This window comes from Vipera ursinii (assembly GCF_947247035.1).
Source record: "Vipera ursinii genome assembly, chromosome: Z".
Taxonomy (NCBI): Eukaryota; Metazoa; Chordata; class Lepidosauria; order Squamata; family Viperidae; genus Vipera; species Vipera ursinii.
Genome location: NC_139517.1, coordinates 4640252 through 4712340, shown reverse-complemented (window position 1 = coordinate 4712340; position 72089 = coordinate 4640252). Strand labels below are relative to the sequence as shown.

At 38.7% G+C, this 72089-nt stretch overlaps 3 protein-coding genes across 3 annotated transcripts; 2 read left to right on the top strand and 1 right to left on the bottom strand.

The window, feature by feature from the left end:
• Nucleotides 1-25500: 25500 nt before the first annotated feature.
• LOC310649024 (vomeronasal type-2 receptor 26-like) lies at nt 25501-34745 on the bottom strand (the record flags this gene model as incomplete). The annotated part of the gene is made up of 3 exons (XM_083377270.1): nt 25501-26402; nt 29628-29754; nt 33954-34745. 3 exons carry the CDS (start codon nt 34743-34745, stop codon nt 25501-25503), a joined length of 1821 nt encoding a protein of 606 aa, XP_083233396.1.
• A 10046-nt stretch (nt 34746-44791) lies between these two features.
• On the top strand, nt 44792-52129 carry LOC310649926 (vomeronasal type-2 receptor 26-like; the record flags this gene model as incomplete). The annotated part of the gene is made up of 5 exons (XM_083378756.1): nt 44792-44962; nt 48538-49188; nt 49640-49867; nt 50120-50246; nt 51228-52129. 5 exons carry the CDS (start codon nt 44792-44794, stop codon nt 52127-52129), a joined length of 2079 nt encoding a protein of 692 aa, XP_083234882.1.
• Nucleotides 52130-56891: 4762 nt separating this feature from the next.
• LOC310649924 (vomeronasal type-2 receptor 26-like) lies at nt 56892-64965 on the top strand (the record flags this gene model as incomplete). Its single annotated transcript, XM_083378754.1, has 5 exons — nt 56892-57088; nt 57978-58269; nt 58605-59465; nt 61926-62052; nt 64067-64965. 5 exons carry the CDS (start codon nt 56892-56894, stop codon nt 64963-64965), a joined length of 2376 nt encoding a protein of 791 aa, XP_083234880.1.
• Nucleotides 64966-72089: the final 7124 nt, after the last annotated feature.

Genomic DNA, 72089 nt, shown 5'->3' with positions numbered 1-72089 from the left:
TCAACTAGTCTGTTCATTTTATGTGGAAAAAGGGACTCCTGCTCCATTGTAGGAAATGAACATAAATTTGAACAATTAGGCCTATTTTTATTGTCATTGCCTCTTATTATATATTATTTTAATTGGCATTTTCTCATTATTAATCCGTCAGACACTTATAATCTCACCAATAGCAAAATAATTATTTCTTACAGGAATCATTCTATTATCTTAGTTAGGCCCAAGCTTGCTGAGCAAAAGCATTTTAAAAATTTCAATTTCTGTTGCTAATAAGGATATGATTAAACATGGGTTTTTTAAAAAAGCAGATTAATATTTAGCAACCAGAATTGACAAACAAGATCCTGAAGTTTAAATTTTGCTTCTTAGGATCAGCAACCAACAAATGAAGTAGCACCCACAGAATATGCAGCAAACATATGGCGAGGTAGCCATGATAGTTTCTGATAAGATATCCAGGGGTCCTCATTGGACACAATGCATGAAGACAAGGATTCATTGATGGAACACACAACCTATTGAAACGGAGTAATGGAAATTCTGACAGTCACACTGAGTAATGACAATTTTTCTTTTCTTGTGTATCAGTTCAATATTTCCTGTTGTGGTTTGTAGTGCTCTAACTTAGACTACTTATATTGACATGGGTCCAGTTAAAAATAATTAAATTATTAGCCATTTACTCTCTCATGAAATTTTTTTTTCTTTTAATGACCCTGTAATCCCTTGCTTCTAGTTGGAATCAGGGGACTGAATGGAGCTGAGCATTTACTGGCCTGATGCCCTTCCTGACACCTACATGGAGTTCACAGCGGATATTTTCTCTCTGTGCCCAAAGAGAAAAACATCTTCCACTATCTAGGATCAATTTCACAGACTTCTGACTGTGAGGCAAAAACTCCACCTGTAGGCTACCATGCTGCCCCATGAAAAATAAAACAATAATCTAGAGGAATGACTATTTTTTTAACTAGGCACAAATATTAAAGGTTTTGCATGAAGGCACTTCAATTCAACAACAATCGAGGTATCTGTTGGGTGTTAATTAACTTTTGAACCACAGGGAGATTGGCAGAAGGAATAATCATAATCCTGTCTGATTCATTACCTCACATTCCCTCCTCCCTCGCCAGAATGTATATTCTGATCCTGGTGATATTCAAACTAGAAATTGGCACACGCATGGCTGTTCAAACAGAAATTGATGGATTGTCCCATGAAGGACATTTTTAGATAAAATCCTTGGATTAAACATTGGATGAACCATTCGGGTGCATACATACTCTGGAAGACACAAATATTTTCACCATCCCGAAAGCATGAAGATGTTATTCCTTTTGATGTTCCTGATGCACAATGTAGTTACTCTGAGATGTCCTTCGAGTGACGCTTTCCCTGTTCCACATGAGTGGTTCCAGCCTGGTGATCTTGTCATTGGTGGGATGGTGTCTCACATTTTTTACCACTTTTATGAAATTGAATTTAAGGAAGACCCTTCTCTAAAACCTTATGACTTACCTCTGTAAGAACTTTTATTCTTTCCATCTATTTTCTTAGCTTAGCCAGGTCCCCCAAAATTTCTGATATCAGTAAAAAGTTTTGAAAAGAAATGCAGGGTTTATCTACTGTATATACATATATACATATACATACATGCACACACACAAACACATATGCATGCCTTTATCTTTCAAATGTATTGTCTTATGGGAGAAGAAAGCATTTGCTTTAGATTATATTAAAGTCCTTGTTATGTAATGCATGAAAGTTAGGTGCAAAAAGTCTATTGAAGGACATCTTACACCAAAATTTCATGCATTTCATGAGAAGGAATTTAATATAATGATTTTTATTGAATATTTTCATGAGCTTGAGGTAATTTAAAAAATGTTCTGCATGATCACTCTCACAAAACATACTAGAGTAAATGAATTATAATTGCTGAAGCTGTTCCTATTATACTTTGTGCTCAAATTGTTAGAATTATATTTCTTAATTGAAAAAAGTCACTACTTTTATTTGCTGTTGTCTATAATGGTTGCAAATCATGAAAACACCACATAAAATGTAAAATTGAACTCTGTGGAAATCTATTGAATACTTTTGAAAGGATATTCTATTCCTACTTCCAAGAGTGATGGTTTGTTATTCATATAGAAATGCTGCTGCCTTACAAGAATTGTGAAATTATTTTTTCAGTGGGTTATTTAATTGATTTGCAGTGTAGTAACCAAATTCTACCAGCACATCCTTGCTGTGGCCTTTGCTGTGAAGGAAATCAATGAGGACTCTGAGATCTTACCTAACATCACCCTGGGGTTCCACATCTATGATAGTTACTACAACCCAAGCATGACCTATCGCACCACTCTGGACCTGCTTTTCAAATCCCAGGAATTTGTCCCTAACTACAAATGTGATAGCCGGAAGAATCTCATGGCCATCATTGGAGGATTAGGTGCTCCTACTTCATCCTATATGGCAGAAAGCATAAACCTCTTCAAAATTCCACAGGTAATTTTTGCAGAAGGGATTCTTTGACTTCATGTGTAATGAATATCAGAGATTATTTTTTGGTGTGCCTTTCTGCAGGACTTCAATTCAATCCCCTTTTTTCTCACTTCTGCAACCCAATCGGTTGGCTCAAATTAGTCATTGAAGAATATCAAAACCTTTTATTTGACAGATTGGAAAAGGAAAATTTAAACCACAAATTACAGTACAAAATTAATCTTATTTGAGAGGGTCATTTGATCTTCTGATTTGACCATTACCTGTGGTGAATTCTGGAACTGTGTTGAGATAAGGAATGAAAAGGCTGGCTAGCACATGTTACACAATTAGTACATAAACTCTTTGAGCAGGAGAACATATACAATTTCAGATAAATGATTTTCCAAGCTCTTTTTCAAAGCCTTGAGTGATGGAGCAGTGACAACCTCTGAATGCAAGTTGTTGCATTGGTTGATTATTCTCACCATTAGGAAATTTCTCCTTATTTTTAGGTTGTTTGTCTCCTTTATTGGTTTCCATCCATTGTTTCTCCTCTTGACTTTGGTAGTTTTGGAAAATAGTTTATCCCCTCATCTTTGCAGGAACCCAGAAATATTGGAAGACTGCTATAATGTGTCACGGTTTTAGGGAGGATCTCCTTTCAACCACTTCCTGCCCATCTGCAACTGCTGCTCTCAACTCACTGCTAGATTCCACCAAGTCACCCAATAATAGTGACAACTCTCTTTGCTATGTGTGGGTGGGTGTCTGTTAATAATAGCTGAATGTAAAATTCAACTGATTTGCCTGGAAATTGTTGAAGGATTGGAGCTTTATGTTACTTTTGGAGATTTCTATAATAATTGCAGTAAATGAAGACAAGCTTGACTCTTTCTGTTCCTCCAGAGTCTCATGGGGAGTCTTTCATGCATTCTCTACCTGGGGCAGAGAAGGTCAGAAAGTAACGCAAAAACTCTAGCTATGAAAAAACTTTTTCCTAAACTAGGAAGAGTTAACATTCTCATAAATAATAATTTCCTTTCCTTTCCTTTCCTTTCCTTTCCTTTCCTTTCCTTTCCTTTCCTTTCCTTTCCTTTCCTTTCCTTCTTTCCTTCTTATCCTGTAGTTGACCTATGGCTCTTTTGCCCAAGAAGAATTTCAGAGTAACAAATTATCTTCCCTTTACTGCATGGTGCCATATGAGGGCTCTCAGTACATGGGACTTAAACAACTTTTTCTCCATTTTGGATGGAGGTGGATTGGAGTCTTTGCATTTGAAACTAAGGGAGAACATTTTTTGCAGAAACTGCAGCCATTAATTTCACAGAATGGAATCTGTTTATCCTTCACTCAAAAAATTCCACAACATGATAGTCTTTCATGCGTTCTCTACCTGGGGCAGAGAAGGTCAGAGGGTAACGCAATAACCCTCGCTCTTAAAAAGCTTTTTTGTAAGCTAGAAAGATGTTACATGCTGAGATAGTTAGGAGGTTTCAGGCTGTTCATAGACATGAACTATCTGGAACTCTACAGTATAGTGGAAAACTAAATTTAGCTTGTAGTCTAGTTAAATTCATTCAGTGAGAAAATTTTTCATCTTCGGGGTTTTATTGCTGTAATGTTCATCAAAACCATAATGTACCTAGAATTTGAGAATTTTTAAATTATTCAATTTCCATCCAGGAGTCATTTTTCCATCTTTTTACACTGGTTCTCATAAATAATAGTTTTCCTTTCCTTTCCTTTCCTTTCCTTTCCTTTCCTTTCCTTTCCTTTCCTTTCCTTTCCTTTCCTTTCCTTTCCTTTCCTTTCCTTTCCTCTTTGTGTCTTCCTTCCTTCCTTCCTTCCTTCCTTCCTTCCTTCCTTCCTTCCTTCCTTCCTTCCTTCCTTCCTTCCTTCTTTTATTCTTTTCCTGTAGTTGACCTATGGCTCTTTTGCCCAGGAAGAGTTTCAGAGTAACAAATTATCTTCACTTTACTGCATGGTGCCATATGAGGACTATCAGTACATGGGAGTTATACAACTTTTCCTCTATTTTGGATGGAGGTGGATTGGAGTCTTTACTTTTGAATCTAAGGGAGAACATTTTTTGCAGAAACTGGAGGCATTTACCTCACAGAATGGGATCTGTTTAGCTTTCACACAAAAAATTGCACAACATGTTGCCTTAGAAGATTTTTCAGAAATGTTAGATTTAATCTCAATTATTTCTAATAAATTAATGGATCGGAAAGCAAATGTTTTTCTTGTCTACGGAGAATCATTCACAATAGTGTGGCTCAGAACTGTCATGTTTCTACGTGATCCTGAAAATAAAGACAGATCATTATACAGAAAGGTTTGGATCCTGATGAACCCAATTGATTTCACACTGACGGGAACTCAAAGGAGTTGGGATCTCCAGATGTACCATGGGGCTCTTTCCTTTACAGTTCATTCAAGAGACATTCAAGGCTTCAAACAATTTCTTCAAGTCATCAAACCTTCCACCCACAAAGATGGATTTCTTCAAGAGGTTTGGCAACAATTGTTTGACTGTATATTTTCAAAGGCAAACATACCTTCTTCTATCAGTCGAACTTGTAGTGGGGAAGAGAATTTGGAGACTCTACCTGCAACTTTGTTTGAGTTGCAGATGACTAGCCAAAGCTACAGTATCTACAATGCTGTTTATGCAGTGGCACATTCTTTGCATGAGGCAAAGACATCAAAACCCAAATGGACAAAAACTCAAACGGTTGAATTTCCAAATCTGCAGCCATGGCAGGTAATCTCCCCATGCCATACTTATCTTTTGTTTAAGCAAATAGCAATTCTCAATGTGATAAGACATTTTTCCCTGGTCTATGGCTACATATCGTTAGAGATCCTAAAGCAACTAGAGTTTTAGTGTAAGAGATTGTTTTCTATTATAGAATAAAAAGGATTTAAAAGTCATACTGCCTTTGGAAATTTTGGTCCAGTCAATGGGATTTATGTATCTATCATCATTCCATTAATCACCATTTCTTCTTGGCTAATATATGAATTAATCAGTCCTGGTTCCAAGAATATAATGGAGAGGCATCTGAAGGCAGTCTTTGTTTTTTGTCTTACAAATGTTTCTGAAATGGGAACGTTTCATTTTTTATTAGTTTTTTGAAATTTAATCAAGGCAGATTTGTTCGTCTGAGAACATGGAGTTTATGACAGTTATTGATTGTCCTTGGTGTGTTGACAGGGAATCTTGTTTGGTTTCCTTGGAAGGAAGAGTAAAAGAAAGAAATTCCTGAGGCATTGTTTCATTTTTGACTTTTTTTTCTCCTTCAAGTAGCTCCACCAGTTTCTTCAAGAGATTTCTTTTAACAACTCAGCTGGAGAAAGAGTCTTCTTTAAAAACAGAAGAGAAGGTCCAGGTGGCTTTGACATCATCAACATGATCACTTTCCCAAACAGATCTTTTCAGAGAGTTAAAGTTGGAAAGTTACACCCCAATGCTCCAAAAGGAAAAGAAGTTATCATTGAGAACACAATCCTTTGGCACCCTGGTTTTAACCAGGTATGAATAGCAACAGCAATAGTGCTTAGACTTAAATCAGTCCATCAGAATAGAGTTGGAAGGGACCTTGGATGTCTTCTAGTCCAACCCCATGCTCAAGACCCTATACCATTTCAGACAGGGGGTTATCCAGTCTGTTCAGTCACTTGTCTGAGATGTTATATATTCTCCTGCTTGAGCAGGTGGCTGGACTAGAAGAACTTCAGGGTCGCTTCTAGTTCTATTCTATTCCTTAAAAAAACTCCAGTGATCAAGAACCCACAACTTCTGACGGCAAGCTGTTCCACTGGTTAATTGTTCTCGCTGTTAGTTCCAGGTTTCTTCCGTCCTTGGTTGGTTTCCATCCATTGTTTCTTGTCCTTCCTACATGTGTTTTGGAAAATAAGTTGACCCCCTCCTCTTTTTGGCAACCTCTAAAATACTGAAATATTGCTATCATGTCATCCCTAGAATAGCCTAACCAAAATATTGCAGCCGTTCTTCATATGTTTTAGTCTCCAGGCCTTTCATCATCTTAGATGCTCTTCTTGGCTGTTTTTTCAAACTCTCAACATTTTGTTTACAATGTACTGCTTCAAAGCGCTTTACAGCACTCTCTAAGTACCTTATAGAGACAGCCTATTGCCCCCAACAATCTGGGTCTTCATTTTACTGACCTCAGAAGATGAGTCAATTTTGAGCTAGTGAGGACTGAATGCCTGTCAATGAGCTGAATTAGCCTGCAACACAGCATTCTAACTATGGCTCAATCATGTTCATATACAAAGGAACACATTCCCTCTATAAAATGTTAAAAACGTTATTGACCATTCACGTAATGTAGACCATGTTCATTGTTTAATCAGAATCCTTTCATATCAATGGCCATGTTTATGTCTGTAGGTTCTTCCTATTTCTTTGTGTAACGACCACTGTTCCCCAGGATCCTGGAAGAGACAGGCTGAAGGCAGGCAGTTCTGTTGCTATGACTGTGTTCCATGCCTAGAAGGAAAGATTTCTAATGAAACTGGTAGGTTTATCAGTTTCACTATATATTTTATTCCAAGAGATTGTTATTTCATAAATTAAATATTCATTATATAGGCTTCAAAAGAGCAGCATGGTGGTCTAGAGGTGGAGCTCTCACCTCACAATTAGGAACCTGTGATCACAGATAGCAGCAGGTATTTCTCTCTGGGCACAATGAGTAATTCTCTGTTCCAAACTCCATGTATGCATCATGAATAGCTTTCCACTGGTAAACACCAATCTGTTGCCTAAAGCCTAACCATATATATATATATATATATGTATGTATGTATGTATGTATGTATGTATGTCTGTGTGTGTGTGTGTGTGTGTGTGTTTTCTGAGGTTTTCGCGGGTGTTTGTATGTGGATCTTTGGTCATTCGGGTTTTTCCCCGCGTAGAATTGAAGGTGTAGGAGCTCCCTGATGACCAAAGATCCATATATTAAAGCTCCTCCTTTAAAAACAGTACAGAAATAAGCACAATCAATTTAAATGTAAATTTAAAACTTTCAGCAAATGATAGTGTAAAGCTGAAGAAACAGCACTCTGAGTGCTGCAAACTGATAAAGTTCAATTTAGCTGTAATGAATGCAACATTTCTTCTCCACATGATCTGCCATTTTCCAAGTTTTAACTTCCATAAAAACCTGAAAATACCTGAAAGCACCAATGTCAGAGGTAGGCAACCTTGGCTCTTTTATGACTCATGGACTTCAACTCCCAGAATTCCTGAGCCAGCCATGTTGAGGAGAAAGGGAGAGGTTTTCAAGTTGAGCCATGCTGGCTCAGGAATTCTGGGAGCTGAAGACCATGATTCATAAAAGAGCCAAGGTTGCCTACCCCTGCACTAGATAAAAGAAGTCTTGTGAATGGATCAGTTATTGTATCATCTAAGGCACATGGAGTGGGAGTTTGTAGAACCAACTAGTGTTTTCCACATACAAAACAAAGCATCTAAAAGTCAAGATAAAATACAGGGTTTCCTATAATATAATTTTAGCAGAATGGTACATTATAGGAAAGCATAAGAACAGGCATTCACTCAGGCTATGATATAATAATAATAATAATAATAATAATAATAATAATAATAATAATAATAATAATAATAATAATAATAATAATAATAATAAATAATTTATAATTATAATAAGTTGGAAGGGACCTTGGAGGTCATCTAGTCCAACCCCCTGCTAAGGCAGGAAACTCTATACCATTTCAGACAAGTGGCTTTTCCAGTCGCTTCTTAAAAACTTCCAGTGAAGGAGCACCCACAACTTCTGAAGGCAAGCTGTTCCACTGGTTGATTTTTCTCACTGTTAAGAAATTTCTCCTTAATTTTAGGTTGCTTCTCTCCTTGATTAGTTTCCATACATTGTTTCTTGTCCTGTCTTCAGGTGCTTTGAAGAATAGCTTGGCTCCCTCTTCTTTGTGGCAGCCCCTGAGATATTGAAACACTGCTATCATGTCACCCCTCACCCTTCTCTTCATTAAACTTCACATACCCAATTCCAGCAACCGTTCCCTATATGTTTTAGCCTCCAGCCCTGAATCATCTTTCTTGCTCTTCTCTGTACTCTTTCTAGAGTCTCGACATCTTTTTTACATCGTGGTGACCAAAACTGGATGCAGTATTCCAGGTGTGGCCTTACCAAGGCATTGTAAAGTGGTATTAGTAATTCACGTGATCTTGATTCTATCCCTCTGTTAATGCAGCCTAGCAAGGTGTTTGCTTTTTTGGCAGCTGCAGCACACTGCTGGCTCATATTTAAGTGATTGTCCACTAGGACTCCGAGATCTCTCTCACAGTTACTACTATCGAGCAAGGTACCACCTATACTATACCTGTGCATTTTATTTTTCCTGCCTAAATGTAGAACCTTACTTTTTTCACCATTGAATTTCATTTTGTTAGATAGTGCCCAGTGTCCGAGTCTGTCCAGATCCTCCTGTATCTTAAGCCTGTCTTTTGGAGTATTGGCTATTCCTGCCAGCTTGCTGTCATCTGCAAATTTGATGAGTTCCCCATCTATCCACTCATCCAAAGCGTTGATGAAGATGTTGAAGAGCACTGGGCCCAGAACAGAGACCTGGGGCATCCCACTACACACTTCCTTCCATGTAGATGCAGTTCCATTGAGGACCACACGCTGAGTACAGCCTGTCAGCCAGCTACAAATCCATCTGGTGGTGATGCTATCTAACCCACATTTTTCTATCTTAACAAGTAGTAGGTTGCGATCTACTTTATCAAATGCCTTACTGAAGTCCAAGTAAATTATATCTACAGCATTCCTCTGATCCACTAGTTTTGTCACTTGGTCAAAGAATACTGAAGGTTTGTCTGGCATGATCTGTTTTTGACAAACCCACGTTGGCTTTTATTGATAACTTTGTTTGCATCAAGGTGTTCGCTGATTTGTTGTTTGATTATCTTTTCCAGAATCTTCCCAGGTATTGAAGTCAGGCTGATAGGTCTGTGGTTTCCTGGATCTATTTTTTTCCCTTTTTTGAAGATGGGAACTACATCAGCTCTCTTCCAGTCCTCTGGTAGTTCCCCAGTGCTCCAGGATCTTTGAAAAATATAGTTCAGTGGTTCTGAGATCACGTCTGCCAGTTCCTTGAGAACCTTGGGGTGTAATCCATCAAAAATATGAAATAAATAAGTGACAAATTCATTGACTTTTCTTTCCAGATATGGATGACTGTTTTGAATGTTCAGAAGATCATTATCCGAATAAAGAAAAGAAGGGCTGTATCCTGAAACTGCTGACCTTTCTAACTTTTGAAGAAACTTTAGGAATCGGTTTAGCCTCAGCTGCTCTTGGTTTCTTCTTCTTGACATCTTGGGTACTTGGAACTTTTATTAAACACAGGGATACTCCCATTGTCAGAGCCAACAACAGGTCTCTCACCTATATCCTTCTTGTCTCTCTTTTGTTCTGTTTTCTCTCCTCTTTTTTCTTTCTCAGCCCACCTGGCAAGGTGACCTGTCTTCTCAGACAATCAACTTTTGGAATCACCTTCTCAGTGGCCATTTCTAGTGTACTGGCCAAAACCATCACAGTGGTTGTGGCTTTCATGGCCACTAAACCTGGATCTCAGATGAGGAAGTGGGTGGGGAAAAGATTGGCCTTTTCTGCTGTTATTTCCTGTTCTCTTGTTCAAGTATGTATTTGTACTCTTTGGTTGTCAACATCACCTCCATTCCCCGAGTTGGACATACACTCAGAGCACCAAGAAATGATTCTACAGTGCAATGAGGGGTCAGCTGTGTTCTTCTATTGTGTCCTGGGCTACATGGGTTTCTTGGCCATTGCCAGTTTTATTGTGGCTTTTTTTGCCCGTAAATTACCAGACAGCTTCAATGAAGCCAAGTTCATCACCTTCAGCATGTTGGCCTTTTGCAGTGTGTGGATCTCCTTCTTTCCAGCCTATCTGAGCACAAAAGGCAAAGCCATGGTAGCTGTGGAGGTCTTCTCCATCTTGTCCTCCAGTGCTGCATTAGTGGGATGCATATTCTTGCCAAAGTGCTACATCATTGTTTTGCGACCTGAGCTAAACCACAGGGAACAATTAATAAAGAGAATGTAGTACATCATGTGTTCTTTCTAGGTATGGGAAATGATTAACAATATATTTTTATTGGTCACTATTATCCAGTTTTAATAATGTTGCAATTTAAGAACATTATATGAAATGTAATCTTCCTTCTGCCTCATCCGTTACCAGCAGTTTATGCTGGCTGATATCAGTAATAGTTTCTGATTTGATTTGGTTTGATTTAATTATGTCTTCCACTAGTTCTTTGATGGAGACCCCTTCTATCATATAATATATGTTTAATAAAATACCACACCAGGCTAAAAAGCTGATGACCATGAGTTCAAGTACTGCTTTAACTATGAAAGCCACTTGGCTGACTTTAGGATGATCCCTCTCTCTCAGTCCAACCCACTTCACAGGGTCATTTTTGTTTGTGGAAAGAGAAAGGTATGTTAGATATGTTCGATGCTTTGAGTTATTTGTCAAAATAATAAATAAATAAATAAATAAATAAATAAATACATACATACATACATACATACATACATACATACATACATGCATGCATACATACATACATTTGCTTTAAATCCAGTAATTTAATTCTATGATATCAGTATTGGTGTTCATTCACATTAGCATTCTCTGCCTAGAAATATGGTTGATCTCATACAAATGGCTATCTGGTGTAAAATTGGCATTCCTTAATAGGTAAGAAATTTTCCTCTTCTCTGTTAAAATACTCTGTTCATTTTACATGGAAAATGGGAGTCCTGCTCCACTGTAAGAAACAAACATGAATTTGAACAATTACGCCTATTCTTATTGTCATTCTCCCTTACAGTATATTATTTTGATTGGCATTTTCTCAATATCTTAATAATAATAATAATAATAATAATAATAATAATAATAATAATAATAATAATAATAATAATAATAATAATAATAAGGACCTTGGAAGGGACCTTGGAGGTCATCTAGTCCAACCCCCTGCTCAGGCAGGAAACTCTATACCATTTCAGACAAATGGTTGCCAGTCTCTTCTTAAAAACTTCCAGTGTTGGAGCATTCACCACTTCTGGAGGAAGGTTGTTCCACTGGTTAATTGTTCTAACTCTCAGGAAGTTTCTCCTTAGTTCTAGGTTGCTTCTCTCTTTGATTACCTTCCATCCATTCCTTCTTGTCCTGCTTTCAGGTGCTTTGGAGAATAGCTTGACTCCCTCTTCTTTGTGGCAGCCCCTGAGATATTGGAACACTGCTATCATGTCACCCCTCACCCTTCTCTTCGTTAAAACTACACATACCCAATTCCAGCAACCGTTCCCTCTATGATTTAGCCTCCAGCCCCCCAATCATCTTTGTTGCTCAGACACTTATTATCTCACCAATAACAAAATAATTATTTCCTACAGGATTCATGGTATTTTCCTAGTTAGGCCCAAACGTGCTGAGCAATAGCATGTTTAAATTCAACAACAATCACGATGCAAGCATCTGTTTGCATATAAAATATCTCTGAAACCACAGGGAGATGGGCACAAGGGGGGAAATGGGTCAGTTGGATTCATTAGTATAGGGTCCTTTCTACCTATAAGAGTCTTTTCATATCCTGGTGATAGCTGAGATATGAATTTGCACGCACATGGAGCTTCAAACAGATAGGTGATCTTTCATTAGGTGAACTTTCGGATACAAAGTTTAGATCAATCATTGGATGAACCACTGGATTATTTTCCTATGGATTTGATTGAAAGAGACGGACATTTTCACCATAACTAAAGAGTCACAATGTTGTTCATTCTGATATTTTTGGGGCAGAAACAAATTACCCTGAGCTGTCCTGCAAGGGATGCTTTCCTAGTTCCACATGAGTGGTACCAGCCTGGTGACCTTATAATTGGTGGGATGGTGTCTCAATTCTTTTATCATTTTTATGAAATTGCATTTAAGGAAGATCCATCTCTATTACAGTATGATTTACCAATGTAAGGATTTTTTTTCTTCCCATAAATTGTATAATCTTAACCACAACCCCCTCCCCAAATACTTATAAGAGTAAAGTTTTTTCAGCATAAATGAAAGGTTTTGCGTAATATCTATGGCTTCTTTGTATTTCAAATGTATCTTTTCTGCACTCTTTCCAGAGCATAGAAAAGAGCAATAAAGATTATTAGGGGTCTGGAGACTAAAACATATGAATAACAGTGGCAGGAATTGGGTTGTCTAGTCTAGTGAAAAGAAAAACTAAGAGTGACATGATAGCAATGTTCCAACATTTGAGGAGCTCTCACAGAGAAAAATCACTTCAATATGAGCCAGCCATGTGCTGCAGCTGCCAAAAAAGCCAACACAATGCTAGGCTGCATTAACAGAAGGATGGAATCAAGATCACGTGAAGTACTAATACCACTTTACAATGCCTTGGTAAGGCCACACCTGGAATACTACATCCAGTTTTGGTCACCACAATGTAAAGAAGATGTCGAGACTCTAGAAAGAGTACAGAGAAGAGCAACAAAGATGACTGGGGGACTGGAGGCTAAAACATATAGGGAACGGTTGCTGGAATTGGGTATGTGTAGTTTAACGAAGAGAAGGGTGAGGGGTGACATGATAGCAGTGTTCCAATATCTCAGGGGCTGTCCCAAAGAAGAGGGAGTCAAGCTATTCTCCAAAGCACCTGAAAGCAGGACAAGAAGCAACAGATGGAAACTAGTCAAGGAGAGAAGCAACCTAAAATTAAGGAGAAATTTCTTAACAATGAGAAAAATCAACCAGTGGAACAGCTTGCCTTCAGAAGTTGTGGGTGCTCCTTCACTGGAAGTTTTTAAGAAGCGACTGGAAAAGCCACTTGTCTGAAATGGTATAAGCTTTCCTGTTTAAGTAGAGGGTTGGACTAGATAGAAGAACTCCAATATTCCTTCCAACTCTGTTATTCTGTTATTCTGGTCTTTAGGGAAGAAATAATTTTCTTTAGATTATGTTACTAGTATTCATCCTGAAATGTATGAAACTTTGGTGCAAGATGTTTTTGAAGAACCTTTAGTTAGCTTAAATTAATTAATAGGTTTTTATGTTTGTTCACTACTTTCAAATGTGCAACTATAAATAAATTAACAAAGAAATGTACATGGTCATTCCTCACATAACATATATGCATTAAATGAGTGATCTTTGCTGGTCATCTTCTATTTTATGTTAAAGTAATAGAAATAAATATGATACCTTACAAAAAAGACAACTACTTTATTTAATATAATAGAACATTGTTGAAGATTATGCAAACACTGTCCGAAAAGTATATTTGAACTCTCTACAAATTATTGAATATTTTAGAAAGGCTATTCTATTCCTATTTCCATCAAAGATAGAAATGTTTGTTAATCATATACAAATGATATTACCTTACAAAAAAATGTCAACTTCCTTTTTCAATGTGATTATTTAACCTATTTGCAGTGTAATAACTAAATTCTATCAGCATGTCCTTGCCTTGGCCTTTGCTGTGAAGGAGGTCAATGAGGACTCCCAGATCTTACCAAACGTCACTCTCGGGTTCCACATCTGTGACAGTTACTACAACCCAAGGATGACCTATCGCACCACTCTGGACCTGCTTTTCAAATCTCAGGAATTTTATCCTAACTATAAATGTGATAACCAGAAGAATCTCATGATCATCATTGGAGGATTAGGCGCTCCTACTTCATCCTATATGGCAGAAAGCATAAACCTCTTCAAGATTCCACAGGTAATTGTTGCAGGAGGCTGAAAGAGAAACTTTGCCTTCTTTTTTTATGAATATCAGAGATTTATTATTATTATTATTATTTTGCTATGCCTTTTTCCAAGTACGTTTTGCTCTCCTTTCTGAATTTTTTGTCCACAATTCACTCAAGGTAATCCAATCAATAAAACTGAAACCTTTTATTATGATGACAGATTAGAAAATGTAAAACAAATATTACACAATAAAATTAAACTTATTTGATACACTCAAGTCACAGTGTGGTGTGATTACCACCCAACTATAACTGATTGCTCCTTATTATCGTGGTTTGCACCTGATAATAACTGAATTTAAAACTAGATTTCCCTAGAAGCTGTTAAAGAATTGGGGCTATGAAGGGACGCGGTGGCTCAGTGGGTTAGGATGCTGAGCTTGTCAATCAGAAGGTCGGCAGTTTGGTGGGTCGAATCCCGAGTGCCGCGTAGCAGAGTGAGCGCCTGTTACTCATCCCAGCTTCTGCCAACCTAGCAGTTCGAAAGCACGTAAAAATGCAAGTAGAAAAATAGGGACCACTACGGTGGGAAGGTAACAGCGTTCCGTGCGCCTTTGGCATCTAGTCATGCCAGCCACATGACCACAGAGACGTCCTCGGACAAGCGCTGGCTCTTTGGCTTTGAAACGGAGATGAGCACCGGCCCCTAGAGTCAAAAACGACTAGCACGCATGTACGGGGGAACCTTTACCTTTACCTTTACAGTACCTCCTACTCTAGAGAAAAGAAGGACTGGAGAGGGGCATGATAGCAGTATTCCAGTATTTGAGAGGCTGCCACAAAGTTGGAGATCACTATAATAATTGCAGTAAAGGAGGTCATGCTTAACACTTTCTATTCTTCAATAATATCAGGTTTAGTCTTTCATGCAGAAGTATTTTACTCTATCTGCTGCAGAGTTGGGCACAATGTAGGTCTAGCCCTTTTTCCTTAGGCTGGATAGAGTTCACATATTGGGATAGTGAGAAGATTTCCAGCTGTTCATGGGGATGAGCTTTCTGAAACTCTTCCCTTGATTCTAATAAATAACAACTTTCCTTTCCTTTCTTCTCCTTCCCTTTCCTTTTCTTTACCTTCCTTTGTTTTTTCCTTCCTTCCTGTCTTTATGTCTTTCTTTTTCTTCCTTTTTTCCTTTCTTTTTGTTTAGTTGACCTATGGCTCTTTTGCCCAAGAAGAGTTTCAGAGTAACAAATTATCTTCACTTTATTGCATGGTCCCAAACGAGGACTGTCAGTACATGGGAGTTATACAACTTTTCCTCCATTTTGGATGGAGGTGGATTGGAGTCTTTGCTGTTGAAAATAAGGGAGAGCATTTTTTGCAGAAATTGCAGCCATTGTTTTCACAGAATGGAATCTGTTTAGCTTTCATACAAAAAATTCCAAAACATATCAACTTGGAAGACTTCCCAGAATTATTTGTTTCAATCTCAATTACTTCTAATAAATTGATAGATCAGAAAGCAAGTGTTTTTCTTGTCTATGGAGAATCATTCACAATAGTGTGGCTCAGAACTGTTGTGGTTCTTCATGATCCTGAAAATAAAGAAAGTGCATTATTTAGGAAAGTTTGGATCCTGATAAATCCGATTGATTTCATACTGACAGGATTTCAAAGAGGTTGGGATCTCCAGTTGTTCCATGGGGCTCTTTCCTTTACAGTGCATGCAAGAGAAGTTGAAGGCTTCAAAGAATTTCTTCAAGTCATCAAACCTTCAACCCACAAAGATGGATTTCTTCAAGAGGTTTGGCAACAATTGTTTGACTGTATATTTTCAAAGGCAGATTTATCTTCAATGTTCAGTGGAACCTGTAGTGGGGAAGAGAATCTGGAGAATCTGCCTGCACCTCTGTTTGAGTTCCAGATGACTGGCCAAAGCTACAGTATCTACAATGCTGTTTATGCAGTGGCATATTCTTTGCATGAGGCAGTGAGACCAAACTCCGAACCAAGAGAAAGTCAAAGGATTGAATTTTCAAATCTGCAGCCTTGGCAGGTAATCTTTCCATGCCTCACCTATCTTGTGTTATCATAGCTTATTTACCCTGCCCTATGGCACTGATCAATAGAGAGACTGAGGCACAAGGCTATTAGAGTCAGAGGTCATTCTATATTAGAAGATGGACATAAATCATTTCTTTGTCAATTTCAGCCTGGTCAACATTGCAAAAAGCTAATTACAAGTAAAATGCCCACATTTCAGAAAAGTTTGTTGGGCACAAAAAAAAGATAACCTGCATTCAGACACAATGCAATTGAATCCTTCATGGAACCAGGCTGGTTAAATTTACAAGACAGACCAATTCAATATAGAGATGAAACAGTTATTTATGGAATCAACATAATGTCTGTCTTGTAAATTTAACCAGCCTGGTTCCATGAAGGAAATGTGGACATTTTACTTCTAATTAGCTTTTTGCAATGTATTCAAGACAGGATTGTTAGACTCGAGACCTAAGGGTTATCATAGTTCTTCTTTGATTACTATTATTACAGGTGCATTATTTCTATGAAGTGAAGTTGGTTTTCAGATTTATGATAAAGTATCAGGAGAAATGCTGAGTTTGGTGCTTTAAAGTATTATAATTAATTCATAAAATAAAAGTGAGTTCCATATCTATTATTAATCATTCTTTGTGTGTGGACATTTTCTTCTTCTGTATTTCAAACCAATAAATATTATTATGTTTCCTGGGTATAGAAACTTTGATTCTTTTATCCATGATGCATTGTTTCCTTTTTTTTAACTCCCTCTTTTTTCTTCTTTTTCTTCGAGTAGCTTCACAAATTTCTTCAAGAGGTTTCTTTTAACAACTCAGCTGGAGAAAGAGTCTTCTTTAAAGACGGAAGAGAAGGTCCAGGTGGCTTTGACATCATCAATATGATCACTTTCCCAAACAGATCCTTTCAGAGAGTTAAAGTTGGAAAGTTACAACCCAATGCTCCGAAAGGAAAAGAGGTTATCATTGAGAACACAATTCTTTGGCACCCTGGTTTTAACCAGGTATGAAATTATGTTTATCTAGAAAGGAACACATTCCCTCATAAAATGTCCTCATGAAGTTTTACTGTTTTTAGAATAGGTCTCCCATCATTTTTTTCAAATATAGTACAGCCCTGAATTTCTGCAATTGTCTAGGTAGGTAGGTAGGTAGGTAGGTAGGTAGGTAGAGATGAGAGAGGGAGGGAGAAAGAAAGAAAAAGAGAGAGAGAGATGCTTTAAATAACAACTTTCACAATTTTTAATGTTAGAGATGAGAGAGGGAGGGAGAAAGAAAGAAAGAGAGAGAGAGAGATGCTTTAAATAACAACTTTCACAATTTTTAATGTTTTCATGTGATATATGTATGAACCTCTGTTTTCAGATTTATGGCAAACTTTTACCAGCACATCTTAGCTTTGGCTTTTGCCATAAATGACATTAATAAGAATCGAAAGATTTCAAGATCACCATATTTTATTTCACCCGATGACCCTTATTTATATTAGGAATAGTTATTATTCAGAGTTGCAATTTCTTTTGCTTGTTTTTTTCTTGTCTCTATTATTTCAGGGATTTCTACACCCGCCTCCCAAATATTAATAAAGTCAAAGGTCATTCATACAATCCTGTTTGGATAATTTCCATTTTCTAATCCAGATTCTTTCGTATCTATGTCTATGTCTCTAGGTTTTGCCTGTTTCTCTGTGTAATGACCCTTGTTCCCCTGGCTACTGGAAGAAAAGGGCTGAAGGGAGAGTGTTCTGTTGTTATGATTGTGTTCCATGTTCAGAGGGGAAGATTTCAAATCATACTGGTATTTTCACCGTATTTTTGTATTAGACCATTCATTTTTCATTAAAAACATTCCTTATATAGGCTTCAAATAAAGGTAACATTCTAGATGAGTACTGGTATAATTACAAGTTTTACCAATTTTTAATGGGGAATATTTATAGTTAATTCTTAAATTTGTTTATGGGAACCCTGCAACTATTATTCCACTGGGAATATCTGTCTGTCTGTCTATTCCTAGTGGAATAATGGATAGATGATAGATAATAGATAGGAAAGGGAGAGAGAGAGAGAGAGAGAGAGAGAGAGAGAGAGAGAGAGAGAGAGAGAGAGAGAGAGAGAGAGAGAGAGAGAGAGAGAGAGAGAGAGAGAAATTTTATTTCACTACTGAAACAAAAACTAGAAAGTGGTGGAGGAGGAGGAGGAGGAGGAGGAGGAGGAGGAGGAGGAGGAGGAGGAGAAGAAGAAGAAGAAGAAGAAGAAGAAGAAGAAGAAGAAGAAGAAGAAGAAGAAGAAGAAGAAGAAGAAGAAGAGGAGGAGGAGGAGGAAGAGGAAGAAGAAGAAGAAGAAGAAGAAGAAGAAGAAGAAGAAGAAGAAGAAGAAGAAGAAGAAGAAGAAGAAGAAGAAGAAGAAGAAGACACTTCTAATTTCTTTTACATTGGTGTTATTGCCTCTGTGATTTTCAGTATCCATGTAACAGTGTCAAATATTGAGAATAATGATGATCGCACATTATTTTGATTAACTTTGGGTGCTATTTGAATGTAATAATTTTCAGATGATTAATGCCAAGCACCTATTACTAATATTTTCTGGAGTATATGCTGAGCCAAATTGCTTGGAATGACATCCTACTCATCATAAATCTAGCTTTGCAATGTCTAACCTAGCAAATACATAAACGAGAGGTAATCAGCCCGTAACAAAGAGCAGACTCAGAATTAAACAAAAAGGATGCTGAAAAAACAAGTACAACATATTTTCTTCTTACTAAACAAAGAAAAAAAGCACCTGAGCATATATTTGGAGTATATGAGCATTGATTTAATTCAATTTCTTTATTTTCTTCTTCTTTTTCTTTTTATTGAGATGAAAGTATGATTTGATGACCATTAATCTCTTTTAAAGATGGCATAGGGGAAAAAAGGGAGAAGCAAATTAAATTTAAACTTCTGATTAAAGTTTAAATAATGAATGTCTATTTATGCTTCTTGGACCCCACCTTTTTTTTCCAAACAAAAATGCCAATCTTTTCTTAGTTTACTCACTCTTTAAAAAGGAGGAAAGCTAAACAGGTTTACATGCATTATATTGTTTGCACCTCAGAGTCCATACTTCTCATTTTCTTATTTGTTATATCTCCATCATCACAGGTTTTTTTTCCCATGTTTTGCAAAAACGGGAAAATTCACTTTGCCTATGTTGTAATACATTTGAAAATGTGAGGAAAAATTGCATTTCAAAGAATAATTACACTTCCCTTCATTTATGCCAATTCTAAATGATCACATTGAGGAAAAATTTATTTTCATAGAAACATGATCCAACTGGTAACATGTAGAAAGAACTCAAAATGGAATAACAGTTGGTAATCAGTCAGACTATGACGAGGAGCTGTGGTGAAGCAGTGGCTAGAATGCATTATTGCAGGCTAACTCTGCTCACTGCCAGGAGTTCTATCCTCAGCCTTTCATCACTTCAAAGTCAGTAAAATGAGAACTCAGATTGTTAGGGGCAATATACTGACTTTGTAAAACACTTAGAGAGTGTTGTAAAGTTCTATGAAGAGGTATAAAGGTAAAGGTAAAGGTTCCCCCGCACATGCGTGCTAGTCATTTCTGACTCTAGGGGCCGGTGCTCATCTCTGTTTCAAAGCCGAAGAGCCAGCGCTTGTCCGAGGATGTCTCCGTGGTCATGTGGCTGGCATGACTAGACACCAAAGGCGCATGGAATGCTGTTACCTTCCCACCTGAGTGGTCCCTATTTTTCTACTTGCATTTTTACGTGCTTTTGAACTGCTAGGTTGGCAGAAGCTGGGACGGGTAACAGGCGCTCACTCTGCTACGCGGCACTCGGGATTCGACCCGCCAAACTGCCGACCTTCTGATCGACAAGCTCAGCGTCCTAACCCACTGAGCCACTGCGTCCCTTATGAAGAGGTATACTGTAAGTCTAAGTGCTATTACTATTGCTATGGAATAGATAAATGAAAAATGTCTTGACTTTTCTTTCAGATATGGATGACTGTTTTGAATGTTCACAAGATCATTATCCAAATAAAGAAAAGAAAGGATGTATCCTGAAACCGGTAGTCTTTCTAACTTTTGAAGAAACCTTGGGACGTTGTTTAGCCTCAATGGCTTTTTGTTTCTTTTTCTTGACCTCTTGGGTACTTGGAACTTTTATTAAGCACAGAGAGACTCCCATTGTCAAAGCCAACAATAGATCCCTCACCTACACCCTGCTTTTCTCTCTTCAGCTCTGTTTTCTCTCCTCATTGTTCTTCCTCAGCCAACCTAGCAAGGTGACCTGCCTTCTCCGACAATCAATGTTTGGCATCACTTTCTCAGTGGCCATTTCTAGTGTTCTGGCCAAAACCATCACTGTAGTTGTTGCTTTCATGGCCACTAAACCGGGATCTCAGATGAGGAGGTGGGTGGGGAAAAGGTTAGCTTTTTGCACTGTCCTTTCCTGTTCTCTTTTCCAAGTGTGTATTTGTATCCTTTGGTTGTTGATATCTCCCCCATTCCCTGAGTTGGACATGCATTCAGAGCTTCAAGAAATGATTTTACAGTGCAATGAGGGGTCAGCTTTCTTCTTCTACTGTGTCTTGGGCTACATGGGTATCTTGGCTATTGCCAGCTTTATTGTGGCTTTTCTTGCCCGTAAATTACCTGACAGCTTTAATGAAGCCACGTTCATCACCTTCAGCATGTTGGCCTTTTGCAGTGTGTGGATCTCCTTCTTTCCGGCCTATCTGAGCACAAAAGGCAAAGCCATGGTAGCTGTGGAGGTCTTCTCCATCTTGTCCTCCAGTGCTGCATTACTGGGATGCATATTCTTGCCAAAGTGTTACATCATTGTTTTGCGGCCCGAGCTAAACCACAGGGCACAACTCATAAAGAGGAATTAGTATATCATGTAATATTTCTCACTATATTAAATTGCTGCCAAAAAAGAATAGAATGTCTGGTTGCTGTCTAGAAGTACATATAAAAGTAGATATTTCTGTCAAAAGAGGATTTATGGAGAATTATTATGATTTCTGACATTTCTTATGGGTCCCCATTCCAAAATAAGTGTTCAGGCTGCTACATTTTCAGCCATTCTCTTAAACTAATTCTTTCTTATTTTGAATGTATAAGATTTTGAGTGTATATCCCTTTTGAGAGAAACATGTATTTAACACGGTTATCATAAGGTTTGAGTTTTGGATTGGTAAGGGTTGTTTGAAATTTATTATTTCTGGATGTTTTGAAACCTGTACATATAATGTTATTTTTAAAAAGTTTTCTGCTGACTCTATCCATCCAACTATTTATACTGTAACTTATTATCCGGTTAATTAATAATAAGGAAAATGCAGTGAAACAAAATGTTCTTCCTGATACCTCATCCTTTCTTCAAAGTATATGGTGACAAATTACTATAATCAAAAGTGATTGGATTTGATTTGATATTAGAATTGTGGCATTTTACAAGGAAACCAAAGGTGAAATTTAGCACAAATAATAGAAAAGGATGTACAGCCCTTTCTTATACAAGGAAGGATCACCAAGATGAAAATATCTGGGGACAAACTGTGAGTGTTCCATTGGATGTGGATACAGAGAAACATGCATAGAGACACACAGACATGGATACACTTGTACACATACAAGTATAACTACAGGTACATGTATAGTGTATGTATGTATACATAACATACATGCACACAGATTGACATACTTCAGTTTATGGTTCTTTTGATGATCATGGGAACAGAACTTTTCCCTGCAGGCATCAACATAGAAGAGGCCCTTCATTTACAATTCATGACAATAAATGTTAAGAGGGGACATATAATGACATAGTGATGTGAATCTTGCAACTTCTGTATCTACATCAGATAGAAAAATATATGGGTGGACCTTGTGTCTTGACATTCCCAAATATCTGTTGTCATATTGATGCCAACTAGACCTCTTTTGGACAAGGCTGTTTACCAAATGTTTCAATTCTCCTTGAATTGCAGAGAAATAAAGCCTCTGCCTGGGGCAAGTGGCACAATTTGCAATGAAAATGCAATTGATAGTGTAGACATGGCCAGCGTTGTAATCATGAACCAAACGTACAGTACAGCAGGTTGATTAGACCTCAAGGGACCTTTCAAGTCATTCCAGGATGTTTCTTTAACTTGTTATTAATATTATTAGCCCAATTCAATCAATTGAAGGATGAAGTTCATTGAAATTATGCATCATAATGTACCACAATTTTCCAGTGCAAGAAAGGAGGGCAAACAATTTTCTAAACCACCAGAAGACAAGAAGCAATGAATGGAAACTAATCAAGGAGAGAAGCAACCTAGAACTAAGTTGAAACTTCCTAAATAAGAGAACAATCAACCAGTGGAATGTCTTCCCTTGAGAAGTTGGGGTGACCCATCACTGGAGGCTTTCAAGAAAAGACTGGACAACCATTTCTCTGAAATGGTATGGTATCCTGCTTGTGCAGGGAGTTGGTCTAGATGACCTCCAATGTACCTTCCAACTTTATTATTCTGTTGATTTTTTTTAAGTTCCCCATCTATGGATGAAAGAGAGTGACTGGCTCAGAATTGTCTATCTGGTTTCTATGCCTAAGAAGAGGCTAGAACTGTGGTGGCAAACCTATGGCATGCATGCCAGAGGCAGCACTTAGAGCCTGAAGCAGCAGCCTGCCCAGCACAAAAGAGGCTAAGTGTCCAGCTAGCAAGCCGGAGTAGAGGTGGTAGAGCATTCCCACACCCAGCAAACCAAAGGCCACCCCGAGCAGGAAAAGCCAGATCCCCACTGGCACCATGGCCCCCCAGTCTCAGCTAGGATTGCATGCCCCTCCATCGCTGCTGGGCCTGGGCATGCTGTACCACCTTTATGCAGGATTTCCTAGCTGACCGCTTTACCTCCTTTGTGTTGGGCAGGCCTGGAGCTCTGGGTGGCAGCCTAATGGATCTGCATGAGTGACTGGCAGCTGTGGTAGGTAAACAAGGTGCATGAGTGGAATGTGCTCCCCCCTGGTGAGCACATAGGGGCCAATAGCATCCAGCAGCAGGGGCTGCATAGCTCACTGTGAATACCAGACCGGCCCTCCAACAAGACTGCTGTGACAGCAGCAGCAACACATGGAGTTGGGGGAGTACATGATGTGGATCTCTGGACATATCTCCTCCATCCCATCTCCTCAGCCCCCTCAAGGGTCTTGCCATTGGCCCATGGGGGAGCGCATTCCCCTTTCACACCTCAGGACCTAACAAGGGGCTGACAGACTGTGGTTGCTGATGGACACTGTCAGCCCCCATGCACTCAGTGGCCTATCTGTGTGGGGGCCAATGGTGTCAGGCAGCAGCCACCCTGGCCCCTGCCTCTCCATGCCTTGTCCCTATCCCCTGACTCACCCATTGAACCATACTGTGGCTAACTAAGCAGCCTCTAATTTGGTTCATATTTCAATGTGTGAGACTCAAGAAACCCCACAAATATTGGTTCAATTGGGAAGCTTAAAACCACTATTCCTTTTTCCCAGTTTGTGTTTTGCAAATCTTTGCTGGTGTTTTCTAAGTATGCATGTCTCATATTGATGAGAGAGAGAGAGAGAGAGAGAAGAGAGAAGAGAGAGAGAAAGGCAGAGTGAGAGAGAGAGGGAAAGAGAGAGAAGATGACACCTACTTAGAATCATAGAATCCCAGACAAGAAGAGATCTTTGAGGTCTGACTAGTGGGGAATGGAAGAATTTATATTCTTTGCAATCATCTGTTCTGAAGACTGCAGATGATTGCAGAAAATATAAATTCTTTCATTCCTCACCAGTCAGTTAGAACTGAAGAAGCTTCTTGGATGAGAAGTGAAATGTTTTCAGAGGAAAAAGGCCAAGAAAGTCCAGTTGCCTTTAGGGGGGAAAAAAGCACCTTTGGAACAACCATGACCTGGATGATTGAGGCTCTGTATAGACGTTCTCAATCCATAGTACATACACACACATATTTTTGACCCTTATTAAAACTTTATTGGCCACATCAATGCAATTGTTGTTGAAACAATCTATAATGATGGTTTTGAACCAATATTTGTGGGGTTTCTTGAGTCTCACACATTGAAATATGAACCAAATTAGAGGCTGCTTAGCTAGCCACAGTATGGCTCAATGGGTGAGTCAGTGGTCTTCTCTTTTCAGCCTTCAGCCACGCAGAGGGTTTCTTGTCACTAGGATAACCTGTTTAGATATTGTTTCTTTAGTGAACTTTAAAATTCACCAAACAGGGTCAAGAAAAATAAATAACAATGGTTTCAATAATTATAGGAATGATAATTGCATCTGTCACCATCAAGTCACAGTAACAGTTTTACTGGCAAACAGGGTCTCCACCCTACCTCCTCTCCAAAGTGAATTGATTGTATTGTCTTTTCCCAACAGAACACAGACTCACAAGCACACACAGAGAGGGACAAAGACACACATAGAGAAATACACAGAAAGAGATTTGCTCATATCTCACTCTCCTCCTATGTTTCAAAGAATGGTCCTCCAGTTGCATTAATTATTAATAAATCTAAGCTGGACTTCAGGTTCAATTCAAAATGGCAGCTATCAGCAACTCTTTAAAGCAGCTGCCTGATCCTGAAAAAAGGATGCAGCTGCTTTCATGAGTCAACAGCAAGTATTTGAGAAGCAGTTGTGGACATATTTTGTCCAGAATGTATTGCTACAGGTCAATGCAATGTAGATTTGTTTAGTTTAAAGACTGAATGGGCTATTCAATCTTCATAGCTGCCTTAAAACAAGAAAAAAGAGTGTCCTTTAAGTTTAGTTTCTGGAAAATATGAGTGATATGGCAACAGTAGAGAGGAATTGTTCCCAATGAATGCTCAAATGACATTTAGATACTACATGAATGATAAATAAATCAACAGGTTATTCCAAGTTCTATCTTTCATTTCAAATTCAAATAAATCTGCCACAATATTTGTATGAATAACTAAATACCTTTAAGTGGATTGGTGCAAATAATAATTAGTTGATCAGGCATTCTGCCCTATATAATTTCAGATAAATTCAGAAATAATCCCATTTTAGCATACAAATGTAGGCCATTGTTATATGATAATAAGAGACTCCTCATCTTTTTCTTCTTATCAATTGTTCCTTGGTGTTTAGTTCAGACTTTAGAAGAATGATGTAGCATTTGGGGAAAAAGATACAACCCAATAACCCAGCACTGGAAGTTAAGATGGAGAAGATCTCCACAGCTACCATATACTTTCCTTTGGTGCTCAAATAGGTTGGAACAAAAGACAACCAAACACTACAAAACACCAACATGCTAAAAGTGATAAACTTAGCTTCATTGAAAGTATCTGGCAACTTCCTGGCTAGGAAAGCCACTGTAAAGCTGACAAAGGATAGGAATCCCATGTAACCCAAGACAACATAAAACAGAATGGTGGTTCCTTCTTTACATTCTACTACAATTTCTCCAGGGACTGAGTACATATCTAAATTTGGGAATGGAGGTGAGGTTGTCATCCACACAATACAAGTAACTACTTGAACCAGAGAGCAGGAAATGACAAGAGAGCTTGACAATCTTTTTCCCATATATGTCCTCATCTTGGATCCTGGTTTGGTGGCCATAAATGCTACCACCACCGTGATGGTTTTGGCCAATACAGAAGAAATAGCAACAGAGAAGATGATGCCAAAAACAGATTGTCGGAGAAAGCAAGTTGCTTCCCTGGGCTGTCCAATAAAGAGCAAAGAAGACAAGAAGCAAAGAAGAAGGGAGATGAGGAGAATGTAAGTGAGATCCCGGTTGTTGGCTTTGACAATAGGGGTATCTCTGTGCTTAATGAAGGTTCCCAACATCAACACTGTTATCAAAGAAAAGGAAACAGCCATTGACATTAAACTGATTCCTAAAGGTTCCTCATAAGAAAGAAAGCTTATTGTTTTGGGGATGCATCCGTCCCTATTCTTGGTAGCATACTGATCTTCTGCGCATTCAGTACAATCAATCGTATCTGAAAAAGAAAAGAAAAGAAAATACGGGATGTATTTATTACATATAATTGGAAATCACTTTTATTTGGACCTTGATGGGAAGATAGACTTACTGTGGAGACCAAATCTATTATAGTTAATTAGACAACAATTGATAAGATATGGCATTAAGAAAGAAACATGGGTATTTGATACAGGACAAACTATTTGTAATTTTTCAGGATGATTGGGGATAGATAAACTTTCTACGAGTGGTAAACTTTCTGTGAGTGGATTGCAATAACAATTTGTTGATAGAGAGTTTTGAAACTTTAATCTTGTTTTGTTTTATTGTTATTATTTTTTTCTGTTAAATATGTTATAATAATAATAATAATAATAATAATAATAATAATAATAATAATAATAATAATAATAATAATAATAATAATAATTGTATACCGCCCTTCTCCCGAAGGACTCAGGGCGGTGAACAGGGCAATACATGTTAAAAGACAAGAATACAAAAATTAAAAAAGATTAAACAAGATGCCCCAAAACTATAACAATAAGTTAAAATACATTGAACAGTAATAAAACCCATTATCCTTAATGTATTATATAGAAGACAGGTCAATAACTTGCAAATAGATTTACTAATTTAAAAATGGAGGGGGCTGTTTCACAAGGGGTGAGAACCAATATTGAAGTAATATATTAATCAGTATTCAATTAGGGGGGATAATATATGTATGTGTGTTGGGGATTTCTTATGGTTCTTTTTTCTTTTTTAATGTCTTGATGTTTTGTGGGGGGTGGGTTCCCCTGTTTGTCCCTTTTTGGATTCTTTGGAGTTTAATTTTGTCTTGAATGAAATATAAAGAGGTTAAAAAAAGAAATGAAAACATCCAGTTTAAGCATCAATATACAATATTCTGAAGAATACACCATATTCTTGAAAAGCCAGCACCAAATAAGATTTCCTACTGCTAATATTGCCTGTTCTCTTGTTCTTGTTATGAAATATAATATAGTAATTGATCATTTGTCTTTGTTGTATTTGAAACCTTTCAAACTTTTTCCTTCATAGCAAATTCTTAATTTTGTTATTGCTGTACAGCTGAACTGGGCCTTGAAGAAATGAAGGTTCTTTAATAGAAATCTCCATCAGGGCATAAGCCTCAATATTTTTCAATACTGACATTTGTTATCACTGAATTCCATCTCAACATTTCATGCCCTTTCTTCCAGCTTGAAGAACACTTTGACAATTTTTTTTTCTTGTAAGCACTCTAAATACTATTCTTTATTCTTTATCAGTTTATTCCCCTTTTCTTGGCACTGGTGAGACCACACCCAATGTATTATGTATTATTCTGGACACCAAATTTCCAGAAAGATGTTGAAAGCCCTCAGGTTGATACAGGGACTTGAGGACATGACGTATGAGATATTTAGCCTGGAGGGAGGAAAGCGACATCATCATCATCATCATCATCATCATCATCATCATCATCATCATCATAAAAGTTGGAAGGGACCTTGGAGGTCATCTAGTCCAACCCCCTGCTCAGGCAGGAAACGCTATACCATTTCAGACAAATAGCTGGCCAGTCTCTTCTTAAAAACTTCCAGTGTTGGAGCATTCACCACCTCTGGAGGCAGGTTGTTCCACTGGTTAATTGTTCCAACTGTCAGGAAGTTTCTCCTTAGTTCTAGGTTGCTTCTCTCCTTGATTAGTTTTCATCCGTTGCTTCTTGTCCTGCTTTCAGGTGCTTTGGAGAATAGCTTGGCTCCCTCTTCTTTGTGGCGGCCCCTGAGATATTGGAACACTGCTATCATGTCACCCCTCACCCTTCTCTTCGTTAAACTACACATACCCAATTCCAGCAACCGTTCCCTCTATGTTTTAGCCTCCAGTCCCCCAATCATCTTTGTTGCTCTTCTCTGTAATCTTTCTAGAGTCTCGGCATCTATTTTTACATCGTGGTGACCAAAACTGGATGCAGTATTCCAGGTGTGGCCTTACCAAGGCATTGTAAAGTGGTATTAGTACTTCACTAAGGGAGAACATGTTTTCTATGCTCAAATACATAGAAGGGAGGCATAAGAAAAATAGTCAAAAGTTGAAACTAGGACCAAAAATCTTGGTTATAGGTTACAGCTTTCTAGATTTTGTATAAATATAAGGAGAAAGATATCTGCTCAAAAATGGAAGGATCTATCTACTGATGTTATGGGTTCTCCATTGATGGAGGTTTTAAAAAAATGATTAGATAACCTCCTTTCTAAGTTTGTTTCCTTGGTTGTATTGCGTACTCCAGAGGGTAGCATTATATCAACATCATGGCCCCATCCAGTTCCACAGTTTTACAAATTTAAGATTCTATCACTGTGTGAATTGATGAAGGTATCAGTTTATCACAGAGACAGGCATGAAGCATGGGAGGATGAGCATTTTTTTCCATTGAGTTTTCTTTTTCTTTCATAATAATAATAATAATAATAATAATAATAATAATAATAATAATAATAATAATAATAAGAAGAAGAAGAAGAAGAAGAAGAAGAAGAAGAAGAAGTTGGAAGGGACCTTGGAGGTCATCTAGTCCATCCTTTGATTGATGTTGGATGGAAAAGTCCAGGGGATCTCATGAATGCAAGAACAAGGGGGATAGTTGCTACTTCTTTATCTGTTGCTGCCGGCATCAACTTCCCTTCGTCCAGTGCGCTCCCACAGAGAGGGCCTCCTCAGGGTGCCGTCGGTCAAAGAGTGTCGACTGGTGGCCCCCAGGGGGAGGGCGTTCTCTGTGGGCGTGCCAGACCTTTGGAACCGTTTACCGGTTGAGCTCTGGATGGCTCCTGACCTTCGCTCCTTCCGCCGTGAACTAAAAACTTACTTATTTGAACAAGCTGGCCTGGTCTGATGGGAGTGGGGTATTTTAATATTAATTTTACTAATTTTTATTGTAATTTTGGGCTACACTGTTTAATTCCTTCTTAAATTTTGTACATTGTATTTTTTATTGTATTGCCCTGTACACTGTCCTGAGTCCTTCGGGAGAAGGGCGGTATAGAAATTAAATTATTATTATTATTATTATTATTATTATTATTATTATTATTGTTGTTGTTGTTGTTGTTGTTGTTGTTGTTGTTGTTGTTGTTGTTGTTATTATTATTATTATTATTATTATTATTATTATTATTATTATTATTATCTCAAGCAAAGAAGTTAGCGCTGTTGAATATAATGCATTGCCTACCCTTCAACTTTGAGATCTTCCTTTCTGGGCATGGTGCACAATCATAACAGCAAAATTTATCCTTTTCTCTTTTTTTCTTCTGATAACCTGGAGGGCAAGATTCAGAACATATGGAAACTGGTTGTACCTACCACAAAGAAAGAAGTAGCAATGGGTTTAGGAGAAACAAGCCAAGGAATTTAGGTTTTCACACCTACTATTTGCAAATGAAATGACATCTGGGTAGTCATGGGGATAGTAAAATATGAGGCCATACTTACAGTCTAAACACAGCATTTCCCTCTTCAGCAATTGATATAAAGGAACATTGTGGATTGCTATTATTTTTATAATCTAGATAATAAAGTTCTAGAGCTCAAGCAAATAAATAATCAATCAATCAATCAATTGACTCAATCCAAAACTTTTAGAATGAAGAAATGAGTAGTGATATTCCTTGATGATGTTGACAACAATTATTTCTTCTAACTCAATCAAAGTTTAATTAAGTTATGGAAAATGCAATGAAACTACCTTTCTATCTATCTCTCTATTATCTGTCTAACTACCATCTATCTATCTTTCTATCTATCTATCTGTCTGTCTGTCTGTCTGTCTGTCTGTCTGTCTGTCTATCTAAATTTAAGAAAGGCTTCCTTTTATATTATATATTACACAACAAGATAAATATAAGCTATGAAACTAGACCATGAAAATCTGTTTTTCACACTTAACGGCCTCATTACTATATCCCCATGATCAAAGGATCAAAATTCACACGCGTGGCAACCGGTATATATTTATAATGATTGCAGGTCCTGGGATCATGTGACCACTTTTTGTGACTTTCTGAAAGCAAAATCAATGGGGAACCTAGATCCACTTAACCATGTTACTAAGTTAACAACTGCAGTGATTCACTTAACAACTGAGACAAGAAATGAAGCAAAACTCACTTAACTACTGCCTTACTTAGCAATAGAAAGTTTGGGTTCACTTGTGGTTCTAGGTTGGGTTCAATCATGGTTCTAGCCAAGGACTTCCTATAGTACACTTACAAGGCTGAGTGAAGTAGAAGAATGGAAAAACCATGGAAAAGATGGTATTAGTTGAATGTCCTCTAAAGAACTGAAGACAACCATCAGGAACAGTCCAAGGTGAAGGGCTTCTGTCCACAGATAGTCACAAGGTTTCAGACTCAACTTAATGATACCTACCTAATTTTTATGGACATAAATTGTCACCCATTCAGAAGAATGGAAAGACAGTGGAAAAGATGGGTAGATGGTATTAGTTGAATGTCCTCTAAAGAACTGAAGACAACCATCAGGAACAGTCCAAGGTGAAGAGCTTCTGTCCACAGATAGTCACAAGGTTTCAGACTCAACTTAATGATACCTACCTAATTTTTATGGACATAAATTGTCACCCATTCAGAAGAATGGAAAGACAGTGGAAAAGATGGGTAGATGGTATTAGTTGAATGTTCTATGAAGAACTGAAGATAACCATCAGGAACAGTCTAAGGTGAAGGGCTTCTGTCCACAGACAGTCACAAGGTTTCAGAATCACCTAATTTTTGTGAAAATAAATTGTCACCCACGATGGACTCAGCCCATTCAGAAAAAGCAAATGTTTAGTTACAGATCTGAAGATGAAAAAACTTTCTGGAAAAGAATCATAGATCATACCTGATTATAACGCTGGGGCCACCTAATTAACGAGTCATCAATATTGAGGTTTTTCCCTTCAGGATCCACTGTTCCGATTTGCACTCTAAGAAAGGAGTTATTTGGGAATGTGATTATGTTTGTGATATCAAATCCACCACCCGTTTCCTTCCTTCCATTGAAGAACACTGTTTCCCCAGCAGAATTGTTGAACACAATAGATTGAAGAACTAGATGGAGCTACATCCAACATACAGAGGGAGACAGAGAGAAAGGAAAACAACACACTGAAAATTGATTGGAATTGTTTCTGACGCATCTCCTTCCTTTTATGCAACACATGACTATTCAGTCTACCATGTGCAACTTCACCAGAGACACAACAGACCAATAACCATGTTAGACAGACAGAGAGACAGACAGATAATTTTTAAAAAGATAAAGGTATATAGACAAAAAAAACAGATCAGTTTATAATGATACTTGTTATGTGGGCTAACCTTATTGGTTGAGGATGAAGAGAATGATTAAAGATGCAGAAAATGATGAGAGGGCATAAATCATGAGAACAAAGGGGCTGTATTTTGTAGAATAGAATAGAGTAGAGTAGAGTAGAGTAGAGTAGAGTAGAGTAGAGTAGAGTAGAGTAGAGTAGAGTAGAGTGGAGTGGAGTGGAGTGGAGTGGAGTGGAGTGGAGTGGAGTGGAGTGGAGTGGACTGGAGTGGAGTGGAGTGGAGTGGACTGGAGTGGAGTGGAGTGGAGTGGAGTGGAGTGGAGGAGTAGAGTGGAGTGGAGTGGAGTAGAATAGAATAGAATAGAATAGAATAGAATAGAATAGAATAGAATAGAATAGAATAGAATAGAATAGAATAGAATAGAATAGAATAGAATAGAATAGAATAGAATAGAATAGAATAGAATAGAATAGAATAGAATAGAATAGAATAGAGCTGGAATGGACCTTGGAGGTCTTCTAGTCCAGCCCCCTGCTCTAGCAGGAGAACCTATACCATCTCAGACAAGTGACTGTCCAATCTCTTCTTTCTCATTAATTCCAGGTTGCTTCTCTCTTTGATCAATTCCCAACCATTTTTTCTTGTCCTGCTTTCTGGTCCTTTAGAGAACAATTTGACCCTCTCTTCTTTGTGGCAGCCTCTCAAATACTATAATACTGCTATCATATCACCCCTATTTTTTTCTTTTCTTTAGACTAGCCAAACCCAAATCCTGCTGCCATTCTTCATATGTTTTAGTCTCCAGGCCTTTCATCATCTTAGTTGCTGTTCTCTGAATTTTATCCAACTTACAACTTCAGAGAGCTTATCTTAGGCTTTATACTCTTTCAGGCTTGAATGCACTAGATCATAGCATGTTTTCCACACGCAAATAAACAAGAACCAAAGATGTTTCATTTCTCATCCAAGAAGCTTCTTCAGCTCTCACTGGATGGTGGGGAAGGGAAGAATTTATACTCCTGCAGAAAGCTGTTCATTTGCATTCTTTTAAATAAATAAATAAAGCTTTATTGTCAAAGTACAACATGTGTACATTGAGATTAGTGAGTCTTAGTGCTACCTAGAGCCTTATCTGAGTAGAACAAATGTGTGTGGAGCTTTTTCGGAATTGTTGAAAGGACTGTGTTGTAGACTGGATACAGATGATGTCAGATCCCTCCCCCTCTGTTGAGAGAGGGCTGCTCAGTTTTGACATAGATGGCCGCTAAAAGAATGCAAAGGACCAGCTGTTTGCAAGGAGTGTAAATCCTTCCATTCCCCACTATCCAATCAGAGCTGAAGAAGCTTCTTGGACGAGAAGCGTAATGTCTTCAAAGAAAAACAAGGAAGTCCACTTGCCTTGTGAAAAAGCATCTTTGGGATAACTATGACCCTGGATGAATGAGAATCTTCATAGAGAATAAGATGGTTAATACTGGTTGACATTACATCACTATAAAGCTATTTGCACACACAGGCACTTCGGAATACAGAATGACAGAGTGTGAAGGGACCGTGGAGGCTCATTTTGAATTTTTCAGTGTGGAACAACAGTAACAGAGGAAGAGTAGCAGTATCAATGTAGTAGAACTCTAAACTATAGTTCTTTTACAATATCCAAATGTTTTTTTTAAAAAAATAAAGCATTTCCTGCCACCTGCCATGTCATGTTTCCCATATGAAGGGAAAAAAAACCTTATGATTGTTCTTCAGTGAATCATACAGAATAACAGAATTACAGAGTTGGAATGGACCTTGGTGGTCTTCTAGTCCAAACCCTGCTTAAGGAGAAGACCCTATATCATTCTAGACAAGTGTCTGTCCAGTCTCTTCTTAAAAGCTTCCAGTGATGGAGCACCCACAACTTCCAGAGGCAGGTTGTTCCACTGATTAATTGTTCTCAATGTCAGGAAGTTTCTCCTTAGTTCCAGATTGCTTCTCTCCTTGATTAGTTTCCATCCGTTGCTTCTTGTCCTGCCTTCAGGTGCTTCGGAGAATAGGTTGACCTCCTCTTCTTTGTGGCGGCCCCTCAAATATTGGAACATTACTATCATGTTTCCCCTAGTCCTTCTTTTCACTAGACTAGACTTACAACTTTAATCGCTCCTTAAAGAGATAATATGGATGATATATGAGTCTGTACTAATCTTTTTATGAGGGAAAGAGATACCCACAGTCATTACCTGCCAAGGCTGAAGACTTTGAAGTTTGGTCCTTTTCATACCACTCTTTGATGTGAGTTTGGATCTAAATAACTCCATGGAATGTAAAGCATGTGCTACAGCATAGACCGCATTGTAGATGCTATAGCTATGACCGGTCATGTCCATTTCAAACAGAGATCTAGGAAGTTTCTTCAAGCTCTCTTCCCAAGAACATACTTCTGTGACTTCCATCTTCTTTGGACATTGAAATAAACAGTTCAAAGCTTGCTCCAGGAAGTCATTCAGAAAATTATTTCCTTCAGCCTGACATGGGTCTAGGGCCAGAAGAAATTTCTGGAACTTGGGCAGTTGATGGGAGTGAACAGTAAAAGAAATGGCTCCTTGAAACACTTGCAAATCTGAGCCCATCTGAATTATTGTCATCGCAAAATCAATCTGGGCAGTCATAACCCATACCCTTTGAAAGAATATATCTGAATTATTATGAGTTGCTTGAAGCAAAAAATTGCTCAGCAACATCATGGACAAGGTTTCTCCATAAACAACAATTGTATTAACATTGGCATTAGTCATCGGCAGATAAATATTCATGACTTTACTGTTAAGATTTAAGATATCATTCAACTGTGCTTTTGGGATTTTTGTTGTGAAAGCTGAACAGATTCCATTCTGGGAAAGCAAGGGTTCTAACACCTGCATGAAATGTTCTCCACTGTCATCATCAGTGATGAAGAACCCAATCCATGTCCACCCAAAATGGTGAAGTAACTGGATAATTCCCCTGTACTGACTGGCTTCATTTGGAACCATACGGTATAGAGCTTGGGATGGTGTAATATAGCTCTCATCTTGAGCAAAGGAGCCATAAGTAAGCTAAAAAAAAAGAGTAGGTTTTAGAAACTGGCTGGAAGGAATGTATAAACAAATCTGCATGCAAGAAAAATTTTGTACATGTCAGAATTAAAAAAAAGTATCTTTGTCTGCATAAACCCACAAGGTAAACGTCTATTCTGTTTGAATGTTTCTGCATGTTAAAAAAAATGATTTCCTGGAACAAGTATCTTGCAAAGAGGTATACTAGGTAAAGGTAAAGGTTCCCCCGCACATGCATGCTAGTCGTTTCCGACTCTAGGGGCCAGTGCTCATCTCCATTTCAAAGCTGAAGAGCCAGCACTTGTCCGAGGACGTCTCCGTGGTCATGTGGCCGGCATGACTAGATGCCAAAGGCGCACGGAACGCTGTTACCTTCCCACCGTAGTGGTCCCTATTTTTGTACTTGCATTTTTATGTGCTTTCGAACTGCTAGGTTGGCAGAAGCTGGGACGAGTAACAGGCGCTCACTCTGTTACGGGGCACTCAGGATTCGACCTGCCAAACTGCCAACCTTCTGATCGACAAGCTCAGCGTCCTAACCCACTCAGCCACCGCGTCCCTTAAGAGGTATACTAGAAGTAGTTAATTGGAAAAAGTGCAGAGAAGAACAATTAAGATGAGTAAAGACCAGGATGAATGAACGAACCTTTATTGTCAAAGTACAACCATGTATATATTGAGAATGGCTGAGCCTAAAACATATGAAGAAAGGCTGCAGGGTTTGGGTATGGCTAATCTAGAGAAAAGAAGGACTAGGGATGACTTGATAGCAGTATTCCAGTATTTGAGGGGCTACCACAAAGAAGAGGGGGTTAACGTATTCTCCAAAGCACCAGAAGGCAAGACAAGAAACAACAGATGGAAACTAATCAAGGAGAGAAGCAACCTGGAATTAAGGAGAACCTTCCCAATAGTGAGAACAATTAACCAGTCGAACAGCTTGCCACCAGAAGTTGTGGGTGCTCCATCACTGGAGGTTTTTAAGAAGAGACTGGACAGCCACCTGTCTCAAGTGGAATAGGGTCTCTTGCTTGAGCAGGGGGTTGGACTAGAAGACCTTCAAAGTGCCTTGCAGCTCTATCCTGACACAATTTTACTCTTAATCTCCTATCCCTTTTCCACCCTGGGGAAACATTGCTGTCCCTCTATATTGCATTTCTGAACTGCAAAATCAAAGTAAGAAGAAAAACAATCATAATTTATAAACTTCTCCATTATTCTGTGAGCAGATCTTACCTGTGGAATCTTATAAAGACTTAAAAGGTTTGCCATATGGAATGAGACAATGGAACCAAGTCCGCCAATAACAGCAATAAGCTTTTTCCCAGAATCACATTCGTAATTAGGTAAAAGTCTGTGCATTTTGAAAAGAAGGTCCAGAGTGGTCCGATAGGTCAGCATTGCATCGTTGTAGCTATCACAGATATGGAATCCAAGCGTGATATTGGGTAAGATCTTGGAATCCTCATTTATTTCATTTATGGCAAATGCCAAGGCCAGGATGTGTTGGTAGAACCTGGTCACCATGCTGCCAATAAAGTGACAAGCTCATTCACTGGCAGATGCCACAGAGCAAAGTGTCCCAACATAGACTAACATTAAAAGAAAAATGCTGCAGTCCTGAATCAGATTCATTGCAAACAACAGTCATAGTTTTTCATCACTGTTTGAAAGAGGGAATAACAGAATAACAGAGTTGAAAAGCACCTTGGAGGTCTTCTAATACACACACACACACACACACACACACACACACACACAGACACCACCTCAGGCAGAAAACCCTATACCATTTCAGACAAATGTCTGTCCAATTTTTTTCCTGAAAACCTCTAGTGTTGGAGCACCCACAACTTCTGGATTTTATACATGCAGCCAGATACAAGGTGTTCTTCCCCATCATGAGAAAGATTCATATATTGTATATGAAAACAATATATATAATGAATATAAAACTGGGATTGGGATGTCTTTCGAATTTTTCTGTAAGGAATGGATGATTTACATTTAAATCTCAAATTCATACCACCAAATTTAGGGGGGGGAAATGCTCAAATTTTAGCAAAGAGAGATAGATGGATGGATGGATGGATAGATAGATAGATATAGATAGATAGATAGATAGATAGATAGATAGATAGATAGATAGATAGATAGATAGATAGATAGATAGACAGACAGATAGTTGATAGATAGATAGATAGATAGATAGATAGATAGATAGATAGATAGATAGATAGATAAAAACTCTATGTCATAATGCATATCTTAAAACTGTATGAAAATATTCTTCAACAGAAGGCATGATTTTGAAAACATTTCAAATGGTTTAGTAAAGGTTTTAGTAAAATCAGTGGCCATGGTTATATTTTTCTTTTAAAAGAATAATGAATCATACACAACTGTGAACAAATACTACCTTTCCACCTTTATTTATTTATTTTTCCTTAGTGATCCTCATGTCATTTTATACTCCTGGTGGCCAGATGGACACCTTGTGTAGTTTTCCAGGTAACATTATTTAAAAATTATTTTCCTTTGCTTTCTTCCTAGGGCCGATAGAGAGGATTTGATTGCAAATCACCCAGCTAGCTTCACGCCTAAGGCAATATTATAACTCACAGTTTCTCAGTTTCTAACCCAGTGGCATAACCGCTACATCATTCTGATTCTTATATCTCCATCTAATCTAGGGTAAAAGGTTGAAACAGTGAACTTGGAGGCTCAGGATCAGCTTCAGCAAAACAACTGATAACATAACAAGTCAAGCACAACTTTTAGTCATTAAAACCGATAATGGGCTCATGTGAAGACATTCTCACTGAGAATAACAGAGTTGGACCTTGGAGATCTTCAAGTCCAACACCCTTCTCAAGCAGGAGATCCTATTCCTTTTCAGACAAATGGTTGTCCAATCACTTCTTAAAAACCTTGAGGGTTGGAGCATCCACAACTTTTGGAGGCAAGTCGTTCCACTGGTTAACTGTTCCTTCTGTCAGGAAAACTTTTCCTTAGTTCTAGATTTGTTCTCTCCTTGATTAGTTTCCATCCATTGCTTTGAATAATAGGTTGACCTTTCTTTTTCCTTTTGGCAGTCCCTTAGCTATTGGAAGACTATTATCACATCACCCCTAGTCCTTCTTTTCATTAAACTAGATATACCCAATACCTGCAACTCACAGTAGATCATTCTGATTTAGTAAAACTGAGTATGTCAAACCATTTGGGCACCTTCTTTTCAAAGTCCTAACAGCAAAAAAAAAGGGTGTGTGTGTGTGTGTGTGTGTGAAATCCTTACAGGGGAACATCAGATTCCAGCTCTTCTGATGGATGTTTCTTGAAGGCAAGTGGAAACAAAATATAAATCATCTGTGAGGACATTCCACCAAGGAGGAGATCTCCTGGTTGCTGCCACTCATGCCGAACAGGAAGAGGATCATTTTTAGAGCACGTCTCTGCAGAAAATTTGCACACTATGGGTGGTAAAAGAAATAAAACCAGGACCAGCATCACCATCAAGTGTCAGAGGTCCCACTGTGACCACCTACAGATGCATGATTGCTATTAATGCCATTAGCCTAGATGGGAAAGATTGGGAATAAAAATGCCCTGGATCAAATGATTATTTAACAGTCCTGTTTTCCTTCTGCACCTGCCCTGAATGGAAACCTGGAATTATTTCAGACTTATGGCTTTTTTTAATGCTTTTTCTGGCAGCTATTGGGAAGCAATTGGAGGTTGGGTGAGTCATGAGAATCTGATAATTGCATAGAAATAATTACTACTGGCTTCAGAGGGGGTGGGGGTCACGGTAAGTCATATGACTTTTTCACATTGGCTCACAACTCCATAGGGAAATTTGTCTCTGGATCAGTAATCTGACAAAAGCAAAGGGAATATGGCCTGGGTTGAAACCATATAGATGAAAAGCATCTCTAGACTAAATACTCCATTATTATTATTATTATTTTCCATCAGGGGAAATTAATATGAAGAAATTGGCCAATGGAGGAAAATTGTCATTTTAACTCTTGTTTGGATTTCTGTGAAATTGACACAGGCAGTGTTGACTGAGACTGAATGTTTTCACATATGTGTCCCAACTGGTATTGTCATTTAGGGCTCCATATCTCTTCAAATCCGGAGAAAATGATAGAAGCTTCGTGAAGTGCATTGGTGACTTCACTATACCTGTGGCAACCCTATAAGCTAAGTCAAACTTTTCTCAGAATTGCACTGTAGCGGCAGAGTGCAAACATTTTGTTGTGACCAAAATCTAGCTCACCTAAAGCAACCAAATCCCTTTGAAGCTACAAACATAAATGTATTAAACTTGCACACAACTGCAGTGTACACTGTGCTCCCAGCCAAAGTAGTTGGCAGCTTCCTGAGAATAAGCAGAACCATAGCTCATATACCTTTGATCGACCATATTTTCAGACAAGCTAAAGGAAAAGGCAGACACAGTGTGAATTCTATTTATTAATTCGATTTATACGCCATCAGCGTGATCCGGAATTACAGCATGATGTTGGAATGTTTTTGATTAACCCACCAGGAGAGTCTATACCATTACTGTATAGATTCCGTAATGGGGTATATTAACTACTATTGGTGGTGCATGTAGCTAACATCTGTATGGGGGAAGATATCTTTACCACCACATGTGATCCAAGAAAAGAGAGTCAAAGCTATTCTCTAAAGTACCTGAAGGGAAGACAAGAAGCAACAGATGGAAACTAATCAAGGAGAGAAGCAACCTAGAACTAAGGGGAAGTTTCCTGACAGTTAGAACAATTAATCAGTGGAACAACCTGCTCCAGAAGCTGTGAATGTTCCAACACTGGAAGTTTTTAAGAAGAGACTGGACAGCCATTTGCCTGAAATGCTATAGGGTTTCCTGCCTGAGCAGGAGGTTGGACTAGATGACCTCCAAGGTCCCTTCCAACTTTATATTATTATTATTATTATTATTATTATTATTATTATTATTATTGTTGTTGTTGTTGTTGTTGTTGTTGTTGTTGTTGTTGTTATTATTATTATTATTATTAATATTATTATTATTATTATTATTATTATTATTATTATTATTATTATTATTATTATTATTATTCGCACAGTCAGATTTTCATACTGGATTTGGCATTTTTGTCTACCTATCGAGGACCTGGGATAGGCAAATGTGGATGTTTGATGGTATTACAGATATCGTCACAGGATGGAAGCAGTTCCTAATGCCATCTTTTGCAATTGTGGATGTTTGATGGTATTACAGATATCGTCACAGGATGGAAGCAGTTCCTAATGCCATCTTTTGCAATTGACTAATGGCAAATTTGTCAATGCCAATGGTGTTCAAGTGGCGCTCCGGTTGTTTTGGGATTGCACCCAAGGCACCTATTACTATTGGTACTACCCTTGCTTGCCTTTGCCACTGTCTTTCTATTTCTGTTTGTAGGTCTTTGTATTTTGTTATCTTCTCTAGTTCTTTCTCGTCTATTTGCTTACAGGCAAATGATATTTCTTGCAGGTCTTCCAATGCACCATTGTTGCTACTTTGTCATGTCACTGCTTGTAGTCAGTCTGTATGCCATTCAGTTGTCACACTCCCAGGAAATCAGGAGATTCAGGCAGTTCAAATGAACTTGAACTCAGTACCATAGATCTGTCAGCCAAGAAATTTATATTGTGGAATCCTTAAGAGAACTTTCTTTGTTGTTGCCCCCACCCTGTGGAATATTGTCCCACCCCATAAGTGAGGAGGACCCTCTCTCTCCTGACCTCTGGAAAGGCATGAAAAGAAGGCTCAGCAGCCTTGCTTGTGGGCATAAAGGAGCACACAACTATGGGACTGGCTAGCACCTTTAAAACCCTTTCCTCGCCTTTTAAATATTAATTAAGAGCAACCTCTCTGTCTGATCACCTTGAATCCATTTCACTTCTCCACAGCAGACTTCAGTTAGCCTTCTCTAAGAGTGGGATAAGGGATGCGGTGGCTCAGTGGGTTAGGATGCTGAGCTTGTCGATCGGAAGGTCGGCAGTTTGGCGGGTCGAATCCTAAGTGCCGCATAACAGAGTGAGCACCTGTTACTCGTCCCAGCTTCTGCCAACCTAGCAGTTCGAAAACATGAAAAAATGCAAGTAGAAAAATAGGGACCACTACGGTGGGAAGGTAACAGCGTTCCGTGCGCCCTTGGCATCTAGTCATGCCAGCCACATGACCACGGAGACGTCCTCGGACAAGCGCTGGCTCTTCGGCTTTGAAACGGAGATGAGCACCGGCCCCTAGAGTCGGAAACGACTAGCACGCATGTGCGGGGGAACCTTTACCTTTACCTTTAAGAGTGGGATACAATGTGGGTCAAAAGTCAAAGAACACCATGACAATCATAGATCTACCCCAGGTCATCCAGAGCCTGAACAGAAATTGTATTCTATGAAATTCTCTACCCTCAATATCCACTTCAGGGAGAATGTGCCCACTGTCTTCTGGGTGAGGTTCAAGGTGTTGGTAATGACCTACAAAGCCCTTCATGGCATGGGTCCGGAATACCTTTGGGAGCACCTGCAGCCGGCATCAACTTCCCTCCGCCCAGTACGCTCCCACAGAGAGGGCCTCCTCAGGGTGCCACCAGTCAAAGAATGCCGACTGGTGGCCCCCAGGGGGAGGGCGTTCTCTGTGGGTGCACCGGATTTATGGAACCATCTTCCGGTTGAGCTCCGGATGGCGCCCAATCTCTGCTCCTTCCGGCGCAATCTTAAAACCCATCTCTTTAAACAAGCTGGCCTGGCCTGATGGGACGGGGTGGGATTTTTATAAATGAATTTTAATTTTAATTTGTATTAATTTTATGGGCATTGTTTAATCATGTTTTAATAATTTTAATTTTTGTATCTAGTTTTAATTTTTGTATCTAGTTTTTATGTATTGCCCTGAGTCCCCTGGGAGAAGGGCGGTATATAAATTAAATTAATAAAAAAAAAATATTGTTCCACCCCATGTATTTTTATAGATCTGGATGGGTGTCAGAGAAATCTCTGCCCGAGGCTCCTACTATGTGGTGTTCTGCAGTTTTCATACTTCTTGGTTCCTCTTCAGTACCTAGATGAGTGTGCTAGGTGGGCTCTTTGGTTGCTATGTGATGAGCTGTAATCAATATAAAGAACTGGCATCCTATGAGGGCTGCTGTCTTTGGATGTGCATTTATGGATGTGCCCTACGCACAGTCACCCATGCGCTCGTGACCTCCTGGCTAGACTAGTGCAACGCTCTCTACATGGGGCTGCCCTTGAGGACCACTCAGAGGCTTCAACTGGTGCAGAATGCAGCCACGCGAGTTGTGATGGGAGTTTCCCGATACTTCCATGTAACACCTCTTCTCCACGAGCTGCATTGGCTTCCGGTTGCCCTCCGGGTGAGATTCAAGGTGCTGGTAATGACCTATAAAACCCTAAATGGCTTGGGTCCAGATTATCTAAGGGAACACCTGCTGCTGGCATCAACTTCCCATCATCCTATGCGCTCCCACAGGGAGGGCCTTCTCAGGGTACCACCAGTTAAGGAATGCTGGCGGGTTATTCCCAGGGGAAGAGCGCTCTCTGTGGGTGCACCGGCCCTATGGAACCAACTTCCCACGGAACTTAGGACTGCCCCCGACCTTCGTTCATTTCGCCGGGACCTGAAAACTTGGCTCTTTGAACTGTCTGGCCCAGACTGAGGGGTTTTAATTTTAATTAGGTTTTAGTTTTAAATTTCGGGGACTTGAATTAATTAATTGTTTTAACTGATTTTAATTTTTGTATGTTATGCTTTTAATTTTACCTGTAAACCGCCCTGAGTCCTACGGGAATAGGGCGGTATATAAATTTAATAAAATAAATAAATAAATCAAATTTAGTGGGTCCTAGGAGGTTAGAGGAAGGAAGAAAAGGGAGCAAGGAAGGAAGGAAGGAAGGAAGGAAGGAAGGAAGGAAGGAAGGAAGGAAGGAAGGAAGGAAGGAAGGAAGGAAGGAAGGAGTTAACATTTATAAATAAATAAACTCCTTAAAGCTATTTCACAATTAAAGAGGAAGGAGTGTTCTAATTGATTTCCCATTTTTGTGATCAAAAAGATTTGTTGCAGGGCTATGAAATATCAATGGTGGATAATTGATTGATTAAATCAGGTGGGGGATCATGTCAGTAATCACATGCAAAAAAAATGGCCCACATCAGGAGACTTTGAGGGAATAGATTAAAAACCCTTTGAAATGAGTGAAAAGAGCCATGTTATATTTTTACTATTTATTATTTATTTTTCAATAAAAACAGTGTTGAAAACTAGGGTTCTCTTAATATTAAGAACGTTCTCTTCCAAAATTGATTCACTCTCTAAAAGTGAATCAATTAAAAACTTTTCTCCAATGTTATTCCTTTTTATCTGGTTGCTTACAAGGCATTACACACTGTTCCCATCCCAAAGGAATCTGAGCAGCTTACAAATTAAAAAGAAATCTCATGATAATTAAATTACAAATACAATAACCAAAGTGCTTAAAGACCTCTCAAAACAATAAAAAAATGTGAGTGTGATCCTATAATATGGTGGGTCCGTTTCTCTTTGGCTTTTTGGAAAAGTCATGCTTTAATGTTCTTCCTAACGGGAAAGTTAGGTAGTTCTATTGTTCCACAGAATGAAACATTTACAGCTAAAGAACTAGCATTTGTACATTTGCATTTGCATTTTCTTTTTTTCTCCTCTAGCTCCTATTCAGTTCACAGTTATGAGTACCTTTTCCTAGTCCATCAATATCATCATTCTGATTTCTACTCAAAATCTCAGAGGAGCTTCACTAACTGTCCATTGATTTCCCCTATAATTACCTAAAGAATATCTGTGAAGTAGATTCTTCTCAAATCCTTGAGGAATTTCAAGGGACAATTACCCAAGAACAGCTCAGGGTTGAAAAGTGTTGTTAGTTGGGTGACCAAAATGCTAGAGCTGCAACAATTTCCTATTTAGGAAAGAATATTTATAGAGGCTATTCTAATCAGTGAGAAGATTTTTTCCCTTATGTTTCATTGTTGAAGGTGGCTATGGTTCATATGTGGTGACAAACATTTTCCATGGCAGTGATAGCAACATTGGCAATGTTACTGTCAGGAGTTACATGCCTTATTCTTTGTACTAAAGCATGTGCTATGGAGAAACCTCCCCTTATTAAGCACAAGTATTTTCTGCCAGGGGATTTCATAGTGGCTGGGATACTGTCTCAATTCTACATGATATCTGATCCAGTTGGTTTCACAAGGCACCCATCTGAAGATCTGGTTGATGAGATTGCGTAAAGAATTTCACTTCTTAACTGTAGCATATCTTAAACCATATATCTTTCTCCAATAGGTTGACGGAGCATAGTCGATTACTCATAATTTTATATTGTATTGTTTTTAAATTTTTGCCTTGTAAACCACCCTGAGTCCTTTGGGAGTAGGGTGGTATATAAACCAAATAAATAAATAAATAATATTACTTGCAGCACAAATTATTTGTTCTGTTTCTTGCTTCATTCTAAAATCAATATAGATTGATTACACTCATATTTCTTATTGGACAAATTAAAATTTTATACATACACACTTATAACAGCTCTCAACTCAGTGATTTCATCATTTTCTTACTCTTTAAATGCTCCACTCTCAAATCACCTTTTGAAACTATATAACTTACAGTATGCCTAAGAGTTACTGATATGTTTTAATAGAATTATTAATGTCCTTTGAAGCAGTTCATCTGTTGCTTAGTGAAAATTATTGGCGGTTCTGCGATGTCATACTTCAGGAGGAGAAATATGATTTGTAATGTATCTCTCATTACAGATATTTCCTACAGAACTATCAACATATCCTAGCCTTGGTTTTTGCTATAAAGGAGATAAACGAAAACAATAATATATTATCCAACATCAGTCTGGGTCTTCAAATCTCAAATAGTTATTTCATGGCGAAATGGACTAACCTGGCTTCAATGGAGCTTGTTTCAACACAGGGCAGATTCATGCCCAACTATAAGTGTGATGTCAAGGATTGGGTGGTTTCTGTCATTGCAGGACCTAACTCTTCCATCTTTCCTTTCATGGCAAACATTTTGAATGTCTACAAGATGCCTCAGGTAAGATTTGTTCTTCAACAAAGTTTTAGTAGACTGTAAGAACAATCTTGAGAGGCAGGAGGAAGAGCTGCAGGCAATTTCAACACTCTGATAAATATAATCTGGGCCTAAACCAGAAGGGTAACTTGAGAAAACATCTCTGGATTGATCCCCAAACACACTTCATTCTTTGGAACATAAAGGCAGGAGAGCAAATGCTATCCAGTTTTCAAGATTGATGTCAGCCTTTCAAGATTATGCAGATTAGGAGACAAAATCCTGAAATCTTCTGTTGTAAAGTTACCATAAAGAATCTTGCAAGTCTAAAAATGCTCCCTCCTTTTACTTTTACAAACTTATTTTTTAAAAAATACAATAACAACAAATAAACTTGGTTTTTTATTTTACATTAGATTTTGTGAATTGGAAATAAAATGGCAAACCAGAGAGGGATGAACAAGTTATTAATTTTTTTTTAAAAAATCCCATTTATATCCCGCCCTTCTCCGAAGACTCAGGGCGGCTTACAATTTAAAGCACAAATCAATCTGCTTAACAATAGCCTTCATTCTATGTATATGCCTGCTTATTAGGGCTTTCGCCCCCCCCCCAAGCGGCATTATTACAAAGTCAGCTTATTGCCCCCAACAATCTGGGTCCCCATTTTACCTATCTCGGAAGGATGGAAGGCTGAGTCAACATTGCAGATGAGATGGATATGTTTTGGTACTCTGCTAGATTTATTCATCAATATGAATCTGAATCAATTAATTATTTGATTTCTTGGATTATTTATTAATGCACTCTAACGAAATATCAGTTCATTTCATGCATCCATTTTCTCACCATGATTTAATAATGAAGTAAAGGATTCATGGACTTGATGAAGTAAAGGGAATAGTTATCTTGATCTTTATATTGCAGAATATACTTCCTTCCTTCCTTCCTTCCTTCCTTCCTTCCTTCCTTCCTTCCTTCCTTCCTCTCCATGAATTTTTCATGATGACTCAAGTAACAAAAAACCCTATGTATTACAAATGAATCAATATGAAATTCAAATAAAATATTTATTTGACCATTAATTCCCTTATAGCTCATTATACTGTAAAATGCATCAAGTACTTAGCAAAAAATACTAGAAACTAAAAGATAAATAGCTGAAATGATGTTCTTCAATTACTCATCCTATCTCACCATCCCGTCATTACTTCATCCCATCATTACTTCATACTATCATTACTTCATTTCTTGAAATGTCTTCCATTTCCTATGAGAAGAAAATTGATGATATGTGTGTATTGAGGGTTTCCTTCCTCAATCAGGACCTAGAAGATATAGATGTCAACGCTGTAAATGTTGGATGTTGGATGTTCGTGCTCTGACAACTGATGAAAAATGCAGCCATTTTCTCTTTGCTTTTAATATGCTTTTTCTGGTATTTAGAAATCAGGCACAGAAGGGGGTGGGGTGGGATGAATGCTCAAGCTCAGCTAGCCATAATAATAATGCTGCTTTGTGGGAACCCAAAGACAAACTGATAACATTTTGCCGGGCTGAAGAGCTACAGAGAAAGCCCGCTTTTTAAGCTAATTGGAGAATGTGAATCACGACAACTTATTGGGAGCAGGAATTGCACTTTGTTACTTTGTTTCCAGGGGAAGGGAATTTAGTTTTTGGGTTCAACTATGTAGTGCCAATACTTTGTTTCCTGAATAAAATGTTCTTTAAGGAAGAATTTTTTTCCTTGAAGTTCTTTTCATGGGTTTCACCTATCGGAACCATGACATTAACCCCAAAACTCACAAACAGCTTCAAAGCTTTCTGGGGTTCACCAACCTTTACCAACAATTCATCCCCTCATTTGCCAACATTGCTTTACCCCTCACAGACTTGTTAAAAACTGACAAAGATGGGGGAAAGCCAAGACCAGGTCAGCGGCTGACATGGACTATGAACTGTCAAACTGCTGTCAAGAATCTGAAAAGACTATTTGTGGTCGAGCCAGTCCTAAAGCACCCCTGCCCAGGGAAACCCTTTGTGATTCAAGCCGATGCCAGCCACGTAGCCGTCGGAGCTGTACTATTGCAAAAGAACCATGAGAGGGTCGTACAGCCCTGTGCCTACACCTCAAAAAAGTTCACTGACTGTGAGAGAGGGTGGGCAGTGTGGGAGAAAGAAGCCTTTGAAATTCATTGGACTCTATTAAACTGGTGGTACTATCGAGAAGGGAGCAAGGTGCCTTTTAACTGATTATGGACTGATTATAAAAACCTTGAGACACTGAAAACTCCCCACAAGCTGTCCCCGAAGCAAGTACGGTGGGCAGAATATTTTAACCAATTTAACTTCACCTTGAATTACATACCAGGGGAAAAAAACTTTTTAGCTGACATTTTATCCAGATTGCCTCAATACAAGAGCCAGCGTGAAGAGGTTAATGAAGCAATCATATCTACACTGCAAGCTGCTTCTCAATTAATGCTACAAAGAGACCCATCTTTGAGAATCCCAAACCCCGATGACCATGGGGCGAGGAAATTAAAACAGGAACTCCTCAATGATTGATAGTTCAAGAACAATCAAACCTCCTTGATGGGCAGAGATGGATTGGCTTACAAAGGGGGGAAGTTGTAGTTGCATGAAACCCTCCACCTCAATGCTCTCCAGCACGGTCACGATGTAAAACAAGCTGGACACTTTGGCTATTTAGAAACACTGCATCTGGTTCATTGCCAATTCTGGTGGCCGGGTTTGAAACACGATGTAGAGAATTATATCAAGAGCTGTGCTGTATGTGCCACCATGAAAAGAATTCCAGGAAAATCCCCTGGACTATTACAGCTGGTTGTGGACCCTTTCCTAGCCATGGGAAGAAATTACTATGGATTTTATAGTGGAGTTACCTGAAAATAGGGGGAAGATGGTGAGTTGGACTGTGATAGATCTTTTTTCAAAGCAGGCTCATTTCATCGCCTGCAAAGGATTCCCGTCAGCCCAGAAACTAATCAAGATGTTTCTTAAGCACATTTATAGGCTGCACAGTGCACCAAAGTGGATAATCTCGACACTTTGCTTCCTGAATAAGATGTTCTTTAAGGAAAAAAATTCTCCTTGATGTTCTTTTCATGGGTTTCATCTATCGGAACCATGACACCAGACATTAAAACATGGTTCATTTTCACTATAATATTTTCTGAATTAATGTATATTTGATGTTTCTCGCTTTGAACTTATATTACAGTAACAGCAGATATATAAAAATTCCTCGTTTCTTCTGAAATTGATCAGACATCTTTCAATATTTGCAACAAACAAAATAAATTAAGAACAGAATTTTCAAAATTAATAAATATTTCATTTTGGAAAACCATGTTCCCTCTTTCTCCAATGTTTAGCTCATTTATGGATCTTCTCCATCAAGACATGGCAAAACACAAGGTGTTTTCTTTCATCAATTTTTCCCAAATGGTGATCAAGAGATTATGGGTCTTCTCCAGCTGCTGTTGTATTTAAAGTGGACATGGATTGGACTGATTTTCCAACCTGAAAAGAGTGATGAAAAATTCATAGAAAATGCTGTTAATTTGTTTTCCCAGAAAGGAATCTGCTTCGACTTCATGGTAGAGACAGTCCAGCCTACATTTACCAATTATGTTGAAAGTTTAATTAATGATTTTCATAAAATATATATTATTATCATGAAGAGCACTGCCAATGTGATAATCCTATACTGTGAAAATCACTACAGTATCACTATTACAGTTTTGCCTGATTTTGAAGAAACGTTAGAGATACCAGTCAAGAGAAAAGATAAAGTTTGGATAATGCCAGCTCAAATGGAATTTACATCACTTTCCCTTCTCAAAATGTTGGATATGGATGTTTTCCACGGTGCTATAACTTTTGAAGTGTCTTCCAAGGAGATACCTGGATTCAATAAATTTCTTCGGATGACGAAGCCAACTTCAGGAGAGGAAGACCAATTAATGAGACTGTTTTGGAAACAGGTTTTTGATTGTACCTTTGCTCATGCATTGGTAGATGATGGAAAGCTGTGTACTGGAGAAGAGAAGTTTGAGAATGTACCTAAGAATGTCTTTGACACCACCATGACTGGGCAGAGTTACAGCATCTATAATGCAGTTTATGCTGTGGCACATGCTTTACAAACCATGCGCCTCCCCACATTTAAACAGAGGAAAATAAAAGTTAGGAGAGAAACATTTTTTACTCAGAAAGCCTGGCAGGTAATTAGAGAATGCATAAAGATTTCCCATTAATCTTGTTCTAATCAAAGAGCTGCAGAACAAACTATAAAGCCAATGAGAACACAGGAGTGATGATTTTTAGTCTACTATCTCTCCATTTTCCTCATCTTTCCAAGATTTGAAACATTTTGCAATTGTGAATAGATAAAAAAAACCTACAACAATGTGGAGGAAAAGGTTTAGATGCTGCAAAATCTGGGCGATTCTCAGAGGTTCAAACATCTGTGGCAGAGAAGAAATAAGATGAGTATTTGTGCAATACTAATTCTATTAATGTGCTCAATTATATTAAATGGATGATCTATAACCTAATACCACTGCTACCCTCTCTCCCTCTCCTCCTCCTTCTCCCTCCCTCCCTCCCTCCCCTTCCCTCCTTCCTTCCTTCCTTCCTTTTTTTCATTAATTTTCTGGTATTGCTTCTGTTTAGCTCCATCACTATTTGAGAACCATCTCTTTTAATAACTCTGCACGACAAAAAGTCTCCTTTAATGAAAATGGAGACTTGAACACTGGATTTGACATTATCAACTGGGTCACCTTCCCAAACAAGAGCTTTGTTAAAGTCAAAGTTGGAAAGATCGACCAAACAGCTTCTTCAGATAATCTATTTGTCATTTCTGCAGAGGACATCACCTGGCCTGCCATGTTTAACCAGGTATTTCCTGCTCAGATTTCAAACTACAATGTGCATTCTTCCCCTTCCATTCTTCTTTTCAGTAATATAGATTTGAACTTGTCCTTCAAATTGTCAGACTGAAGACTGCCAACTTGAAGAAACAATGAGCAGCAATTCTGAAATGCAGAGACATCCAACATTTATGATTTAAAAGTAAAATTCATACTGAAATAGACGTTTCTAGAAAAAAATGTGTGCCTTGCAATAAATCCTGCTTTCACTTTTTGATAGGTTCAACCACTTTCTGTATGCAATGACAATTGCTATCCAGGATACAGGAAGATGAAAATAGAAGGGAAGCCATTTTGCTGTTATAATTGCCTTCCATGTGCAAAAGGGGAAATTTCAAACCAGATGGGTAAGAGTGGTCCTGTGCAAGAGTATTCCATTTTCATAACTGTGGTTCAGAAGGGGAATGTTTATACTACCTTCAAAAGGCTTTTATTTAATCAAATTTCTTTGTAAATAGCAAAAATAAAAATATATTTCAAAGAATTCAAAAATAAACTTCTAATCTTATTTGTTCTAGGTTGTTCCAATTATGGTTTCTAATTAATGCTGAAATTTGTGCGTATAAAAGGAAAGAGATAGGACTGGTATGCAGTTGCTGAATTAGGAGTTTATTTCCATTAAATAATAATGTAACATAATATATATCTTCCTCCCCCTTAATGCTTTTCATGTTTTCCCACCAGAGTTCCTTTATAGCCAGGAACTAAATACAAACAGGTATTGCTTAATTAGGAATAAATTAATCTGCTAAATTAACATTCAGTTCTGCTACCTGTTCTGTACCAGCCTAGTACTGGCCCTGCAGAAAAGGCAGGGACAACCCCTTTACAAAAAGGCAAGAGGCTATAACTAAGCCTGCCAAATTTATTGACATAAAACAGAGCAAACAGAGCCAAACAAAAACACGAACCATGAAACAGGAGCTATTCAAACGGTTGCCTTCAGCAAACCAGCCCTCCCACACATTCTCCTTCTAAACAGTTCAAGGCGTGGCTTCTCTCTGCCTCCTTCCGAGGAGCCCCATTGCCTTCCTCTGTTTACTCCTGATTGACTGCCTCCTGCGTCGGGCGTCCTTGAACAGGGCCAGCTGTGGGTCATCTTCATCCACGCTGTCAGGCTCACACAGCTGGGTCTGCGTAGTGACCAGATGGGAGGGGCCTGGCTGAGGGCTCTGCGAAGCCTCCGGGCTGTTCCCTGTAGGCTCTCCAACACCCCACTCCTCCTCCTCTGAATCGTCCGACCCAACTGCCGAACCCACAGGCTGACCCTGAATCACAACACTACCTGACTATTTGTTGAAATTGGCCATCCTCTTTTCTTTTTCCAGATGCAGTTGATTGCTTCCAATGTTTAGAAGATCGATATCCAAACAAGGCTCAAACTCTTTGCATTCTAAAAAGAATTTCTTTCTTATCTTACAATGAGCCCCTGGGAGTCACTTTGTCCATTGCTAGTCTATTCTTTTCTGTCATCACCATTATGATGCTGGGAATCTTCATTAAAAAGCAGGACACCCCCATTGTCAAAGCCAACAACAGGAACCTCACTTATACTCTTCTCGTTGCCCTTCTGCTCTCCTTCCTCTGCACTTTCCTTTTTGTTGGGCAACCTGATCAAGTGAAATGCCTCATGCGTCAAACTGCTTTTGGTATTATTTTTTCCGTAGCCCTTTCTTGTATTTTGGGCAAAACAACCCTAGTTGTTCTTGCTTTCATGGCCACAAAGCCAGGCTCCAAAATACAGAAATGGGTGGGGCAAAGGATGGCTCTTTATATTGTCCTCTCTTGCTCTTTGACTCAACTCACGATCTGTTTAGCATGGCTGGCGATTTCTCTCCCATTCCCAGATTCTGACGTGCACTCTATGGCTGAGGAAATTGTCTTACAATGTAATGAAGGTTCGACCACTATGTTTTATACCGTTCTTAGTTTTCTGGGATTCTTGACTGCTATTAGCTTCTCGGTTGCCTTCCTAGCTAGGAAGTTGCCTGACAGCTTTAATGAAGCCAAATTTATCACCTTTAGCATGTTGGTCTTTTGTAGTGTGTGGGTATCATTTGTTCCCACCTACTTGAGCACGAAGGGCAAATATATGGTGGCTATGGAAGTCTTTTCCATTTTGGCTTCTGCAGCCGGATTGCTGGGCTGCATATTTTTCCCCAAATGCTACATCATTATTTTGAGACCTGATCTGAATACAAAGGAGCAACTAACAAAGAAAAACTTGTGAATATGGAGTTCAATTTGCCCATTGTTTCAGTGCAAACTTCCCCCTACTCCAATATAAAATTCAGGGTTCATTACATGCTAGAGTTTCTGGAACCTGGAATCGGTACATAAATCTGAACATAGCTTCACCATCATCATCAAAAGCCCAAGAACTTTCTATCAAGCGACCATAATTTTGGTTCCCTTTAGGAAAATTGCTTACAAGAAGAACAGTAGCATACTTCAGTAGAATATTTTGGCTAACTGCAATGAAATGTTGCAAACAATATCTGAGTGCTCACACTTGTACATTCTGAACTGTTGAAATTCAAATTTTCTTCTGGCTGTTCCTCTGAATTAGTTTTTATCTCACTTATGTTTTATTTATTTATTTATTTAGTTATATTTATATACCGCCCTATTCCCTGAGGACTCAGGGCGGTTTACAGGGAATTAAAAATCCAAAATACAAAAATTAAGAACCAAATTAAAAAATATTAAATTAACCCTGTAGTCAGTTAAAAAGAACCCCAAATTAAAAATTCCTCCTCAGTCTGGGCCCGAGAGCTCAAAGAGCCAGGTCTTCAGGCCCCGGCGGAATGATCGGAGGTCGGGGGCAGTCCTCAGCTCCACCGGCAGCTGGTTCCAGAGGGCAGGCGCTCCCACCGAGAAGGCCCTATCCCTGGGTGTCACCCGCCGGCAATCTCTCACCGGTGGAACCCTGAGCAGACCCTCCCTGTGGGAGCGCACTGGGCGAAGGGCGTTTGATGCCGGCAGCAGGTGTTCCCTCAAATAACCCGGACCCAGGCCATGTATAGATGTCAAGATTCAATCTGAATCAGAAGTTGATAAAGTTTGCAAAAAGGGTCCTTAACATTTTACTCCCTTGCCGCTTTCCATTATTATTATTATTATTATTATTATTATTATTATTATTATTATTATTATTATTATTATTATTATTCTGTTTACAAGACTTTAATATTTTATTGGTATAACACTCAGAATCATCTGTGAAGGATATGGTTGGTTTTAAAATGTGATGAATAAATAAATGATTGTGTTCTGATGACCAAGTATCTGAACTTTAATTTTGTGATCATGGAACTGCAATGAGCACAATTATGAGGATCTCTAAGAAGTACTGCTCCTTCAATAACATCATAACTTCAATTGGTCAATTTGTCATCCTCTACACAACCTGTGTTCCTTGTTACCTTCTGGGAGGAGGGGGCTTTGTGGTAACCGTAGCAGAACATCAAGATTCAACCACAGTTTCATTCCATACAGCATTAACCTTGTGAACTCTCAGCCTTCCTCCTTCCGTTATATATTCATGATGGACAGTATTTAATATTTTATTGTTATGTACTTTTAAGGGTGTGGGGCAATACATATGTTGTATGTAGTATGTTTTAGGTGTGTGTCATGTATGTGTTTCACTTTGAGAGCGGGCAACTAAATTTCAATTTTGATGTGTGCCGTTGTGCCCACAGTAAAAAATGACCATAAAGATTATCTTATCTTATCTTTTAAAGAGTGGATATTAAATGGGACAATTCATAAACAATTAAATATGTATTGATATTGCAGAATATTTAAATATCAAGAGATAAATGGAGATAATTGTAGCTGAGAGTTGTCACTTGCTGAGTTGCTGCATGCATCTCTTGATTATATTAGCATCTGTCAGACAATGTTGCTGTAATTTGTTCACAGATCCAGAGGGCTAATGCCTGTGGAGCAGTCTGGCTTCAATATCTGGGAATAGTTTGAATGTATTGAGCCTGAGAAAATGGTTCCTATCCCAAAGGAATCTGCACAACTCACAGGCCTGCTTCCATTAGAAAGATTAAAAAGAAATGTCATGATTTAATTAAATTACAGATACAATAATTGTTGTGTAGTGAGTTCTTTGGAGGCAGTAAGCCGGACAAGAGGTTGCAAACAGAAACATTGCTTTATTGAGGCAAACTGAGAACAGAGGCTTCTGTGCAGCTACTTATATGGTTGGCAACTAGGTGGCGGCCAATAGGTTTAAAGGAACCAATTCCCACCCCAAATCCTCCAATGATCTTCTTGGAGACAGCTTGTCTGGCAAGTCAGTGACCGTTACACAGACACATCAATTGAGCAACCTTAAGCAGCATTCAAAAGACATGTGAAGAAAGCAGTTCAAGTAATTCCCAATACATTACAATAATCAAAGTGCTTAAAAACCTATCAAAAGAATAGATAAAGGTGGGCGGGATCCTATAACATTATGGGTCAATTTCTTTTTGGCTCTTTGGGAGAAAAAAATCATGCTTTAATGTACGCCCTAACACAGACATGTCAAACACAAGGCCCGGGGGCCGGATCTGGTCCGCCAAGTGGTTTCATGTGGCCCACGAAGCCATCCTGGAAACAGTGAGGGAACGGCCCCCACTGCCTTGGCCCTGGCCCAGAGACCCTCCTTCTGCCAGAGACCCCCAGATCTGTCCCACTCCTGCCCAGGCCTCCATAGGCACCCTTGATGCGAATGATGCAGAGCTGGCCACGCCCACCCAGTAGGCCATATGCACTCTAGCCATGCCCACCCAGTAGGCCACGCCCACCCTGGCCACACCCACCCGGCCCCTTGAGGGCAACCACAATGCTGATGCGGCCCTCAATGAAATTGAGTTTGACACCGCTGCCCTAACAGGTCAAAGTCAAATAGTTGTATTGTTCTAGAGAATTTAAAGTTTACAGCTACAGAACTAGCATTTGTTCATTTGAATTTTTATTTTTTTCCCCCCTTCTCTTATCTCTTTTACAATTTTCTGTTATGAGCTCTTTTCCCTAGTCCATACATATCATCATTCTACTTTCTCCACAGTCTCCAAGGAGCTTCACCAAACATTCACTGATTTCCTCTACGATGACCCAAAGAATCTTACTAATGTAGGTTTTTTTCTCAACTCTTTCAGGAATTCTCAGGCACAGCACCAAAGAATAGCTCAAGATTGAAAGGGTCTGTTCATTGTGGGATCAGAATGTTAGAGATGTAGCAACCTTTTTCCTCAGAAAGTATATTTATTCTAATAAGTGAGAGTTTTTTTCCCTCTTATGTTTCATTCTTTCAGATAGAACTGGTTCATATGTAGTGACAACTGTTTTCTTGAAGAAGATGGAATTTTCCATGGCAGTGATGGCAATATTGTCAATGTTCCGACGCGACCTAAAAATCTGTTTGAGCAATCCGGTCTGGTCTGACGGGTTCTGTTGTAATTATTGTTTTAAGGTAACTATCTTCTGCATTTGGGCAAAATTAGGGTTTAATTTGTTTTCAATATCTGTATTTGTGCATTCTGATATTTATGTCACTGTTCACCACCCTGAGTCCTTAGGGAGAAGGGCGGTATACAAATCAAATAAATAAATAAATAAATAAATAAATACTGTCAGGACTTACATGCCCTATTCTTTATACTGAAGCATGTTCTGTGGAGAAACCTCCCCTTATTAAGCACAAGTATTTTCTACCAGGGGATTTCATAGTGGCTGGGATACTATCTCAATTCTACATGATATCTGATCCAGTTGGTTTCACAAAGCACCCATCTGAAGATCTGGTTGATGAGATTGTGTAAAGACTTTCACTTCTTAACTGTAGCATATCTTAAACCACATATCTTTCTCCGATAGGTTGGCGGGGCATAGTCGATTACTCTTATTTCTTGCAGCACAAATTATTTGTTCTGTTTCTTTCTTGTTAGTTCCTTCATTCTAAAACTAATATAGATAGATCACACTGATATTTCTTACTGGACAAATAAATATTTTATACAAGCACACTTATGACAGCTCTCAACTCAGTGATTTTCCCATTTTCTTACTCTTGCTTGCCACTTTTATATATAGTTTTTAAATTTTCAATATTTTATTTGTATACCACCAAGAGTCCCTCAGTTAGGGGGATGGGTGGTTTTAAAATTTGATAAATCATTAATTGTGATTTAATTTCCAAACACCCGAGTTGTGATCGTATGACCATGGAGATATGACAATGAGTGCAACAACAATGACCTGTCAGAAGTAGTCCTTATTCAGCACCATCATAATTTCAAATGATCATTTGGATAGTGGACATTAAATTAGACAACCTATAAACAATTAAATCTTTATTGATATTGCAGTTGTTAAAATGTCAAGAGATAAATGGAGGCAATTGCAGCTCAGTATCATCACAAAACTTCCTAAGTTGTGGCATGCACCTTTTGATTATGAATTACGCACTATATATGCAGTAAATGAATATAGAGAAACAAGCCATTCTTTTTATTCTGCATTTTAAAAAGTGTTGAAAAAATGGACCTCACTGATTACAAAATCTTTCTTTCCTCAATTTCTAACCTGGGATCAACTGGGGATTAAGTTTCAATAGTATTTACAAACATAAGATTCTCTTGCTATTTCCAAAAAAAAGTTATTTTCTATTCAGTGTCTCTGGAAGGAGTCATGGTTAGCTCTCCTATAATTACCAAAAAACCACTTTATTAATTAAATTCCTTCTGAAATCTCTAGGGAGCTTCAGGGAACATAGCATAACAATGAAATACGATTGAAGGGAGCAAATAACGTTTCTTGTTCATTCATGGATGGGATGAAAGAGACAGAGCTGTAATAATCCACTTCTTCAAACTCCACATTTTAAGTTCAAATCAAGCAAGTAAAAGAAGCTGTTGCACTTCAGTGAGGCTTATATTTTTTCAGAAGGAAATTCAGCTTTCTTGTAAAATATGTTACTGTTCATGTCACTGATGATATTACTGCCAGATGTGGTATGCCGTATTCCTGCTACTGCTAGCTGTGTGGTGGGCAAGCCTAATCTTCTTAAGCATAATTATTATCATAAAGGAGACCTCATCATTGCTGGCATTATTTCTCAGTTCTACATGTTTTCTGATGCAGTGGATTTTAGAAGGCATCCATCTGAAGAACTAGTTGTTGACCTCATGTATACTGCTCTTAAGTGTAACATATAATAAAACAGATACCTTTCTTTATATCGTGACTTGAATGTTTAACTTTATTTAAAGAGGGAACATCGGACAGATGGAAATCCTACCTTCCAATTGTATTACTGTAATAGTTAACATATATAAGTGCATTATAGTATAGTATCATCAATATCATTAATACCAATAATATTCAGTATTTCTTGCTGATCCAACCTTCTTGTGTGTATTTAGATGCCCATAAGTACTTCCTGTCTTAAACAAATATAAAGCAACACCTATAATGTCAAGTGACTAAATTAATTCCTTTTATTTCTAGAAATGATGAAAGTCTATGGTTCACTTTTTAATTTATATACTGTAGAATGAATCCCCAATAATGCATTCTTGATCACTCTTTCCAATTAATGAAAAATCAGTGTTTTGGTTTTGAATTCCTTTTGATGGATATTAAAGAAAATATAGTTCTGTGTGCATTTTGGTTTCAAGTCTTAGAAGGTCCTTCAGGCTGTGCAGAGGATAAATTATTTCTTGAACATTTTTCCCCCCCAAGATTGCATATCTGCTTTCTGCAGTTGTGATCCTGGCAAACTGTGCAGTGGCTTTACAATTACATATTTATAGAAAAATAAGTGAAGAAAGAAGATGTAGAAAGTAGGACTAGAATTAGGTCTAATAACACAAGCAAAATGCCATTCATGAATTTTCCATTTGGTAATTCATCCATTCTCTAGTGAAAGATGTTTGTTCTTTCTCATAGAAAATATATATTTCATGCTTTAGATAGTTTTAAAATATATTCAAAGGAAGGCTCAGTTCCAGATGCTACAAAAAAGATCATATTGGTTTTCATGCTATAATTTTATGCATGCATAATTCTCATTGCAGGTTTTTTCTTCAGAACTACCAACACACCGTGGCTTTGATGTTTGCTGTAAACGAGATCAATGAAAACCCTCAGCTCTTATTCAACATGACTCTGGGCATTCGCATCACTAACAGCAATTTCATGGCAAAATGGACCTATTTGGCTTCACTGGAGCTACTGTCCACACAGGGCAAATTCATCCCTAATTATAAGTGTGATATCCAGGAGAAGACAATATCTGTTATAGCAGGACCTAATGCAAACATCTGTCCATTTATGCCAAATATTCTGAATATATACAAGATGCCACAAGTACGAATTACTTATGAATAAATGCCTTTTGTTTCACAATGTCTAATATCCATGCTTGGTTAACTTTTTATTAGGTTTCCATTTAATTAGGTTTCCTGCCTGAGAAGGGGGTTGGACTAGGAAGCCTCCAAGGTCCCTTCCAACTGTGTTATTCTGTTATCCTGTTAAAGTTCAGGAATTACTGAATCAATAGATTGTCAAATCTCTGGCATTCCAATATTAAATTAAAGGAAAAACTGGTTTCTTTCTACATTATTTTTTTCCTGAAGTGTGTGAGGAACACAGTCTGAATCCTAGACTCTAATCCCCAACTATTTTAAATCATTTTTCCCTAGTTTCTGTATGGATCTGCTCCAATGAAAGATAATAGTGAACATAGAGTATTCTTGCATCATTTTTTCCCAAACGAGGAACTTCAGACTAAGGGGATTCTTCAGCTGCTGTTGCATTTAAAGTGGATATGGATAGGGCTCATTTCCCAACGTGATGAGAGTGGACAGATGTTTGTACGGAATGCCCTTACACTGTTTGTCCAGAAAGGTATTTGCTTTGACTTCATGAAAGAGTTGCCCGAAGAAACTTTTGCTAACAACATTGAATGTGTATTTAATTATTTAATTGACATATACAAGGTTGTCATGAACAGCAATTCCAATATTGTGATCCTCTACTGTGAAAACCACATCATTGGCATTTTCAGAATATTTCCCCATTTTTCAGAATATTATGATTTACCAGTAAAGAGAAAAGACAAAGTTTGGATCATGCCAGCCCAGATGGAATTCACATCAGTCCCTTTTCAAAAAACACAGCCTTTGGACTTTATTCATGGTGCCATATCTTTTGCAGTATCTTCCAAAGAGGTGACTGGGTTCAAACCATTCTTGCAGATGAGAAGCCCTAATTCAGAAGAAGAAGATCATTTAACAAGATTGTTCTGGGAGCAGGCATTCGGATGTTTTTTCTTTAAAAATAAGTTAGATGAGGACGCTGGAGTGCTGTGCACTGGAGAAGAGAAGTTGGAGGCTCTTACTAACTCTGTCTTTGAAACCACCATGACTGGGCAGAGTTACAGCATTTATAATGCGATCTATGCTGTGGCACATGCCTTAAAGGCCATGTTTTCATCCAAATACAAACACAGAGCAAGGGCGGACCATGGAAGCCTGATGATTGTCAAGGAAGAAATATGGCAGGTAATAATAAAAGAAATCACAATGCCAAATTGATCAAGCCTCTCTGATGCCATCAGGTGTTTTTTATGACTGAAAAAAGTATACAATTCAGGTTTAGTATCCACATTGTTTACACAAATTCATGGTTTATATTTCATGACAACAGCATGGAGGAACTATGTAAAAAAAGCTCCAGTTAAAAAAATATGATTAAATCAAGCTGCATAATTCAGTTTGAAATTTTGTCAAACCATTTTACTTGGTGATAATCTGTTTATTAATATTATGGTTCACTTGCACAGTAGTACTAGCAACTTCTAAATGGTAGTTGTGTTCATTTATTTCTCCAGATTAATTGCATTTATTTATTGAATTTATATGGACACCATGCACAGTTAAAACACAAAGCTAAAGAATCAACATAATTCAAAAAACAAACATTTGTGTTTGATTTGCTTCCATTTAGCTCCATCCTTACATAACAACAGTCTTATTTAACAACAGTGTTGGGGAAACAATTTTCTTTAATGAAAAGGGGGAATTGGCAACTGGATTTGATATCATCAACTGGATCACATTCCCAAACCAAACTTTTCTTAAAGTCAAAGTTGGAAAGATAGATCCGCTGACTTCTCCAGAAGAGTCTTTCATGATTTCTGAAGAAAACATCATCTGGCCAACCATGTTCAACCAGGTATTTCCTACTGATGTTTCAGGTTGTCTAAAATCCTCCTCCCTACCATTTTCAAAAATCACATTTATCATTTCAGTGACTCATTAGTAATAAAATTAAGGCAATAAAATATGATGTAAAATGAAAGAGCAGAGATCAGATTACACAGGGCTTTCATTAGTAAACTTGTCTTTCCAGAAATCTATGGGCATTTCTGAATGTATGCAATTACCAGATGTCATTTTCAGGTTGTCCTACGTAGGGCATCTTTGAGTTATAAAAGCTGGAAATTATTTAATAATAAACAAGAGACATGCTGAGATTGAAATATCTTATTCCTGTCCATTGCTACCTTACAATTTTATTGTATTCTAACTGCAGATTGTCTAAGAGATATTTTAAAATCCCATCTATTTTCTTTAGTTTTTTAAGTTTAACCTGCAAATTTGTCACCATTAAAACATGGTCTATTTCATAATTTCTACAAGGCTGACTAGATGCAATTGGAACTCTGTATCCCATGAGTAAACTCTCTGTAGTATTTCATTTTAGGACCTATTTGGCAGAAAGAACTGGACTCAATGAAAATGCAGATAATTCCAAAGTTTAATTTCACCTGCAAAGTGTGGGATAAATTACCAATCAGATTCACCTCAAAGGTGCTTTTCAAAGGCAACTGGACATTTTTTTCTTGAAAAATTTTGCTTCTCATCCAAGAAGCTTCTTCAGTTCTCAAGGAATTGAATGTTTCTCAAACATTTTCAAGGAAAAAACCAAGAACGTTTGGGACAACCTTTGGGACAACCATTTTTATTTTATTTATTTATTTTATTGCATTTATATACCGCCCTTTCCCTGAGGACTCAGGGCGGTTTACAGGGAGTTAAAAATCAACCATACAAAAGTTAAAAAACCAATTTAAAAAAGATTAAACCAACCCTGTACAATTAAAAACCCCAATTAAAATAAATTTCTCCTCAGCCTGGGCCCGAGAGCTCAAAGAGCCAGGTCTTCAGGCCCCGGCGTAATGATCGGAGGTTGGGGGCAGTCCTCAGCTCTACTGGCAGCTGGTTCCAGAGGGCAGGCGCCCCCACTGAGAAGGCCCTATCCCTGGGTGTCACCCGCCGGCAATCTCTTACCAGCGGGACCCTGAGCAGACCCTCCCTGTGGGAGCGCACTGGGCGAAGGGCACTTGATGCCGGCAGCAGGTGTTCCCTCAAATACCCCGGACCCAGGCCATGTAGGGCTTTATAGGTGATAACCAGCACCTTGAATTTCACCCGGAGGGCAACCGGAAGCCAATGCAGCTCGCGGAGTAGAGGTGTTACATGGGAGTATCGGGAGACCCCCATTACAACTCACGCGGCCGCATTCTGCACCAGTTGAAGCCTCTGAGTGGTCTTCAAGGGCAGCCCCATGACCTGGACAATTGAGAATCCTCGTAGATATTTAACGATCCGATTAACCAAAATGGAATTGGAGGGGACTCCAATTTGAACAATTAAGCCTTCAGGAAACCTCTAGGATTTTGTGAAAACATGGAAATACATGGGAAATACATAGGATACATGGGAAATACATAGGAATACATAGGAAATACATAGAAAATACATGGTTTCATGAGGACATATAGAGAATGTCACATTATTATGGTGGCATTCATTAAATGTGCCTATCTAATAATACGTTGAATTGAATCCCATATATAGAATTTCTCCAAAAGCTATGCAGATTTGTCATAATATCATATACATAGTGAAATATGAGTGTATAAAGTACAATTTCCTCCTGGTTTAATTTCTAAATAGGCATTACCACTTTCTGTATGCAATGAAAATTGTCATCCAGGCTACCTCAAGAAAAAAATAGATGAGAAGCCTTTTTGCTGCTATGACTGTCTTCCTTGTGCAAAAGGGAAAATTTCAAACAGATTAGGTAAGATGTGCCATGTATGTAATTGAGAAGACTTGTTAATTCTCACCAGCAATACTGTGTACTTATCTGTGTTTAATCTGCACGGTATTGTTCTCAAATGTAATCAGTTATTCAGAATTTAGAGTATTAGCCTCACTGGAGCAAGGTAACCTTGGTATTAGATGAGATGCATTTGAATATTAGTAGCTCAGGTTGGTAGTTGAGCTGTTAGTTTGATCTCCAAGCTTGTCAATTTGGCTGCAAATGTTTCATCTCCATTCGGGGAGAAATCTTCAGTGCGCTTTGAATTTTGCTCATGTGTCAGAACGCTGACCTTAAAATTGGTGTGGATGTTATTTGTCCAGATGTTTCTGAGTCATGGTCAGGATTCGGGCTGTTTGACTGACTGGTTTGTTGTTGTGAATTGAATATGATTCTATGTTAGTATAAAGAAGCAAGAAAATGAGCTCGTCCTTGCTGGAGAGAAGCAGGCACATAGATATGAAACATAAATATTGGTCCTTCTGCCGGTCTGATAATGAATTACAATCTTCATGGATCTTTAACCCTTATAAGTAACTGGAATTCTTGCTAAAACATTTGTCACCTGAGCATGAAGAATATTCAAAATGAAAAAGCTTTTGAATAAAGAGAAATTTGTCCAAAAATTAGGTTATCTCTTTTTAAATGTAGAGAAGTCAGTTATTGTTCTGTACCAGCCTGCTACCGGCCCTTCAGAAAAGGCAGGGACAACCCCTTTTACAAGAAGGCAAGAGGCTGGAATTACGCCTGCCAAATTTATTGCTACAAAAACAAACAAGACACGAACCAAGAAACACGAGCTTTAAGAAACAGGAACTATCCAAGCGGTTGCCTTCAGCAAACCAGCCCTCCCACACATTCCCCTTAAATACAGTTCAGGGCGTGGCCTCTCTCTGCCTCCTTCCAAGGTGCCCCATTGCCTTCCTCTGTTTACTCCTGATTGACTGCCTCCTGCCTCGGGCGTCCTTGAACAGGGCCAGCTGTGGGTCATCTTCATCCACGCTGTCAGGCTCACACAGCTGGGTCTGCATCGTGACCAGATGAGAGGGGCCTTGCTGGGGGCTCTCATCAAGCTGTCCAATCCCCTCAGCAAGCTCTTCAACACCCCCCTCCTCCTCCTCTGAGTCATCCAACCCAACTGCCGAACCCACAGGCTGACCCTGAATCACAACAGTTATTAAGAAGAAAAGTGTTAGATTTTAACTTATTTTCCATAAAATACACCAGTCATTAAGTTAAATGTCCAACCAGATGAGCTCAAAAAGAAGTACCACACCGTTTCTCTGGAAAATAAGCTAGGAAACTCTGACCTATTACAAAATTTTCTGTTGCATGATCCTTCCATCTTCAAACATGACACTGAGATTGATACCAACTGCACTCTTGGTGTCTAATTGACCAAACATATACAGGGCACTTTTCTGCATGTGGATGGTCCCATTCTTAATTTGTAAGAGTGTAATACAAATAAGATGAACATAATTAACTAGAAAAAATGGAGTTGCTTTCATAGCTTCTGTGGGCCACAAAGTTTTCTTCGAGGAGTCCTTGGTAGTCTCTGAGCTTGGTTGTCTTCTTGCAGATATTTCACTACCAAAACTAGGTAACATCATCAGTGCAACATTAATGACTTTGACTAGCACTGATGATGTTGCCACATTTTATTATGAAATGTCTGCAAGGAAACAACTGATCTGAGATCGCACCAAAGTTTCCTCATTTCAACTCTGAGTTATAAATAACTTCCTTGTTATGACTGTAATCCCTTAATTCGGAGTAGAGTCAGGGCAACTGGATGGAATTGAGCATTTACTGGCTGGATGCCTTTCCTGACACCAGGTGGAGTTGGCAGCAGATATTTTTTCTTTGCACCCTAAGAGAAACATCTGCCGCTATTGAATTCTCAACCTCCCAAGTGGAGATTAACCACTAGGCCACGACGCAGCTCTTAAACTCTGATCAATAAATAGTCCTTTCATGTTTTCTTTTGCAGATGCAGTTGACTGTTTCCAATGTCCAGAAGATCAATATCCAAATGAAGCTCACAATCTTTGCATTGAAAAACGTATAACTTTCTTGTCTTATGAAGAACCTTTGGGAATCACTTTGGCCACTGTAGCTGTCTTCTTTTTTGGAACTTCAGCTTTGGTGCTGAGGATCTTCATTAAAGAGTGGGAAACCCCCATAGTCAAAGCCAACAACAGGAACCTCACCTACACTCTTCTCATTGCTCTCCAGCTATCTTTCCTCTGCAGTTTTCTTTTCATTGGACAACCTGATCGAGTGAAATGTCTCATGCGACAAACTGCATTTGGCATCGTCTTCTCTGTAGCCATTTCTTGCATTCTGGGTAAAACAACCATAGTGGTTCTTGCTTTCATGGCCACCAAACCGGGATCCCAAATAAAGAAATGGGTGGGGAAAAGGCTTGCCAACTCCATCGTCCTTTCTTGCTCTCTGATACAAGTCGCAATTTGTGTTGCATGGCTGGCCATTTCTCCCCCATTTCCAGATTCAGACACACACTCCATGGCTGAAGAGATTGTACTAGAATGTAATGAAGGATCAGCCATCATGTTTTATACCGTTCTTGGCTTTATGGGGTTCTTAACTGCTATCAGTGTCACGGTAGCCTTCCTAGCTAGGAAGTTACCTGACAGCTTCAATGAAGCCAAATTCATTACCTTCAGCATGCTGGTGTTTTGCAGCGTTTGGGTAACATTTGTTCCTACCTATCTGAGCACCAAGGGAAAGTACATGGTGGTGGTGGAGATCTTCTCTATTCTGGCTTCAGCAGTGGGGTTGCTTGGCTGTATCTTTTTCCCAAAATGCTATATTATTCTTCTGAGACCGGATTTAAACAGAAAGGACAAACTTATTAAAAAAAAATGAATTATGTTTCTGAGCCTTATAAACTCTCCTCGCTGTTGTGTTTCCTTTTTCTGCTAGTCTTTGCAGTTCGGGAAAACTGAAACAGATTTTTTTTTTCAAAAACGCACAAACTAAATATTTGTCTAATGTTGGAATGTGCCTAGGTTTATAACCGTGTAAAGAAATAAAGTACAATTTCTTCCCATGGCAATTTTGCCCAGCATTTTGCTTGCCATTTACTCAGATTTGTTGTAGTCTTGGGTCTTCGTGGATCATGGATAACGCTTTGAAGGAGGCTTAAGTATAAGATGATAGTTACCAACATCCAATTCAGAGCTCTTAAGAAGCTAAGTCCTTATTGGATTTTGATAGTAGTTTCCAACTTTCTTTTGGAGGGTAGGTTATTGAGTAAATAGCGTAGATTCACTGTCAAAGCAGTCTAGCTCAGTGATGGTGAACCTTTTAAAGACTGTGTGCCCCCAAACTGCCCCCACTCCACCCCCTGCCTCCCTGCCCCCTGCCCCCTCTTGCTCCATCCTCTGCCCATAGGGCCTCCCACCACCTCCACGGCCTGACGCAGCAGATTGCCCAGGTGACCCAGCAGCACCATGGTGGCCTGCCCTCTGCCTGCACCCTGCAGCATCATCTGCACAAGATGGGGTGCGAGGGCAGAGTCTTGTCCCTGCTGTCCAGCTGCCATGTACTTGGCTGCATTGCTCCATGCGGGCCACACCCAGGGGCGACTCTCCTCCGGGGAGGGTTGCTGGTGAGGAGGGGGCCGTGGAGGGAGGCTTGGCTGAGGCGACGGCACACGTGCTCCCAGAGAGGCACACGTGCCATAGGTTTGACATCACTGCTCTAGATGGATCCTTTTCAGTCAGAATTAATGCATGGATGGTAAAGGCCAGGTACATCTATTGGCCATGGGAATTTCGAATAGCAAAAAAACCCAAGAACCCAATCAACACTGACTGATGTTATTAATATTTCTTGTTCCTAAATATATTCAAACACGAAGCCTGAACAGCTAGGCTGTTTTTGCTATACATTTCTATGTTCAGATCAACCAAGATCAAAAAAAAAGATGTTTAGACTCAGGAAAGAGTGCAGAAAAGAGCAACAAAGATGATCAGAGGGCTGGATGCTAAAATGTATGAAGAATGGTTGCAGGAAGTGCAACTAGTCTAGTGAAAAGAAGGACTAGAGGTGACATGATAGCAGTGTTCCAATATTTGATGGCCTACCACTATTTTCCAAAGCACCAGAAGTCAACACAAGAAACAATGGATGGAAACCAATCAAGGAGAGAAAAAACTTAAAACTAAGGAGAAATTTCCTAACATCATCATCATCATCATCATCATCATCATCATAAGTTGGAAGGGACCTTGGAGGTCATCTAGTCCAACCCCTGCTCAGGCAGGAAACCCTATACCATTTCAGACAAATGGCTGGCCAGTCTCTTCTTAAAAACTTCCAGTGTTGGAAGTTTTTAAGAAGAGAACACCACTTCTGGAGGCAGGTTGTTCCACTGGTTAATTGTTCTAACTGTCAGGAAGTTTCTCCTTAGTTCTAGGTTGCTTCTCTCCTTGACTAGTTTCCATCCGTTGCTTCTTGTCCTGCTTTCAGGTGCTTTGGAGAATAGCTTGACTCCCTCTTCTCTGTGGCAGCCCCTGAGATATTGGAACACTGCTATCATGTCACCCCTTACCCTTCTCTTCATCAAACTACACATACCCAATTCCAGCAACCGTTCCCTATATGTTTTAGCCTTCAGTCCCCCAATCATCTTTGTTGCTCTTCTCTGTACTCTTTCTAGAGTCTTAACATCTTTTTTACATCGTGGTGACCAAAACTGGGTGCAGTATTCCAGGTGTGGCCTTACCAAAGCATTGTAAAGTGGTATTAGTACTTCATGTGATCTTGATTCTATCCCTCTGTTAATGCAGCCTAGCACTGTGTTGGCTTTTTTGGCAGCTGCAGCACACTGCTGGCTCATATTTAAGTGATTGTCCACTAGGACTCCGAGATCTCTCTCACAGTTACTATTATTGAGCAAGGTACCACCTATACTATACCTGTGCATTTGATTTTTCCTGCCTAAATGTAGAAGCTTACTTTTTTTCATCATTGAATTTCATTTTGTTAGATAGCGCCCAGTGTTCGACTCTGTCCAGATCCTCCGTATTTTAAGCCTATCTTCTGGAGTATTGGCTATACTTCATTCTAACCACTGCATCACCACAACTTATATTGCAACTTAAATGTGCTTAAAACCATCCTTCAGAAGATTGGAATCCACTTCTTTTTTCTTCTTCTTTCATTTACTGTACTTAATTAATTTTAATTTCTAGGACATTCTTCTAGTGTGTCCTGCACATTTTTAGTCTTTTAAAATGTTCTTTAATAAAAACTAGAGTATGTGTATGAAATCATTCTTCCAGATGTCAAAGAGAAGAGAAATGTAAAACTAAGATTTTAAAGAAGATCTGTCTTTTTCAAACTCAGAAAGTTAGAAAATAATGAAAGAGAAGATGGGAATAAGGAAGTCTTGGGAAAAAACAAATACATTTCTAATTGCTGAGATATTCTGACATCCTTTTAGCTCAATGATTTACAGTGGGAAACAGGGTTTTTCCCCCATTGCTGCTCGATGATAATAAAATCCAGACCACATTATCCAGACATTAGATGATTGTTTGTTGTTGTTGTTAGTTGTGAAGTCATGTCCGACCCATCGCGACCCTATGGACAACATTCCTCCAGGCCTTCCTGTCCTCTACCATCTTCTGGAGTCCATTTAAGCTCATGCCTACTGCTTCAGTGACTCCATCCAGCCACCTTATTCTCTGTTGTCCCCTTCTTCTCTTGCCCTCAACCTTTCCCAGCATTAGGCTCTTCTCCAGTGAGTCCTTCCTTCTCATTAGGTGGCCAAAGTACTTGAGTTTTAGCTTCAGGATCTGGCCTTCTAAAGAGCAGTCAGGATTGATCTCCTCTAGGACTGACCGGTTTGATCGCCTTGCAGTCCAAGGGACTCGCAGGAGTCTTCTCCAGCACCATAGTTCAAAGGCCTCAATTCTTTGGCGCTCAGCCTTTCTTATGGTCCAGCTTTCACTGCCATACATTGCAACTGGGAAGACCATGGCCTTGACTATACTCTCTTTTGTTGACAGGGTGATGTCTCTGCTTTTTAGTGTGCTGTCTAGATTTGCCATGGTAGATCATTGTTAATGATTACCAAACAGCAGATATCTTTTAAAGACTTAATTATTCTCTTCATTAAAAAGATCAGCTAAATAATCAAAATTATTAAAAGTAGAGTCATGAAACAGTGAAAGATTTTATTGTCCAGTTCCATTTATAAGAATTTGACATACTGTTATACATGCCAGGGATATAAACAATTGGTAAAGTCGGTAAAGCTAATAACAACCCCAGTTTTTACACTTAGAACAGGATTATTAATTGCATTTCACAGCAGAAATACACATAGCCATGATTTAATAATCAGAAATGCTTTTCCTTTACAAGTTGCCCTTTGCTGTTGAGTTCAGGCCTCAACAAAATAATGTAGCATTTGGGGAAAAAGATGCATCCCAATAACCCAGCACTAGAAGCTAAGATGGAGAAGATCTCCACAGCTACCATATACTTTCCTTTGGTGCTCAAATACGTTGGAACAAAAGACAACCAAACACTGCAAAACACCAACATGCTAAAAGTGATGAACTTGGCTTCGTTGAATGTGTCTGGCAGGTTCCTAGCTAGAAAAGCCACCATGAAGCTGACCAGCGAAAGAAATCCCATATAGCTCAAGACAAGATAAAACATCACAACAGACCCTTCATTACATTCTGCTATGATCTCTTCAGCCATTGATCGCATATTAAGCTCTGGAAAGGGGGGAGAGGTGATCATCCATGCCAGACAAATGCCTGCTTGAATAGAGGAGCCAGAAAATACAATTAAGATGGACAGTTTCTTCCCCAACCATTTTCTCATGCTAGACCCTGGTTTGGTGGCAATGAATGCTACAATGACCGTGATGGTTTTGGCCAATACAGAAGAAATGGCCACCGAGAAGATCATGCCAAATGCAGATTGTCGGAGGAAGCAAATCAGTTGGAGAGGTTTTCCAAGGAAAAGAAAAGAGCAGAGGAAGCAAAGCAGAAGGGAGATTAGAAGCGTGTAGGTGAGGTCTTTGTTGTTGGCTTTCACAACAGGTGTGTCCTTATATTTAATAAATATTGCAAGTATAAATATGGTAATGGTTGAAAATAAAATAATAATCACAACTAAGCTGGTCCCTAAAGGTTCTTCAAAACTTAGAAATGTTATTGCTTTGGGGATGCATCGAACTTTGTCTTTACTTGGAAATTGATCTTCTGGACATTCAGAACAGGTAATTGTGTCTGAAAATAAGAGACATACCATAAAGTATGAGATCTAACCATAAAAAGTGATGAAGCACCAAATCAAATATATAATTTATATTAGAATATATCAGTGTTTTTCAAATTTTGCCACTTTAAGAAGTCTGGAATTCAATTCTCAGAATTGTTTCTGGGGAATTCTGGGAGTTAAGATTCACAGGTCTTAAGGTTGCTAAATCTGAATAACAATTTATTACATCATGACATACATTTCTTTGTTTGTATGTACACTGAGAGCTTATGCACCAGAGACAAATTCTTTGTATGTACAATCACACTTAGCCAATTTCTCTTCCTATCATTAGATGAGATCTAACGGGAATGTATTGAGGTGGGAATCTTCTTTGTTAGTGATGATCATAGTTAGGAAGCATCAATCTTTTTATTCTGATAAAATACTTTTTAATAAAATTTATGTATCTGAAAACTTTGCCTTAATTCCACTTCACGAGCCAAGTGGACAAGCTCTCATTCCCAGGAAACCTGTCCATTCTCTTTGATACAGCAGGTTCACAACAGGCATGAATCTTCCCAGTAATCTCCTGAAACAAGATGAGTGTCCACTTGGGAACAAGTCTCGGTGACTTTATCTGACAAATTCTGTGCAATTGCATTTGTATGGCCTTATAACATGTTCAACATGCCTTCTTACCAAGGATGGTAGAGACTTTCTGTGACTTCATTAGGGGCAAAGACATACTGGTGCCTCCCCACCCTTAGCATCACAAGATAGGTCTTAATGGAAGCACTAATCCATGCTTGGTCAACTTTGTCCTTGGCAAAGTGCCTTCTATGTTCTAGGTCTCTCCTACTTAATTTTATTTCCCCCAGCTCCTCTGTAACCCAAGCAGACTCCTGGATCCCTCAGAAGAGAGAGATTTCATGAGCATGATGCAATCCACTGCCTCTATTGAACATACTTTTTTTTCCTTTTAGGAATTATTTGAAAGCTTTTCACTTTGGTTTTATTCGATTTTATGTGTGCACCTTGTGAAATCTTTAAGTATGTGGATCGGTATTGGAATAAAATAAATGAAACAGAGAAATCAAATATACTTTTAAATAAAAGTAATTTATTATTAGGGACGCAGTGGCTCAGTGGGTTAGGACGCTGAGCTTGTCGATCAGAAGGTCGGCAGTTTGGCGGGTCGAATCCCGAGTGCCGCGTAGCAGAGTGAGCACCTGTTACTCGTCCCAGCTTCTGCCAACCTAGCAGTTCGAAAGCACGTAAAAATGCAAGTAGAAAAATAGGGACCACTACGGTGGGAAGGTAACAGCGTTCCGTGCGCCTTTGGCGTCTAGTCATGCCGGCCACATGACCACAGAGACGTCCTCGGACAAGCGCTGGCTCTTCGGCTTTGAAACGGAGATGAGCACCGGCCCCTAGAGTCAGAAACGACTAGCACGCATGTGTGGGGGAACCTTTACCTTTACCTAATTTATTATCTGGTCAATTAAGCAGTGAAAAAGTCTAATAAACCACAGAGTAAAGTAGAATAAGGTGTGTAGTGTAGTGTAGTGTAATGTAGTGTAGTGTAGTAGAGTAAACCAGAGAATAATTTACCTGACATGTTTGACATCTTCCCATCAGAACATGGATCACAGTCATAGCAGCAAAATTTCTCACCTTCTTTTTTCTTCTTCTGATAGCCAGGAGAACAGGGATTATTACACACTGAACGAGGCAAGATCTATTGATAAACCAGGATGTTTCATAACCATGACATTGGGAGTCAGTTATTCACTTTGTACACTATTGTACATACAGAAGCTTTAGTGTTTCAACCCCAGTGAAGCCAGGATATATAATATTAGTCAGCTCACTGATTCTTGAACTTCTTATAACCTGTCAAAGGTGGGTGGTAGGGCTTTTTATTTTATTTTCAAATATTTTAAAATGTCTGTTTTTTCATCTATTCCTGAATTTCATTTCATCTTTCTTTCTTTCTTACTTACTTTCCCTCTCTTTTTCTTTGTTTCTCTTACTCTTTCTTTCCCTTTCCCCCTCTTTTCTTTCTTTCTTTCTTTCTTTCTTTCTTTCTTTCTTTCTCTTTCTTTCTTTCTTTCTTTCTTTCTTTCTTTCTTTCTTTCTTTCTTTCTTTCTTTCTTTCTTTCTTTCTTCAGCTAGGGTAGTAGCAAAATCCCCCATCTCCCTGAGGGGAAAAAGTCTCCTGTAAATTTGTCCCATACAGCAGGGGGGAAAAACAAATTGGAATACAAATAGTTAATTTTAAATAATTTAAGGATATGAAAGTAGGCTGTACAATCAAACTCATTGCTCATCTCCAAATCTTTCACCCAGAACAATGCAATATTTCAAAAATCTGTACCTGCTTAAAATATTTGTGCCACACAATTAAATCTTCATGAATCACAAATTTGTTTCCTTCAAGAGCTTTGGGATCAATTTTTCCAATTTTCGCTTTATGGTAGGAATTGTTTGGAAACATGACCACATTTGTAATATCAAATCCAGAAAGCACTTCTCCATGATGGTTGATGGATACAGTTTCTCCAAGGGAATTATTGAATGAAAGGCCTTGAAGAAACCAATGAAGCTAAATAAAAATGAGAGGGAACAAATAACGGGGGGGGGGAACCTATGGGTTACATCAAGACTTCCTGAAATTTGTAGAAATGAAAGTGGCATTACTTAAGTCCCACTGATATCTGTCAACCAAATTTGTGTAGGACTATCACTAGATAGTTGAA